The sequence below is a fragment of the Nyctereutes procyonoides genome, unplaced genomic scaffold, assembly GCF_905146905.1.
Source record: "Nyctereutes procyonoides isolate TBG_1078 unplaced genomic scaffold, NYPRO_anot_genome, whole genome shotgun sequence".
NCBI classification, from domain to species: Eukaryota; Metazoa; Chordata; class Mammalia; order Carnivora; family Canidae; genus Nyctereutes; species Nyctereutes procyonoides.
The window spans coordinates 147154-209341 of record NW_026575106.1 but is presented as its reverse complement, the minus strand read 5'-3'; the positions used below and the strand labels follow the sequence as shown (position 1 = coordinate 209341).

Sequence of the window (62188 nt, the reverse complement as noted above, 5' to 3'; positions counted from 1 at the left end):
TGGATTTTTTCATCCAATTTGTCAGTTTTTACCTCTAACTAGTAAATTTAGTCCACTCTAATTAATACATATGGATCATTTTTACCATCTTGATTTAGCATTCTTGTTTGTTCTACTCTTCCTATGCTTAATATGTTATTACCTTTCTGAAAAATTCTGTCTCCTTGCTAATAAGAACTTAGCATGACATCTGGACTTTAAATTCTTAGATATATTTTTCTTTTTTTTTGTCTCAGCCTTCACAATAAATATCAAGGAATTATGATCCCCCTTACTTCCTAGATCTCTTGTAACATTTTCTAGATTTGAATCTCTTAGTACTTCATCCAGAACTGGGTTCAATATGGGTCTCTGTATGGCAGGGCTTCCAAGACTTCATACACCTGAGAATATTTTTATCATCTTAAATGAATGCAGTTGGGTATAAAATTCTAAGTTTCCCTTCAAAATTCTGTAAACACTTGTTTTCTTGCATTTAATGATGCTGTTCAAAACTCTGGCGTCAATTTTTATTTCTTGTAGTAATCTGTTCTCTCTCTGAGAGAGGCTTGTTTTGCTTTGTTACTCTTAAATTTCAGTATAATGATCCTGGAAGCAAATTTTCCCTGATCTCTCATCTTTAGTCTTTCAAGGAACTCCCTGAGGACATTTATTTTTCTTATTCTTTTTTTTTCTTTAAGATTTATTATAGAGAGAAAATGCACAAAAGCACATGGGGAGGGGCCAACGGAGAGAGAGAATCTCAAGCTGACTCCCTGTCCAGCAGGGGCTCCATCTTACAACTTTGAGATCATAACCTGAAATCAAGGCTCAGATGTTTAACCAATCCAGCCACCCAGGGACCCCCCTCTTTTTTTTTTAGCTCTAAAAGAGAACTGTTTTTCACTTTATTTCTTCAAGCATGTTCTCCTTTACTGAAATAAAATATTTATTAAATATATATTTTTTAATATTTTTAAATTTTTTTTTAATTTTTTTTATTTGTTTATGATAGTCACAGAGAGAGAGAGAGAGAGAGAGAGAGAGAGAGAGAGAGGCAGAGACACAGGCAGAGGGAGAAGCAGGCTCCATGCACCGGGAGCCCGATGTGGGATTCGATCCCGGGTCTCCAGGATCGCGCCCTGGGCCAAAGGCAGGCGCCAAACCGCTGTGCCACCCAGGGATCCCTATTTTTTAATATTTTTAAAATCTAGGATCCACAACCAATGTGGGGCTTGAACTCATAATCAAGAGATCATGAGTCGCATGCTCCAACAACTGAGCCAGTCAGGTGACCCTCCTTTTTCATTTTTGAGATTCCTATTATTTAGAGGTGCTGGGCTGACTCAGTCAGTGGAGCACACGATCTGATCTTGGGAGTTGCAAGTCTGAGCCCCATGTTGGGTGTAGAGATTACTTAAAAATGAAATCTTTAAAAAATAGAGTTAAAAATTAAAAAATGAAATTTAACAAAAAGATTCCTATTATTTAGATGTGAGTACTTCCCATCTATTTTCCTTACCTTTCAGCTTTTCCTTTTTATCCTTTTCTTTTTTTTAATTCTAGATTTTCTCAATCTGGAGTTCTAATCCATTCTTCAATTGTATCCATACTGAGGCTTGGCCTCAGTGGAAATACTGTATTTCAATCATTGCATTTTTCAACCCTAAGATTTCAGCTCGGTTCTCTCAGTCACAGCTTATTCTTATTTCAAGTTGTTAAGATGTTCTGTTTCTTTTACGATAATTATCAGTCTAACTTTAAACTCTAGATCCATCTGTCCTATTAGTTCTCTTCCAATACTGTACACATTATTCTTCTTCTCTTAAAATACCTGTGCTCTTCAGCTTCTTTGCTATTTTTCCTAGAGGATAGCAGATACTTGACAGGCAAAGAATATGGGGCAAGACCAGATTCCAGCCCATATTAACTACAGTAAGGTGGAGTAAGGTAGAAAATAAGTACTAGGGGCACCTGGCTGGCTCAGCCAGAACAGTGTGTGACTCAATCTCAGGATTATAAATTGAAGCCCCACAGTAAGTATGGAAATTACTCAAAAATAAAATCTTAAAGAAAATAAATAAAGAAAGAAAGAACAAGTACAAAAGCAGAAAGCCCCAAGCACCAGAAAAGCACAATCACTCTCCACCCCACACAATCATTACCCAGATCAAAGATTCATCCTTTGTTCCCCAAGGAGAAGCAGCACCATGATAGGATTTAGGGAGACCTAAGGATTTAGAATGTAAGAGAGAAGTGACTAAAGTCAGTCATCACCTATTGTTTTTGTCAGCTTCTCACAAGTATACGCTTCTGTAATGCCATGATTCACTCTTGAGGAGAGATGGAGTAGGACTCTGGGTCACAAGGATTCAAAAAGGTTAATTCTAAGGTAATGAAGCAGGGGAGAAACTAGACCAGTATTCCAACAGTTCCCTCCCTGATGGTTTTAGTCTCCTACAGCCATGACTGACTGACTCCTGTCCCAGACCAAACACTGCCTCCCCATGCACACATGCCCAAGTTCAAAACAGCCCATGTCACCCATCTCTTTCTCACAGCATTCCCTTATTCTTACTCTTGCAGGGATGATTTTGAGAGGGAGTGCAGCATCTTACCAGGAACAGGAACTGACTGCTTGGCAGATCTGAAGAATTTAACGTCAACAGGTTTTCCTACTTTGCCCTAACACCTGGTAGAAAGTGTTGTGCCATTAAAAAGACACTGCTTTAAGGGCCATGAAAGTTAAGAGTAGGACACATTACTTTTGATTGCAAAGCAGAGGAGGAATGAGAGGGAATAGAGACAGGAGTGGAAGGATTTTAAAATGAAAGAAGAGTAGAAAGAATGGGAGAGAAAACAGGAGCAAAAGCACTGTTCAAGAACGTATGTGAGAAATGAGGTCAGTTGACAAACTCTGAATCCAAAGCAAGATCTTGTCACTTTCCCACTTGGGAGTCTCTTTTGATTACAGCAGGGTTAGGCCTGTTACTTGCTCCTTAAAAGAGGAACCTGAGCCTAAAAGAAGTCAAATAACTTGCCAGAGTCTAGAGCTTATTATTCTTTCTATGCTACCAATGAGCAGTCACATTCGGTAACTCATACCAGAAAGCTAAGGGGCACCTGTGTGGCTCAGTCCGTTAAGCAACTGACTCTTAATTTCAGCTCCAGTCATGATCCCAGGGTTGTAAGATGGAGACCCAAGTCAGGCTCCCTGCTGGGCAGGGAGTCAAGGATTCTTTCTCCATTGGGATTCTCACTCACTTGGGATTCTCTCTCGCTCTCTCTGCTCCTCCCCCACAGCCCCATTGCACTCTAAATAAATAAATAAATAAATAAATCAATCAATCCAGAAAGTTGAGTCTTATCTCTCCCTCTTACCATTATCACATCATTGAACCTTACCAATTTTAATCTCTAAATCTTTCAAAACCACCACTTTTCACCTCCATGACTATTTCCCCAAACCAGAAGGTGTTACTTCCAGCACGCATCACTGAAATAGACTTTTAACCGGTCTCTCTAAACTGCTTCAAACAAAATTCCACCCTAGAGTTAAAAGGATTAAAAAAATAAAATAAAAAAGCAAACAAATCGGCAGCCCCTGTGGCTCAGCGGTTTAGCGCCACCTTCAGTCCAGGGCGTGATCCTGGAGACCCAGGATTGAGTCCCATGTCCTTGGGCTCCTGCATGGAGCCTGTCCTCTCTTCTGCCTCTGCCTCTGCCTCTGCCTCTGTGCGTGTGTGTGTGTGTCTTTCATGAATAAATATATAAAATCTTTAAAAAAAAAAAAAAAGCAAACACCTAATCCTACAGTGCCAGGCCCTGCTCTAAAGCTTGCTACTGCTCTAAACACAGAATCTAGCCCTATTCTTGCCAGTCTTTCCTCTAGTCCCTCATGTTCTTCTCCATGTTCCCTGCACCTCACCAACTGATCTTTTAGTTTCTCAGAGCATTTACTTCCTGTTTCAGGGCCTTTGCACATACTGCTCCTTCATTTGTAGCACTGTGAATTCCATGCAAGACTGACTCATCTGAGACCTTCTAGTCTCAGATTAAATATCACCTCAACAACCATTAATAGATGATAAACCTTTTAAAAGACTGGGGGATGGGGGACCTTAAAACACAAAGACGACTGAGTATACCTGACCACTAACAAAACTCTCTAAAAGAGACAGTCATTCACACATCATGCACTTCCTGATATGAACCAACAGGAAGCACCCAGAACCTCCTATGAAGTATTCTTGACAATAAAACAACTAACCAAGCTTCTACATCTAATTACTTGTTTGTAGAAAAAATGGAGGGTAAAGGAATAAATAATACCAAAAGCAAACAATTAGCCAAACCCAGAATGTAGGAAATCTCAGAACGTAGGGATTTCAGATGGGGGGAGGGGTATGGCTAAGAAGGGAGATGTACTTAGGCTAAAAAACAAACTCAACAGAGCATTTGGACCTTGTTCATTCAAGTCCTGATTCAAAGAAACCATCTATAAATTCCATTTTTCTTTAAACAATCCAAAAATTTTAAATTATATACTAGATAGTAGATATAAAGAAAGCGTTACTTGTAGTCAAAAGGCACGGTGGTAACTTTTTTTTTAAATCCTGACCTAAGGGACAGCTGGGTGGCTCAGCGGTTTAGCCCCTGCCCTCAGCCCAGGGCGTGATCCTGGAGTCCCGGGATCGAGTCCCACGTTGGGCTCCCTGCATAGAGCCTGCTTCTCCCTCTGCCTATGTCTCTGCTTCTCTCTGGGGTCTCTCATGAATAAACAAATAAAATCTTTAAAAAAATATTTCCATTAAAAAGTCAGAAAAAATAGAAAAAATACTGAATTAAAACAATAGTCTTTACTTTATTGAATGGTATACACCAAATAGAAAGAAATCACAAAAATTCCATTTATCTACTGCATCTTGAAAAAACCGGTACTCTTAGAAAATACTTCAGTTACAAAAAAGAATCTACATTATTAATTGGAACTGCTTTGGCTCTCCGGAAAGGTTTCTTTCCAGCTAATAATAAACCTCAGAGATGAGCATAAAAAGCTGAAGAGAATTTGCCTACTTTTAAATAAATGAAGGTGGGGCAGCCCGGGTGGCTCAGCAGTTCAGTGCCGCCTTCAACCCAGGTTGTGATCCTGAAATCCCGGGATCGAGTCCCATGTCAGGCTCCCTGCATGGAGCCTGCTTCTCCCTCTGCCTGTGTCTCTGCCTCTCTCTCTCTCGGTGTCTCTCATGAATAAATAAAATCTTTAAAAATAAGTAAATGAGGGAAGAAAGTTCTCTTTAAAAAAAAAAAGATTTTATTTTTTCATTCATGAGAAACACAGTGGGGGGGAGAGACTCAGGCAGAGGGAGAAGCAGGCTCCATGCAGGGAGCCTGACGTGGGACTCGATCCCGGGTCTCCAGGATCATGCCCTGGGCCGAAGGCAGGTGCTAAACCACTGAACCACCCGGATATCCCCAAATTAGATTTTAAACCAGACTATAATAAGAGATGAAGAAAGACACTATATCATAATTAAAGGGTCTATCCAACAATAAGATCTAACAATTGCAAATATTTATGCCCCAAACATGGAAGTAGCCAATTATATAAGCCAGTTAATAACAAAAATAAAGAAACACAATGATAATAATAATAATAATAATAATAATAATAATAATAATAAAGATAGTAAGGGACTCTAACACTCCACTCACTACAATGAACAGATCATCTAAGCAGAAGACCAACAAAGAAAGAAAGATGGACTTCACAGATATATTTACAACATTCCATCCTAAAGTAACAGAATACACATCCTTCTCGAGTCCACATGGAACATTCTCCAGGATAGATCACATACTGGATCAAATCAGGTATCAATTGGTACCAAAAGACTGAGATCATTCCCTGCCTATTTCTGGACCACAATGCTTAGAAACTGAAACTCAATCACAGAGGAAATTTGGAAAGAGTTCAAATACATGGAGGCTAAAGAGCATCCTACTAAAGAATGAGCAGGTTAACCAGGAGATTAAGAAGAATTTTTAAAAATTCATGGAAAAACAGGGGATCCCTGGGTGGCGCAGTGGCGCCTGCCTTTGGCCCAGGGCGCGATCCTGGAGACCCGGGATCAAATCCCACATCGGGCTCCCGGTGCATGGAGCCTGCTTCTCCCTCTGCCTGTGTCTCTGCATCTCTCTCTCTCTCTCTCTGTGACTACTATAAATAAATAAATTAAAAAAAAAAAGAATGAAAAAATAAAACTGTTTAAAAATTCATGGAAACAAAATAAAACCACAACTGTTCAAAACCTTTGGGATGCAGCAAAGCCAATCCTTAGAGAGGGAAGTAGATAGCAATAGAAATCTTCCTCAAGAAACAAGAAAGGTCTCAAGTACACAACCAAACCTTATACCTAAAGCAGTTGGAGAAAGAACAGCAAATAAAGCCTAAACCTAGCAGGAGAAGAGACATAATAAAGATTAGAGCAGAAATCAATGAAATAGAAACCAAAAGAACAGTAGAACACATCAATGAAACTAAGAGCTGGTTCTTTGAAACAATTAATAAGATTCATTAAACCCCTGGCAAGACTAAAGAGAAAGGACCCAGATAAATAAAATCATGAATGAAAGAGAAGAGATCACAACCAACACCAAAGAAATACAAACCAGTTCTTAAGAACATATTATGAGCAACTATATGCCAACAGATTAGGCAATTTGGAAGAAATGGATGCATTCCTAGGGACATATAAACTACCAAAACTGAAACAGGAATTAACAGAAAACCTGAACAGGCCCATAACCAACAAAGAAATTGAAGCAGTAATCAGAAATCTCCCAACAAACAAGAGTCCAGGGCTGGATGGCTTCCCAGGTGAATTCTACCAAACATTTCAGGAAGAATTAACACTTCTTCTTCTGAAGCCGTTCCAAAAAATAGAAATGGAAGGGAACTTCCAAACTCGTTCTATGAGGCCAGCATTATCATTTTTTTTAATTTATGATAGTCACACACACAGAGAGAGAGAGAGGCAGAGACACAGGCAGAGGGAGAAGGAGGCTCCATGCACCGGGAGCCCGACGTGGGATTCGATCCCGGGTCTCCAGGATCGCGCCCCGGGCCAAAGGCAGGCGCCAAACCGCTGCGCCACCCAGGGATCCCCCTTGTTCATTAGCAAATGATCATCTCCTTCTAGTATCATTACTTATCAAAAAAAATCTAAACTCTGAAGGCATTCAAACAATGACATTGTTCTAAGAGGATTTCAAAATGGTCATTTACTGCCATGTTAAGCATTCGTACCATGGCAATAACTAAAGAAAGACTTGCTCTAGTACATGATGCCTGATAATAGCTTAATTCACTGAACTGCAGATGGTGGTGGCAGAATGCCCAACCTGAGATAAAAGCAAGGCAGTCCAGACCAAATGGGCCCTCACAAGGTTGTCAAGGCAGTCTCACTGCTACCACATATTTATGGATGTTCCTCACAAATTCATGTTTGGATAGGTAACAACCATTACACAACACTGAACTCTAGGTTGTCTAAGTAAATACATACCTATGTCCTTTCTGGAAGGATCAATGGGCTCTTTTGGAGTTATCTAAAAATCTAGAAATATTGCAAACTCGAAACATAATATTCACATATTCCAACTAAAAGATCTCGTGTTATACACCCAAATGACATTCAAGGTGGTTACAAACATAAGTTTGTTGCTACCACACATCCCATCATCCAATCTTTTTTTGTTGTGCTTCCCTCCTTTCCTACTTTCTCCCTCTCCTCTGCCTCTTCCAAATGCACCAGCCATGCCAATGGCAACCACAGGTGTTTTAATGTGCTGAGGTACATGTGCTTGAAAACATCTGCAATGCCCCTGTCCCTGTCAGAACAAAAGATGACCTTACCTACTTACAAATTATGGTGAACTCTCCCATTAAATTCAGGGGACAGTTCAGCTTTTTACTTACTCATTACTAAAATTATCAAAACCTAAATTCCTGAGATGATGCCATATTAAAGTTATCCTCGTCTAGTCAAGCTAACATCTTGTAAAAGGAACAGAAACATCTCTTCCATGTATACAAAGCCTGTCCTTTCTACCTACACACATTCCTCAAACTACTAAGCTCTTTACTCTCAAAATGTACAGCACAAACTACGTAATAGTCTCTTCAATTGGTGATTCTTATATTTCAAATAGCCTTCTGAGTAGCAAAAAGCAAGAACCTGCATTTAAGGAAAAATTTACACATTTAATACCATACAGACTGGAATAAGCTCCAAGGCAACTAGGTAGTTCAAAATTCAGTTGGATGATAAATGGATCCAATTTTAAACATATCAAACAATTTCAGCAGCATCACTTTCTGGGATGTTGTTAGAAGTCTAACCCGTCATTGCTCCAAGTGTGAGCCAGGTACCTAAACTACAAACTATCATGCCATCTAATACCTCTGAGTAATTTATGATTTTATAGACCTTTGTAGGAAAACGTTTAGGAGGTATCTTCTAAAGCAGAGCTTGGGAAAAACTAAACTACTGGTTAACTCACTTAACCTGACCATAGCATGTCGAGGGTGGATATTAAAGATCTGAGGACTACCATCCAAGGGCAGAGGAACTACTTGGCTTCTAAGGTCTCTAAGGTCTCATTCTTGGCTCAGACATACCAAGTATATATCATCTTTGCAAACTTCAAAACTCTACACAAATTAGCCTTTGCCTCAAGCAAACAAACCAAAATAAAAATCCTAACCAGACTGAATACATACAAGTATGTCAAGATTGAAAAGGCCAAGGCAGCTGATTTACCAGGTGGCAAACCGATAAATCTGCAGCAATCTTCTATTAGTATGTGAACCATCTTAGTCTTGCTCCATCTCAGTAAACACAAGTTGCTAAAAGTGCACTACCATCTCTTCAAAGTTAACAATGGTCACTAAGCTTAAGAAAAAGTATTCTGAAAAGAATGAGTAAGTATGACATATGCTCCCTCCAACTTCATATGCAAAGAAAGTGCATTATTATTTTTTGAGTGGTCTATCTATAGAATGGTCCCAATTATAGATAGTACTTAATGTGAATAAATCCCCTTTCTAGATGTCATCAACAAAAGAAGGGGGAAAAAAAGAAAGAAGAAGTCTGTATAACTTTAATCCAAAATTTACCTTCTCTAGAATTTCTGCATTTATGTTGTGAGGTAGGCAGTGTAGGAATATTGCCTTCTTCCATTCTTTTCCTGGAACTGGAGCTTTCTTCTGCACTTTGCTGAAAAAAAAGGGAAAGACGTCTATTAGTGCAGTAAAAATGACTGAGACCAGGGAATGTAGCAGTTCCATTCTGGCTCACCAGTCACTGGGCGGCACAATGGGTTACGCGAGAGAAAGAGATCTCTGGAGTTCACAACAGTCATCAGATAAAGGCAACACCTCTCCTCGACCCACTGTGAGCAGAGCTAAGAGAATCCCAAACCTGGGGGAAAAAGTCTCTGCACAAAAGGCCAAAATACTGTTAAAAACAGGCTATCAATCAATATAAAACCTCTAGACTATAAAATTAGGCATGATTAGGCATAATTAGGCATAAAATAAAATTAGGCATAATTCAGAAAACATGTGAAACCCTCAGCACATACCAAAACGATCATAAATTTTTCCCAGGTCTGGTTTGGGAAACCTTTCAGAATGGTCTGACATGAACTTAACTGCAACAAGCCTGTTAAAGTCTAATAAAGCAGTTTTCTTCAAACGCCTATACACATATACCATCACACACACAGGCACACACAAACCCCAAAGAAAGTGCAACTGGAGGAACTGAAGATCAGAAGTGCTACATCCCAAAGAAAGATTCAGAGACTGGAACTCTGCTATGGGCAGAACAGAGAAGTTTCACTCTGTCCCTGGTCTGTGAACTCCCAAGAACCTTTCTTAGTAAATTCTTACCACATTTAGAGAAAGGTCTTGGGAGTCCAAGACCCATAGGTACAGAGAAGGGGCCACTCTGTACAACAAAAGAAGTCACCGTGTGGTGATTTTACCTTCAGTTGGTCTTCACTTGGAATATCCATACTGTGATCCTGTGCGAGAGCCAGAGTCTGAGCAGCATCTGGATAGCAAGTAAAACAAAAGGAAAACCTTCCCTGGTAATAACCATTCTTTCCACATAAAAAGGACCTCAGCAAACAACCCTGGAGCCAGGTTTGCTCCCTAAAGCTGTACTTCTCCATGTTGGGTGGACAAAGCTCTCATCCAAAAGGGAAAGATCAAAACTGATAAAAATGGTAAAGACCAAGACAGGCTATACTCAAAATGTATTACCAAAATGTAATCTGGAAGAAAACGAAAAATAACTAAAAATGTTCAGAGCAAAATTTCAAATTTTAATATGAAAGTGATTCCAACCAAGAAATAATGGAATATTTTTTATCATTTCTTCCCACAGGCAATCCACCTAACTTGTAAACAACAGCAAAAAAAAGTTTGGCCCTTAATTTTTATTTTCAACTATTAAAAGTTATACAGGCTTATGAAATCTGAAAATCTAGAATTTTCCCCATTTGCTTCATAACACAATAGCACCTCGTGTAAACTTACATTCTACAGTGTCAATGAAGATTTCCTGATTTAAATTCCCATTACCTGGGGATCCCTGGGTGAGCGCAGCGGTTTGGCGCCTGCCTTTGGCCCAGGGCGCGATCCTGGAGATCCTGGGATCGAATCAAGTGTCGGGCTCCCGGTGCATGGAGCCTGCTTCTCCCTCTGCCTGTGTCTCTGCCTCTCTCCTCTCTCTCTCTCTCTCTGTGACTATCATAAATAAATAAAAAAAATAAATTCCCATTACCTGAATATAGAGTAATTTTGTAATTAACAAGTTTTATATTTCAGTTATTATAAACATTTCCTAAGAGGGCTTAAAAAAGCAAATAAAGTTTTCCCCAAAGTCAAAGAAAAGCAAAGAAAACAGTAACCTGAGTGAAATTCTTAGATTGTCTGATAGTATTTCGAGGACTTGGAAATTTTCCAAGCAAAATGGAAAATGAAAACAACTACAGGAAAACAGTAAGCTGTAGAAAATTTAATAATCTAGACCGCTCATTATATGAGGTTATATGTAATTGAAACTTGTTCCCAAATAAGTCTACCAAGGGCTGGATTCACTAGCTACTATTCAAGTCCAGAGATAAGACATTTAAGGAAAACCTCATCCTTGTGTAATAAAGACTGCCAGAGAAAAGAATACTGATCCTACAACTGCATGTCTGATAATTCAGTTGTTCTGCACAAAACAATTTCAAAACTGTAATGATAAAGGCATGATTTTATACGAGCATTTTTTTATTTATGACAGTCAAGAGAGAGAGAGAGAGAGAGAGAGAGAGAGAGAGAGAGGGCAGAGACACAAGCAGAGGGAGAAGCAGGCTCCATGCACCGGGAGCCCGACGTGGGATTCGATCCCGGAGTCTCCAGGATCGCGCCTCTGGGCCAAAGGCAAGCTTTAAACCACTGCGCCACCCAGGGATCCCTTATACGAGCATTTTTATAGGTAAACAGAGAATACTGAGGAGTTCAAGAGAAAGCATTTTCTGACCACAGTGGTCTTCAAAGATAAACAAGAAAACACAGATTAAGCATTTCTTTAATAAAGCAACTTGATTACTGTCATTTGTAGTTCTAACGCCTTATTACCTTCCTTAGATTAAAATATTAAGAAGCAAAAAGAAATTATCTGGGAAAACTATAATGTACAAAGGAACTTTAAAATAACAACAAAGTTTGTCATATATTTCATTTTGTTCATATACATATGGAGATCTGGACAAATGATTCATAAAGACCACTTTACTTTAAACAATGGCATTTTCTCAACAATCAAAATAAAGGTTTAACTCACTTGCAAAGGTGTACAATAGATGATATAGAAAACATTTTTCTTGGGGATCCCTGGGTGGCTCAGTGGTTTAGTGCCTGCCTTTGGCCCAGGGCATGATCCTAGAGTCCCAGGATCGAGTCCCACATCGGGCTCCCTGCAGAGAGCCTGATTCTCCCTCTGCCTATGTCTCTGCCTCTCTCTCTGTGTGTGTATCTCTCATGAATAAATAAATAAAATCTTAAAAAAAAAAAGAAAAAAACATTTTTTCTCATTTGTCCTTTTAAATAAAATACATGCAACCCAATTTATTAAGAACAGAGATGACCAACCACAAGCACCAATGCAAGTTCAAGTCAGAGCAGACAATTTTCAAAATTACTGTGTGGCAACTTTCTGGTTTTGAGCATTGTACTAGGGTCATATAAGATGTTACCATTTGGGGAATCTGGGTAAAGTACCATTTGGAACTCCTTATAATACGTCTACTACATTTTGTAACTGAAATTATTTCAAAGTGACAAATTTCAGAATAAAATGTTTTGAAGATTTAAAGTTCAGAGAGAAATTTGTGGTAAGAAAAATTAACTGGAGCAATTTCTGTTATAATATCAAGTGTGTGGCACAATGAAAAGAGCAAGAAATGGTCAGTCAGAAATATCTGTTCTACCAATTGTAAGTGGCAACCACTCTTGGACAAATCCCTCATTCTATTAAAAAAAGCAAAAACCAAAAACGCAAATAAAACAATACTTTAAAACCCTTCAGTTGCATCATCTCTAGACCTTCCTCATGGGGTGGTTGTGATAATTCAATTGAAATGTTATCAAGCGGTGCCTGGGAGGCTCAGTCTTATAGCTAAGCATGTGCCTTCAGCTCAAGTCATGATCCAGGAGTCCAAGGATCAAGCCCTGCACGGAGTCTGCTTCACACTTTGACTCTTCCCCTCCTCTTGCGTGCGCTCTCTCTCAAATAAATAGCTTAAAAAAATAATGTTATAGTAATGTTCACTTATGGCATGTTAGGGCAGCCCCAGGGGCGCAGTGGTTTGGCGCCACCTGCAGCCTGGGGTGTGATCCTAGAGACCCGGGATCGAGTCCCACATCGGGTTCCCCTGCATGGAGCCTGCTTCTCCCTCTGCCTATGTCTCTCTGCCTCTCTCTCTGTGTCAATAAATAAATAAAAAAATCTTTTAAAAATAATAAAATTTATATATAGAGAATATTAGCATATATATGTGTATGTATATATATATTATATATTCATATGTTAAAGAAATAGTGAAAAGAAGAAAGGGAAAGAATTAAATCCACTCCAGAATATTCAGAGAAAGGATCATGAAAAAACAAATTCTAATAAAGGGATCAAGGGGGAAATACAAAATCCAATGAGGTGCTACTTCACAGCAGGTATATAGGGCACTTGGAACGAGGGACACTGTTGGCTATAGTGGTTGAGCATCTACCTTTGGCTCAGGGAATGATCTCAGTTCAGGATGGCCCTTCTGAGCATCCCAGGGCTCCCTATTTGGGGAGTGACTGAATCTCCCTCTACTATTATTTCACAGGCCTTCCTCTGAATAGAAATCTCAGCTCTCTGAAAATAAAGTAAAGAAAATGGCTCAAAAAATCAACAACATAAAATAAAATAGAAGTTATTAGCACGGCCAATATGAAAGGATGACAGCATATTCTCAAGCATTAAATATTTTTAAGAAATAAGTGAAAGGGGGATCCCTGGGTGGCGCAGCGGTTTGGCGCCTGCCTTTGGCCCAGGTAAGATCCTGGAGACCCAGGATCGGATCCACGTCGGGCTCCCAGTGCATGGAGCCTGCTTCTCCCTGTGCTTGTGTCTCTGCCTCTCTCTCTCTCTGTGTGTGACTGTGACTAAATAAATAAAAAAAAAAAAAAGAGAAATTTAAAAGTCTAGTAAAAGGAACATAAGGGCAAGGATCTTATCGAGTGGAGAAAAATCAGAGACCAGCAAAGACTCCTAGTTTTCTGGGAAGCAAAGGGTTGCAGAAGGGGAGAGGGATGGAGGCAATGAGGTGACTAGGTGACCCTAACACTAAGGAGGGCACTTCAATGGGCATGGGGTGTTAATATATGTTGCCAAACTGATTTTAAATCAATAATTTCACTCCTCTGTGTATTTGGGCCTGCAGTGAGTATCCCAGGGAAGCCCTACTATTTCACAAGTGACTGAATTTCAATAAAGATACTATATTATTTGCAAGGCCTTCCATCTGAATAGAAATTTACAGCTGGGTGAAGTGGGTAAAGTGAGCAAATGGCTCAATGAAGTCAACAGGCTCCAAAATTCAATATAAGTTAAAAATCACGTTTCAAATGAAAACAGTTTTCTGTTCTCACGTGAAATAAACCTTTATTAAGAATGGATTCGGGGATCCTGGGTGGCGCAGCGGTTTGGCGCCTGCCTTTGGCCCAGGGCGTGATCCTGGAGACCCGGGATCGAATCCCACGTCGGGCTCCCGGGGCATGGAGCCTGCTTCTCCCTCTGCCTGTGTCTCTGCCTCTCTCTCTGTGACTATCATAAATAAATAAAATAAAATTAAAAAAAAGAATGGATTCTTTTCAATTATATGTTTCAGTAAACTGGAAAGATAACCAATCTAAAAGAATTACAAACTTGGGCTTTCTTCAAAGGATAAGGTTACCTAAAATCTAATTTGAAGCTCACAAAAGCACTTCACTTAGGAATGGAAGGGAAAAGTTTCATTCTTTGGAAATGATGAAGAGATAGTGTTACGTTTCAGTTATATCCAGTTGATCCACTGATCTCTAATACACCATACTTCAGACCCCAAAGCAGCCCGTTTCCTCACATACCTAATAAATTAAACTCAAAGGACAATATTTAAAAGATATGGAATTAGTCAAAGGGTTTTAGACAAATCGGCATTCATATAACAGAAAGCTAAAATCATTAGCTAGATGAAAGTTCTTCAGGGACCTTTCTAAAAGGGACAAGCAGACCTTATATGACTCAGATGAGATGCAACAGATGTACAAGGCACCACCTATGACACCTTCTCAGCAAAAAATCTATACTTGAAACATTTCAGCATTACACTAGTTTGCCAAAAATAAAAGAAACAGAGAAACATGTTAACATCACAAGGACAAAATCTGCAACCTCAACTAGAATGTGGGAAATTCTACAGGACAAATGATCCATTTCTTCAACAAATAAATGACATAAAATAAAAATAAAAGGAGGATTGTTTTATAAAGATACTTAGAGGCATACCAACCAAATGCAACGTGTGGACTTTGTCTGGCTCTTGATTTCAACAAGCCAAACAAAAAAGATACTTCTGAGATAATTGGGGGTAACTATACATACACTGGCTATTGGATAGCATTATGAAGTTGTTATCCATCTTATTATTATTAATTTTGTTGGATGTAAGAATGACGTTTATAGTTACGTTTAAAGGAAAAAGGTCCTTAACTGTTAGAGATTTTAAAGGTATGTCTAGATGAAAAAAAGAAGTAAAATTAAGGAAAAAGAAAGTATATCCAGATGAAGCAAATGTAGCAAAATGTTAACAACTACTAAGAGGTGTGTATTATACTAATCTATTTTCAGTCTATTTGAAATTTCTCACAATGAAGAATTAACATACTAATAACATTCTGTACTACAGTATCCCTCCCAGTCATGCCAACATAGCAATTCATTTCCATCTTGATCCTCCTTGTTTTCCCATCATTTGCCCCCTTTGAGCTCAAAGCTGTGATACACACTGAAGAAATAGGATGTGACATACCTGTAGTAGCAGTGGCTAAAGTGACAAGATTCCTTCTTAGCATATCATAGAGAGGGCTGTCAGAGACAAAAAAATTAATAACCCCATGGTTTTCCATTAAAATATTACATGTCTATCAGATACGTGATCTTCTAACTTTCTCTATAACACATGGAGAAGAGAATGTTTTCCCCACAATAGGTTAGTAATTATTTAAATGTCAAGATGATAATGTCCAAGCACTTGTGTTACTTTGCCCCTATTAAGAAACTGATTAGGGCAGCCCCGGTGGTGCAGCAGTTTAGCGCCGCCTGCAGCCCAGGGCGTGATCCTGGAGACCCTGCATCGAGTCCCACGTCAGGCTCTCTGTATGATGCCTGCTTCTCCCTCTGCCTGTGTCTCTGCCTCTCTCTCTCTGTCTCTATGAATAAATAAATAAATCTTTAAAAAAAAGAAACTGATTAATTTACATTTTATTTAATTAGCTAACAGTAACACAAGATTTCCTTTGGAGACCATTCCTTCCTTCCTTCCTACCTACAAAGAATTAAGTTTTACAATTTTAATTGGGGAAAGGGTGGAAGTTCATGATTCATAAGTTTTAGGGGCGCTTGGGTGGCTCAGTTGGTTAAGCATCTCCCTCCAGCTCAGGTCATAATCCTGGGGTCCTAGGATCAAGCCTGCTTGTCCCTTTGCACCTTGCTGGTGCTCTCTCTCGCTATCTCTGTCATCACAAAGCTGAGAAAGAAAACATTGCTTCATTACTAATTACCTTTTGACTCTAGAACTCTGTAACTCTATGCAGCTGGAGAAAGTCAAACAGGTCAGAGAAGCTCTACAGTAGAGCTTATGAAGCCCATCATCGACCAGCAATGCTACGTCTCTCTCATCAGCTCACTCTTCCTCTCTAGAACAGCTGCTGCACAAAATTCTAACCCAGCCACATCAAGCTCATCCTACTCAGGCCTTTGCACACAATGTTTACTCTGCCAGAAGCTCTCCTCCAACCCTCTCCTGCAGCACCTCTCACTCCTCACTTTTCCTGAAGCTCTCAGCTCAAATATCACTTCCTAAAGGAACCTTATCTCAACCCCTAAGATCCTAAATCCCACCCCCTACACAGCTTCATGTACCTCTTTTCTGTAACATCCACAGTATAATTTTACCATGTGCTGGTGTGATAATCTCATGAAGATGGAGAAAAGCATCTACAGTCTCACTGTTCTTTAAGCTCCATAGAATCTGAGAGGATTGCTCACTAACACGGTCTTAGGGAATCACAGGCTACCTGACATGTGTAGGCCCTTAAATATTGACTGACTAAAGGAATAAATAACCATTAATATCCTATAAAGATTGAGTGGTTATAAGCACCCAAAAAGATAAACAAACCCTCCCTCTTCTTACCTTGGATCTTTCACGGAGAAACTCTGACGTCCTAGCAGTTCTCCCAAAGGATCTCCACCACAATACACCATATGCTGTTCCTGCTGATCATAAAGCTGCTTCACCATTATATACTGGCCTAGATAGTGCATGACCTGCATGGCAATAAAGCAGCATGAGAGGTCTGTCCAGCTGCTCCAAAAATCACCAAATTATTATGAGAGATAGGTAAGTTAGTTTGCTAAAGAAAGACAAAACACATATGAGCGGGACTGTCAGTGCTTGTGTAAGGAGTCCTACAACAAGACAGTTGTCCCCAATCACTAGGTTCATCCACTTATTACCATGCTAGACATCAAGACATTCTTACTTTTTAGAATGGAAACGTAGTGGTCTGACAGTGAGAAAAGTATTGCATTTACCTACTATCCCATTAAAAAATCTCACCAGTTCAAATAAAGAGGTCTGTTCTAAAAGTAGAAGTAATAAACTTTAAATGTGCGTGGGTCATAAAAATATTTTCCAAATCCAGGGACACACAACTACAAGACACTTTTGATGCATATTCATTTCATTCTTTTTCACAAATGAGCTACAATGTTTAATAAGCCATCAGCACTATAACTGCATAAAACAGTGTTTATCAAATAAAAATTTAGTATATCTGGATTTTTTCCACAGAGTTCACAAAAATGGAAGAAACTCAGACAAGTTCATGATTCGTAAGTTTTAGGGATGCTTGGGTGGCTCAGTTGGTTAAGCATCTCCCTCCAGCTCAGATCATGATCCTGGGGTCCTAGGATCAAGCTTGCTTCTCCCTCTCCACCTTGCTGGTGCTCTCTCTTGCTATCTCTGTCACTATCTCTGTCTCTCTTCAAATAAATAAATAAAATCTTAAAAAAAAAGTTTGAATTCTTTATTTTTTCCTAATGTTTTCCCTATGCAGATTTTTTTAAACTGCTTAATATTTAAGTTCACTTAATGACAGTAAAAACTCTGTTGCCACAGAATACAGGCAAATCAAAGCAGCTGTCTTTAACTTTAGGCCCCAACTTGTCAGGAATTATTATTTATCTGCACAGACGAATACTGATTTTTCCGAATACTGTTCCCATTATATTGGTACTGGAAGGAAAAGAAGAAAGATTTAAAGCTGTCAGACTAGAAATCCACTCTAAGTATTCAAAGTAATAGGTCTTCTAAGCACTGTTATCTATAAATGGGTACCTGTGTAGTTTTGCCCAGATAATCAAGGCTCCTATCTGGGAGGGAGAAATAAGGTCTCTATACCATGGGAAGACCACTCATAAACTGCCTTTACTGGAAGGAAAAGAAGAAAGATTTAAAACATAGGGACAGCCTTGTCTGTCAGACTTTCAGAAGAAATAAATCCACTCTAAGTATTCAAAGTAATAAGGTCTTCTACTCCAATGACTGTTAATAAATGGACATTATTAAGCCATGTCACACCATGAACTCCTGAGTGGGAGAGGGAGGCACAAAGGTCTCTTACCCTTTCAAAGCAGCATAAACTGCTGCTGAAAGCAATTGACTCAAGAAACTTAAAGAAATCTATGTCCTCTTTCTAGAGTGGTTACAGCTATTGGTGCTTGGCATGAAATTGGCAAGTGAGGAACTCTACTTCCTTTCTGGTGGGCGTTAAAGAAATCTATGCTTCTAGAGTGCAGCTAAGACAACAAGTGAGGTGTGCTATCCATACCAAACACCAAACATGCGACGATTACACCAAAAGACATACAGCTAGCATGTCACACACAGAGAATGTGCCTAAGAATCAACTCTGATGGAAAACATTTCATTCTTAAAAAAATTTTTTTTTCTTCGCAGTTCTGAACTTTAGATTTTTTTTCCCATGGGGTCAAAAGGTACCTAAGTATACAACTACAAGTGGAAAATAGGGAACAGAAATCAGGTATTGGCATTTTTTCCATTTTTACATGTGTGAATTTTTTTTAAGATTTTATTTATTTATTCATGATAGACAGAGAGAGAGGCAGAGACACGGGCAGAGGGAGAAGCAGGCTCCATGCAGGGAGCCTGATACAGGACTTGATCCCAGGTCTCCAGGATCACACCCTGGGCTGAAGGCAGGCGCTAAACTGCTGAGCCACCCTGGCTGCCCTCAATGGTCTTTAAAATAAAGCAAAAGTTGCCTCTTAGTACCTCAGGAGTAGAATTTTCTTTCTTAGGCCTGATTTCAGAACCATACATTCATTAGCTTCTTCTTTTTTTTTCTCTCTCTCATCAGCTTCTACTTCTCAGCTGTTCTTAAAATGGAGAATTCTCTTTAATGGCTTACCTCTTTAACAGTGAATATTTCACCTTGTGCCCCTGCTGCCTGCAAAATCTTCAAAAGTGGAAGTTTTGGTCGTACCTGATATAAACATAAAATAAACCCATTATTTACATTTCAACTAAATTGGTTTCTGAAACCCTAAGGAACAAGAAAACCTCCTTAAATTTTTTTTAACAAACCCTGTTGGATACTTATAATCTAATAACATACAATCTTCCAATACACAGTATACTGGCAGATAATCAGACTACTATCTGTTACCTTCCTGAAAAATCACATTTCCAAAAGACAGCACATTCACACCTACTAGGATGGCCATAATAAAAAGAAAAAAAAGGGGGGGAAAATAAGTATTGGCAAGGATATGGAGAAACTGGAACCCTTGTGCACTGCTGGTGGGAAGATAAAATGGTTCAGCTGCTATGGAAAATAGTTTGGCAGTTCCCCAAAAAGTTAAAGACAGAATTACCAAATGACCCAGCAGTTCGACTCCTTGCTATATACTCGAAAGAACTGAAAGCAGGACTCAAATAAGTGTTTGTGCACCAGTGTTCACAGAAGCATTATTCACACTAGCCAAACAATGGAAACAACCCAAGTAGTACCGACAGATGAGCAGATAAGCCAAATGTGGCATAAACACACCAGGGATAGTAACTTTGACGTTATCTTGACTCTTACTGTGTCTGTCGTTAGCCACACAATCTTTAAAATTCTTATGGTCAAACTTGTCTCTCTTCCTCTTACAGCCTCTTTGGTTTTGTCTTATTTAAGGCCCCTCTTTTCATAAGCATCCCCTAAGTTTTCTTCTAATATTATTTCGCTTTTTACATTTAAATTTTCACCTATCTGGAATTTGTTTTTATACAAAGTTTGAGGACTTCATTTGTTTCCTTCCAGAGATGGACAATTACATCAAAACTATCTATTATATAAGCCACATTTTCCCCCAACAAATCTAAATTCCACCTTTATCATATACTAAGGTATATAATATTAAATATTGTGCAATGTTTATGAAAACACAAAACAAAATTATGTATCTTTATATGTTAGAGGAAAAGATCTGGAATAAGACACAGTGTTGTCTTAGGAGGAAGGGACTTTGGGGGAAGAAGGGAAGACATAGATGGTCAAGGAGTCTCTATGATAAATACATGATAAACACATTATAAAATTGAATTTTTAATGAGAATACATTTGCTATATTCAAAATTAATTTTTAAAGAAAACATGCTTGTTAAAATGAAATGAGAGAGAAAACAAACATATAATTTGGCCCCAAATTCTCCACTAGCCACTTATACCCTAAAATGCAATAGTTTTCAAAATGTCCCATATTTTGAGCAATCTGTAAACTCTACATCTTTAATCAATAATCAATTCAAATTTTGAGCACTGACACCTTTTCCTGGTTTCCCTAATATGCCATTTTAAAAAATAATCCTTTTTGCTCTACATAAATCCTACAGTCAGAATACAGAATACTAGGAACGCCTAAAAATGATTTACCTGCTTGGTTTGTTCTGGGGAGATCCTGCAAGCACTGTCAGAAGTTGAACACTGGGCAGAGGTGGCAAATGATGTCATATTGGCAGGGAAGAAATTGCAGTCTGTGGATAAATCTGAAAGGAAAAAAGCATTATGAAATCTCTTCTAAAGCAGAAAATTCTCTCAAGATGTACAAAATAGCAGCAGAAGAAAAAATAACACGTATCAGAGCGCCCTACACAAATGTAATATATTCATATGAAGTTCTTGATACTCTTCTGATCCCTTTCTAAGTTCAGATCCTACAAAAAACTCAAAGGCTTAATTAAGGGTTAGAACCATCCATGCTTCCCTCAGGTGAAGCCTGAAGCAGAAACAGGTTCAGGCAGGCTCCAACCTCCACAGTGATGATAATGAGTTAATTGTTTTAGGGGGGAGTCTAATTTACAACCATTATCTACCAAATGAAAATCCGAGTTTCAGGAACTCCTCCTCTCTTGGGTAGCGCTCAAGAGCACCCCCTGGAAGACAACAGGTGTAAGAGCTGGGGGAATCACCAAGTAATAAAGTTAAGATTCTGTGAGCACATCAAGAAAAACCTTTGCAACATGTTGAAACAGGTCTTGGCAAGGAACCACAAGAAAATGATAGTCAAAATGCTCAGTATCAACTAAAGCGGCTTTTAATACCTGCCCACCCCAAAGAGTACAGCAACTAAATATTTACAAAATGGGTTAAAACAAAGTGGAGGGATGCCTGGGTGGCTCAGAGGTTGAGAATCTGCCTTCAGTTCAGGTCGTGATACCAGGGTCACAAGATGAAGTCCTGCATCGGACTCTTTGCATGAAGCCTGCTTCTTCCTCTGCCTGTGTGTGTCTCTGCCTCTCTCTGTCTCTCTCTCTATCATGAATAAATAAAATCTTTAAAAAATAAAAAATAAATAAAACAAAGTGGACATATAGCATCAAGGAAGGATGTAGCATGAATTGAATCACATTCTACCATCTATCCTTAAAAAAAAAAAGGTGTAAGAGGAAAAACAAATTTTAAAATAAGCTTAAGTTTATCTTCAGGCCTTTTTCTAACAAAAAAGGTAATAAATGATCAGTGAGATTTATGAAATAAACACATCGGGGAAACGGTGAAAGGGGCCTGGAAAAACTGACAAATACTCTGGCTAAAACTAAAAAATTCCTCAATCTTCTGAGAGTACTTACTAACTCCAACAAAATAGAAATTCCTCTCCCCCCCCTGCTTCCCTTGCTACATAATGGGAAGTCAAATAAGATATAAGCATAATTGACAATTTTAAAGCAGCTAGCTTTTAATTAGCATTTCAAACCTTATACATAAAACACCAATCCTGATCTCCCCAAACCTGCCAGTCCTGCAGTCTTCCCCATCTCAGCAAATGACAACTCCATCCTTCCAGTAGACAGGTCAGTGACCTTGAAGCCACCCTTGATTTCATTTTCTTTCACACTCCACGTCCAGTTAATAAATTCTAAAGCTGTATCTTAAAATATATCCAAACTCTAACCATTTCTCACCACTTCCATTATTACTGCATGAATCCAAACCACCTACCTCCCAACTGCACTACTTAAGGTCTTCTTGCTCCCCCCCTTGCCTTTCTAGCTCCTAACCTCCCCCTTTTGTCTGTTCAAAAGTCAAGTTTACCAAAGGGGCCATCCATGACCACTCGTTTTTAAAACTGCAACTCCCAACCCCCAGTATTCCCTATCTCCTTCTCTGCCTTAGTTTTCTTTACTATCCTCGTTACCAACCAACACACTATACATTTTATTTATCATGTAAAACATAAGCAGTAAGTATTTGTATTTATTTGTTAATAAATACCTGCTGCCTAAATTGACAATTATTACACACTGTAGAGAAACACGATAGCTATAAATATCACTAACAGTGTGGATTGGGGGGGAGGGGTACCTGGCTGGCTCAGTCTTTGGAGCAGGGATGTCAGTTCAAGCCCCACATTAGATCTACACTTACTTAAAAATAAAATCTTAAAAATAAAAAGAAGCAGTGTGGATGGTTTCCAAAAATGGTCCCCATTGAACCACATCTTCCAAGTGGCTCTGCAACATTCATTAGTAGAATACAGTGGAAGTGATAATGTGCCAATTCCAAGCCTGGCAGTTCCATTTTTTGTGCTTTTTGAGGCCCCTAAAATCTGACTACTCTACTGGAGATCCCATAAAAGGGCCATGTGGAGAAAAGGTTCAGTTGAGCCCAGCCTTCTTCCAGCCATTCCCTCCAAAGCACCACATATTACAGGACATTCCAAAAGCAGCTGACACCTGACGACAGCTGCATGCCAGACAAGAACCATCCAACTCAGCCCACAGAATCATACGAAATAAGTAAAATGGCCACTGTTTTAAGTCACTAAGTTGTTGAGGTGGTTTACTACATAGCATTAGATAACCAAAACAGATGGCACAGACTCTCATAGAGCTTACTCTGTACAGGCACAGAGATTAACCCATTTAACACTTAAATAAACCGATGACATTGGTAATGTCATCAGCTTTCTTTTACATCTAAGGCAAGAGAAGGAGAGATGTTATCTGCCCAAGATAATAGAATTCTGTGAACTGCTAGAGTCAAGATTTCAAACTCAAGAGTTCTGAAATCTCCACTTAGTAATATTTTTTGCCCATTAGACCTCAATGTACAGAATTACTCATAATCCTTTCCTTCAACATACTTTGTTTACCCACACATGGCCCATGTTTCCTCGATTCTTCCTAATGCAATAAGTATCCACAAAGCAGTACGCTTGACAACAACCTATATTTAACTGTAATACCCCTATGTCTCCCCAACAATCATCCTGAATCCTGTTTTGATTTTCTTCCCTTCCTCTTTATGCAGTTTACTGCATCAAAATGGAATGCTAAGGAGTAAATATTTTTAGTTCAGTCGCTTTTAACTTAAGAAAAAAAAAAGCAGGTAGAGTAATTTTAGATTTTTATTTCACTAAAATTCCTACTTGTGTCACGTTAGTTAAAATTTATTGTAAACTAAATATAACGTAAAATCTACCATTTCTAAATGTACAATTCAGTGACATTAAGCACTGAGTACTGTACACCATCAACACTATCCATCTCCACAACTTTTTAGTCAACTAAATTGAAATTCTGCACCCATTAAACAGCAAACTCTCATGATGACCTCCTCTCCCCAGGCCGCGATAACCACAATCCTTTCTACCTTTAAGAATATGCCAATTCTAGACACCTCATCTAAGTGAAATCACACTATTTGCCTTTTTGTGTCTGGCCTATTTCACTTAGCATGTTTTTAAGATTCATACTTTATTTTTCATTTATTTTGACTGCTATAGAATATTCCAGTGTGATGAACATTTGGGTTGTTTCTAGTTTTCACTATTATGAACAATGCTACTAATAATATTCTTGTACATGTGCAAAAAAAAGTGTTTCGAGTATATCTACAAGAGAAATTGCTAGATCATGGCATGTATGAATACTCAACTTTAGGAACTGACACCAAACTATTTTCAAAGTGTTTGTACCAATCCACAGTCCCATCAGGAATGTATAAAATATTCTATGAATTTATTTACTCTAATACTTTTTAATTTTTGCCAATAGGAATGGACTTTTTCTCTGTTCACTAATGACAATGATGCTAAATCTCTTCATATGCTTATCAGCCTTGTGTTTCCTCTTCTATGAAATACCAGCTCATGTCTTCTGGACATTTTTCTAATGGATTTTGTTATATTCATTAATTCATAATAGTTTTTTATATTTTTTTAATATTACCTCTATGTAAATTGGGTGTCCTGCAAATATTGTCTTCTAACTTGTAACATTTTTTCCATTTCCTAGAAGATACTTTTATGAAAACTTAATTTTAATAAAATCAAATTTATATTTATCATCTCTTTTTCAGCCAATGACCTCTCTTAATTAAGCAATCTTTCATTCCTCAAGGTCTCATATTCACCTCACATACTAAAATTTGTGAGTGTGCATGGTAAAAGGATGACATTTTTAAAATGACATTTAAATTCTTTTTTTTTAAGATTTTATTTATTTATTCATGAGAGACACAGAGAGAGGCAGAAACACAGGCAGGAAAAAAAAAGAAAGAAAGAAAGAAACACAGGCAGAGGGAGAAGCAGGCTCCATGCAGGGAGCCCCACATGGGACTTGATCACGGGACTCCAGGATCACACCCTGGGCTGCTGGCAGCGCTAAACCGCTGCGCAAACGGGGCTGCCCGACATTTAAATTCTTAATCCCTCTGTAGTAGACTTTTTTCTTTTTAGAAATCTATTTTACTCTTCTTCCCTATAGGGAGCCATTTTTTTCCAGCTCAATTTATTGAACATGCCTCTTTCCTGATTGCCAGCCATCTCTGTTGTATATCAAATTTTCCTTAAATACATGAGTATTTATGAGTTCCCTGTTCTATTCCACTGATCTCGCCCCCTTCACATTCCCATTGATCTTTCTATGTTTATTCAATTTAAAAGTCTTCATTCCGGGGATCCCTGGGTGGCGCAGCGGTTTGGCGCCTGCCTTTGGCCGAGGGCGTGATCCTGAAGACCCGGGATCGATTCCCACATCAGGCTCCTGGTGCATGGAGCCTGCTTCTCCCTCTGACTGTGTCTCTGCTTCTCTCTCTCTCTCTGTATCATAAATAAATAAAAAAAATTATAAAAAATTAAAAGTCTTCATTCCTATCTTATGAGTCTTACTAACCAGCAAAGCAAGTTTTCTCTTCCCTGTTCTTTTTAAGAAGTGACCAGCTATTCTTGGCCCCCTAACTTTTTTAAGTTTCAATTTTAATTCCAATATAGTTAACACAGTGTTCTTTTAGTTTCAGGTATACAATATAATGATTCAACAATTCTTTACATTAATCAGTAATGTATTAATGCTCATCATGTAAGTGTACTCTTTAATGCCAATCACATATTTCACCCATCCCCCACCCACTTTTCCTCTGGTAACCATCAATCTGTTCTCTTTAACACTCTGTTTTCTTAGTTTGTCGTTTTATCCTTTGCTTTTTATATTGTTTCTTTAATACCACATGAGTAGGGATCTTTGGGTGGCGCAGCGGTTTGGCCCCTGCCTTTGGCCCAGGGTGCGATCCTGGAGACCCGGGATCGAATCCCACATCGGGCTCCCGGTGCATGGAGCCTGCTTCTCCCTCTGCCTGTGTCTCTGCCTCTCTCTCTCTCTCTCTCTCTCTCTCTCTCTCTCTCTCTCTCTCTCTGTGACTATCCTAAGTAAATAAAAATTAAAAAAAAATTAATACCACATGAGTAAAATCATATGGCATTTGTCTTTCCTCTTATTTTGCTTACCATTAAGCTCTGGATCCATCCACGCTGTTGCAAATGGCAAGATTTCCCTTCTCTTTTATAGCTGAATAACATTCCAACATACTGTGCTTATATGCCAATCTTTTTTATCCATATATCTATCAATAGACACTTGGGCTGCTTCCGTAATTTGGCTATTGTAAATAATGCTGCAATGAACATAGGGGGCATTCTCTTATTCTTACTCTTGCAGGGATGATTTTGAGAGGGAGTGCAGCATCTTACCAGGAACAGGAACTGACTGCTTGGCAGATCTGAAGAATTTAACGTCAACAGGTTTTCCTACTTTGCCTAACACCTGGTAGAAAGTGTTGTGCCATTAAAAAGACACTGCTTTAAGGGCCATGAAAGTTAAGAGTAGGACACATTACTTTTGATTGCAAAGCAGAGGAGGAATGAGAGGGAATAGAGACAGGAGTGGAAGGATTTTAAAATGAAAGAAGAGTAGAAAGAATGGGAGAGAAAACAGGAGCAAAAGCACTGTTCAAGAACGTATGTGAGAAATGAGGTCAGTTGACAAACTCTGAATCCAAAGCAAGATCTTGTCACTTTCCCACTTGGGAGTCTCTTTTGATTACAGCAGGGATAGGCCTATTACTTGCTCCTTAAAAGAGGAACCTGAGCCTAAAAGAAGTCAAATAACTTGCCAGAGTCTAGAGCTTATTATTCTTTCTATGCTACCAATGAGCAGTCACATTCGGTAACTCATACCAGAAAGCTAAGGGGCACCTGTGTGGCTCAGTCCGTTAAGCAACTGACTCTTAATTTCAGCTCCAGTCATGATCCCAGGGTTGTAAGATGGAGACCCAAGTCAGGCTCCCTGCTGGGCAGGGAGTCCAAGGATTCTTTCTCCATTGGGATTCTCACTCACTTGGGATTCTCTCTCGCTCTCTCTGCTCCTCCCCCCACAGCCCCATTGCACTCTAAATCAATCAATCAATCAATCAATCAATCAATCCAGAAAGTTGAGTCTTATCTCTCCCTCTTACCATTATCACATCATTGAACCTTACCAATTTTAATCTCTAAATCTTTCAAAACCACCACTTTTCACCTCCATGACTATTTCCCCAAACCAGAAGGTGTTACTTCCAGCACGCATCACTGAAATAGACTTTTAACCGGTCTCTCTAAACTGCTTCAAACAAAATTCCACCCTAGAGTTAAAAGGATTAAAAAAATAAAATAAAAAAGCAAACAAATCGGCAGCCCCTGTGGCTCAGCGGTTTAGCGCCACCTTCAGTCCAGGGCGTGATCCTGGAGACCCAGGATTGAGTCCCATGTCCTTGGGCTCCCTGCATGGAGCCTGTCCTTCTTCGGCCTCTGCCTCTGCCTCTGCCTCTGCGTGTGCGTGTGTGTGTGTCTTTCATGAATAAATATATAAAATCTTTTAAAAAAAAAAGCAAACACCTAATCCTACAGTGCCAGGCCCTGCTCTAAAGCTTGCTACTGCTCTAAACACAGAATCTAGCCCTATTCTTGCCAGTCTTTCCTCTAGTCCCTCATGTTCTTCTCCATGTTCCCTGCACCTCACCAACTGATCTTTTAGTTTCTCAGAGCATTTACTTCCTGTTTCAGGGCCTTTGCACATACTGCTCCTTCATTTGTAGCACTGTGAATTCCATGCAAGACTGACTCATCTGAGACCTTCTAGTCTCAGATTAAATATCACCTCAACAACCATTAATAGATGATAAACCTTTTAAAAGACTGGGGATGGGGGACCTTAAAACACAAAGACGACTGAGTATACCTGACCACTAACAAAACTCTCTAAAAGAGACAGTCATTCACACATCATGCACTTCCTGATATGAACCGACAGGAAGCACCCAGAACCTCCTATGAAGTATTCTTGACAATAAAACAACTAACCAAGCTTCTACATCTAATTACTTGTTTGTAGAAAAAATGGAGGGTAAAGGAATAAATAATACCAAAAGCAAACAATTAGCCAAACCCAGAATGTAGGAAATCTCAGAACGTAGGGATTTCAGATGGGGGGAGGGGTATGGCTAAGAAGGGAGATGTACTTAGGCTAAAAAACAAACTCAACAGAGCATTTGGACCTTGTTCATTCAAGTCCTGATTCAAAGAAACCATCTATAAATTCCATTTTTTTTTAAACAATCCAAAAATTTTAAATTATATACTAGATAGTAGATATAAAGAAAGCGTTACTTGTAGTAAAAAGGCACGGTGGTAACTTTTTTTTAAATCCTGACCTAAGGGACAGCTGGGTGGCTCAGCGGTTTAGCCCCTGCCCTCAGCCCAGGGCGTGATCCTGGAGTCCCGGGATCGAGTCCCACGTTGGGCTCCCTGCATAGAGCCTGCTTCTCCCTCTGCCTATGTCTCTGCTTCTCTCTGGGGGTCTCTCATGAATAAACAAATAAAATCTTTAAAAAAATATTTCCATTAAAAAGTCAGAAAAAATAGAAAAATACTGAATTAAAACAATAGTCTTTACTTTATTGAATGGTATACACCAAATTGAAAGAAATCACAAAAATTCCATTTATCTACCGCATCTTGAAAAAACCGGTACTCTTAGAAAATACTTCAGTTACAAAAAAGAATCTACATTATTAATTGGAACTGCTTTGGCTCTCCGGAAAGGTTTCTTTCCAGCTAATAATAAACCTCAGAGATGAGCATAAAAAGCTGAAGAGAATTTGCCTACTTTTAAATAAATGAAGGTGGGGCAGCCCGGTGGCTCAGCAGTTCAGTGCCGCCTTCAACCCAGGTTGTGATCCTGAAATCCCGGGATCGAGTCCCATGTCAGGCTCCCTGCATGGAGCCTGCTTCTCCCTCTGCCTGTGTCTCTGCCTCTCTCTCTCTCGGTGTCTCTCATGAATAAATAAAATCTTTAAAAATAAGTAAATGAGGGAAGAAAGTTCTTTTTAAAAAAAAAAGATTTTATTTTTTCATTCATGAGAAACACAGTGGGGGGGGAGAGACTCAGGCAGAGGGAGAAGCAGGCTCCATGCAGGGAGCCTGACGTGGGACTCGATCCCGGGTCTCCAGGATCATGCCCTGGGCCGAAGGCAGGTGCTAAACCACTGAACCACCCGGATATCCCCAAATTAGATTTTAAACCAGACTATAATAAGAGATGAAGAAAGACACTATATCATAATTAAAGGGTCTATCCAACAATAAGATCTAACAATTGCAAATATTTATGCCCCAAACATGGAAGTAGCCAATTATATAAGCCAGTTAATAACAAAAATAAAGAAACACAATGATAATAATAATAATAATAATAATAATAATAATAATAGATAGTAAGGGACTCTAACACTCCACTCACTACAATGAACAGATCATCTAAGCAGAAGACCAACAAAGAAAGAAAGATGGACTTCACAGATATATTTACAACATTCCATCCTAAAGTAACAGAATACACATCCTTCTCGAGTCCACATGGAACATTCTCCAGGATAGATCACATACTGGATCAAATCAGGTATCAATTGGTACCAAAAGACTGAGATCATTCCCTGCAGCTGCTGTTGGAACTCGGGCCTGCGGGCTGCGCTGGGCCAGGCAGAGCGGGCCCCGCGGGCAGCCTCCCAGACGCCACGGGCTTTTGGGTTTTTCAAAGACTAGGGCGGCAAAAGCGCACCCGGGGCACAGCGACCTCCTCTACAAGAGCGGGCCTCCCCCGCACCCCCGAAGGCCGGGGCATCCGAGCCGCAGGAGCAAGGCACCGACGTGCAGCGGGAACGACGCCAGGGCGGAGCAGCGTGCAGACACGGAGCTGGCCGCGCCGAGTCGCGGGCTTTCAGGCTCCCCAGCTGGGGGAGCGGCCACGGCGTCCGTCCGCTCGGCTCCCAGCGCGGGTGCGGCTCACGCCCTGGGCACGGAGCCCGGCCCGTCCCGGCGGGGCCTCGGGTGCGGGAGCGCCGCCCCACCTCGCTGCGCGCTCAGCCCGGCGGGTGCCCCCCGCGCCCGGAGGAAGGCGCCTCCCAGCGCCCGCCCGCCGCCCGCCGCCCAGTTCGCCCCCGGCCGCCCGCAGGACTCACCTTGGCCGAGCAGCGGCAGCAGCAGGAGCAGCAGCAGCAGCCGCAGCGCCGCGGCGCAGGTCATTGGCGTCCCCGTGGGCATGGCCCGTGCGCGCTGGCTCCGTGGCGGGAGGGCTCGGTGGCTGGGATTAAGGCGCGGCGGGCAGGGGCGGGGCGGGGCGGGGGTGCGGACGTGCGGGGCGGGGCGCGGGCGGAGCGAGGTGCGGGGGGGGGGCGGGGAGGGCGGGGCGGGGCGGGGGCGCGGGCGCGGGCGGAGCGACGTGCGGAGGCGGGGAGCGGCCTGCCCCCCCCCCCGAACCCGGCAGCGTCCTCAGCCTGCGCGCGGGCTCGCGGTTGCTGCGCGCGGTCCTTGCCGGCCGCCGGGTGAGGGCAGGGAACGGCGCGTAGGGGCGCGCCCCGGCGGACCGCGAGCCCGGGCGCCCCGCCCTCAGGCCCCCGCGGAGCGCATCCTCCGCCATCTCTCGGGGGGAGCGGGGTCGCGGGGGGAGCGCGGCCTCTCCGGGGGCCGCGGCGGAGGAGGGGGAGAGCCCGGGCCGGGGAAGGGGAGCCTGAGCGCTCTCTGCGCACTCGTGGAGCGAGCCGGGCGCGTGGCTTACAGGGTCCGCGGCCGCGCTAGGGACCGGGTATGGCCCGGGGGCTACGTTGGGATCCCCCTCTCTGTAGGACTCCTCGGACCGATGGGAGCCGAAAACTGGCTCAGGCCTTCAGACAGGCCTGGCACTGGCCGCCTATTGGGGCGCCTGGAGGGTGACAGTCCTCGTTTCGCAAACTGAAGAACTCTTAGAGTGTGGACTAGACTGGGTAGGAGAGCAACTAGCTGGAACCTAAAATAACTTCGTTTCTGCCCAAGTAAATGGTGCCCATAAACACACCCAGTCCTATATAAAGGGGGAGACTGAGACTCTGGTCCCTAACATGCGGGGTCCTGGGGTAAAGTTGGAGTTGGAGTCTAAGTTTCTAGAAAAGTCCATCGTTCTCCCACTCCTACCTGTCTTCTGAGGTCTGGCCTCCACCTAGGTGAAGAGGAAGAGAAGCCCATGGGGCCTTGGGGTGGGAGGGGCGAAGGTGGGAGGCCCGGAGTGCCCCTTCTTCAGCGTCTCTTCTTCCTGCTGTGAGGAGAGCCCCGCCCTCTTCAGGGCTGAGTAAGAGATGAGCGCATCGCTCTGCAGGTAGGAAGTCAGGGTGAAGTCACCCTGGCAGGCAGGAGGAGCTGCCCGAGGCTTCTGCCAGCAGAGATGTCCAGAGCAGGCCTGCCGGCTGGAGGCCAGGGCGCTGTGCTGCCAGCTCAGGAGAGCCACCCTGCGGCCACCAGACCTTGGGTTGCTTGCCAGATACCGCCAGAGCCCCAGGGCCTTGGACTTTAGGGTCTGGAGTTTGCCATGGGAGGGCTCTTGGGCGCAGGCAAGCCTTACTTCTGGTGCTAATAAGGACTACCGAGGCTGCGTTACTCAGGCCTGCCCAGGGAAGGGACTTGAGTAGGAAGGAAGGGGCCGAGGGGAGGGACTTCATTACAAATCTCTCATGGCAAGAGAATGCAGAGTACGGGGGCTTGGCTGGCAACACTGCTGCCCAGCTGTTTCCCTGGCCTTTCTTCCCATGAAGTCCACTTATGGAGCTGCCTGCCTGCCCTCTGCGGCCCCACCCACACGGACACCCAGCAGGCATCTCAAGTCTGATGCATCCAGAAGAAACTTGAATTCTACCTTTCCCACTCTCCAAATCTTGTTTCTCCCTCAGCCTCTCCCCCCAGTTTCTCAGGACAAAAACCAGAGTCACACAAGATCTTTCATTCCCCAAATCTGATCCAAAAGCATATTCTGCTGGTTCTCTCTTCAGAATGTAGTCAGAGTCCCACCCACCTTGGTCATGACCTCCTTGATCCAAGCTGCTGTCCTCTCCAGGCCATTATGTTGGCCTCCTCTGGAGCTCCTGCTCTTGTGCTTGCCCCCTCCTGATCTGTCCTCCCCACAGCCCCAGAGTGATGCTGGAAAACAGCAAGGCCCTGCACGTGGAGGAGGCCCCCACCCCTCTGGAGCTGATATCCCAGCAACATGCATCAGTGTGCCTGACCCAAGGCTGCAGCCTGACGGGTGAGTGGTCAGGAGTCTGCTCTGATGGGTGGTTGCCCCCTCACCTCAGCTCACCCCACTTCCCTTGGCTTCGCCCTCCTCCTCCTTGCTCCAGTTGGGCTCCTCTGGCCTCCTGTGATCTTCCCTGAATGGAGCAAAGCCATCTGTGCTTGGGGCCTTTGCATTGGCTGTTTCCTCTATCCAAGAGGCACTGGTCCCACCTGCCCCAGACCTTCCCTCACCTGCCGAGGTGTCCGCTCAGATGTTGCTCCTCAGCAGGCCTCTCCTGGCCATATAGAGGGCAGTGCTCCCACACTCTCCCTGGCCTGCTTTGCTTTCCTTAGAACACTGCTGTATTTCATTATTACGTGTGTTTGCATGCTTACTTGCACATGTGTGGTTTTATATTATAACGTAAGCTTCTGAGGGCAGGGAGTTTGCTATTCTATGTCCCTAGTGCCTAGAACAACACTTGCAACATAGCAGGTGCTCAACTGCTCAACACATATTGGTTGGTTAAGTGAATGAATGCGATGGTGATGTGCCCACATCAGGACTTCTGGGTTACCGCGGTCTTCCTGACAGCCATGTGCTAGTCCACTGTGTGGATGTGCCTCAGTTTACTCAACTCCTCCCCTACTTGAGGACATGTAGTGGTTTTCTAAAAGATTTTACTCATTCATTCATTCATTCATTCATTCATGAGAGATGCAGAGAGAGATGCAGAGACATAGGCAGGGGAAGAAGCAGGCTCCCTGCAGGGAGGCTGATGTGGGGCTCAATCCCAGGACCTCAGGATCATGACCTAAGCTGAAGGCAGATGCTCAACCCCTGAACCACTCAGGTGCCCCACATGTAGTGTTTTTATTCTTTCTCTACTATAAACAAAGTTTCATTGCACCTCTTTGTATGTCTGTCTTTGCATTCATGTGTGAATATAGTGAAAAATCAACATTCTAGCTCTCTGGACTTGCTGGTTCAATGAGTGTGTGCATTTAGAGCTTTGGAAGGTAGCACCAAACTGCCCCCTAAGTGTGTTTCTAATGAATTATGATTTGAAAAAAATATTTGAAAATGCATATTTTAAAAGAATGACATTAACACTACACTACTCTATTTCAGAGCCCTTGACATTATGAGGTCAGAGTCCGGGACTGAGTCTCATTTCACAGAGGCAAGGCCCGGGCTCAGAGGGGGTGTGGGACTGTGATCTTTCGGCTGCTGCAGCTGAAGTAATCAGAATGGCCCCAACCTTTCCTACTTTCACAGAATCAATCTTTAGTGCTTGTCACCACATCACTCTGTAACCCATGGAGAGCACCGTCACTGGGGGGTGGATGTCTATTACTGGTGCTGCATTGGAAAGTTTCCTGAAATTCACCAGCACCTACCCAACAAGCATCTACTCAACACATGCTCCGTGCCATGATGATGCTGTTGGAGGTGGTGGGGATACAAGCCTGCAACGACACAAAAAAGCCCTGGAACGCCCGGGTGGCTCAGCGGTTGAGCATCTGCCTTGGGCTCCGGTCGTGATCCCAGGATTCGGCTGGAGCCCCACATCGGGCTCCCTGCGAGGAGGCTACTTCTCCCACGGCCTGTGTCTCTGCCTCTCTGTATCCGAGAGAAAGAAAGAAGGAAAGAAAGAAAGAGAAAGAAGGAAGAGAAGGAAAGAAAGAAAGAAAAGAAAGAAGGAAGGAAAGAAGGAAGGAAGAAAGAAAGAAAGAAAAGAAAGAAAAGAAAGAAAGAAAGAAAAGAAAGAAAGAAAGAAAGAAAGAAAGAAAGAAAGAAAGAAAAAAAAAAACCTTAAAAAAAAAAAAAAAACGGCGAACTTGCGGTAACGGCCGGGCGGCCCGGCGGTCGAGCTCCGCCTTCAGCCCAGGGCGGGGTCCTGGAGACGCGGGCTCAGAGTCCCACGTCGGGCGCCCTGGATGGAGCCTGCTTCTCCGTCTCTCCGTCTCTCCGTCGGCTGGTCGCACCGGGAGGGCGAGAGGGAGGCGGGAGGCGCGGCCTCGGGGAGTCCCCGAGGGGAGGGGAGGCGAGGCGAGGCGAGGCGGCGCCAACCGGGTGCTGCTGGTCGAGCCGGGCGGGCGGGCGGCCGCCGTGGGACCGCGGGACCGCTGGGCGACCGCATCCACCAGCAGGGAGGGAAGGAGGCGCGAGTGCGCGCGCCCTCCCGCCTCGCGGGCCCTCTGGGAGGGGGGTGCACGCGCCTGTCGGCCGAGGAGGCCCCCGGCTCTCCCCCTTCCCGCCCCAGCCCGGGGCTCCCCCCCCCCACCGGGTCGGTGCAGAAACGGCGAGAGTAGTGGTGTTTCCCCGGCGGCCCGCCCCGCCCCTCGCGGGGACGGAGGAGCGCCGGGGCCTCCCACTTACTCTGCAGCTCTCAGGGCTCTTGACCGCGCCAGACTAGAGTCAAGCTGCACAGGGTCTGCTTTCCCGCTGCTCCCGCCGTGCCCGTTCCCTTGGCTGTGGTTTCGCTGGACAGTAGGTAGGGACAGTGGGAATCTCGTTCATCCATTCGTGCGCGTCCCCGATTAGATGCCGAGGCGTTGGGCTGCCTTAGGAGCGTCCTAGTCACCCCCGCCGTGCCCCCGCGCTTCGGTGAATTCCTTCACTTTGACCTTCAGGGCACTGGGCAGAAATCACATCGCGTCCACACCCGCCGCGGGCCTTCGCGATGCTTGGTTCTAATTAAACAGTCGGATTCCCCTGGTCCGCACCGGTTCTAAGTCGGCTGCTAGGCGCCGGCCGAGGCGAGGCACCGCGCGGAACCGCGGCCCGGGGGCGGACCTGGCGGGGGGACCCGCGCGCCGAACGACGCGGGCGGGGGGGGCGGCGCCGGGCGTGAGCGGCGGACCCCAGCGACGGGGGACGGGACCGCCGCCACCGCCCGCCGCCGCCGCCCGTCACCCGCCACCCGCCTGGCTCCCCGGGGGCGGCCGCGACACCCGCCGCAGCTGGGGCGATCCACGGGAAGGGCCCGGCTGCGTCCAGAGTCGCGCCGCCGCCGGCCCCCCGGGAGCCCGTGCCCCCGTGGGCCCGCGGGGGACCTCCCGCACCGCCGGGGCCCCGCCGCTCCCCCCGCCCCGCCTCCACGCCCCCGCCCCCGCCGCCCCCGGGAAGGGGAGGGGCAGAAGAGGAGAGCGGGGGGGGAGGGACGCGCGGGGGTGGGGCGGAGGAGGGTCCCGGGGGCGGGCCCGGGCGGGGGTGCCCCGGGCGTGGGGGGGCGGCGGCGCCTCGTGCAGCCGCGGCGCGCGCCCAGCCCCGCTTCGCGCCCCAGCCCGACCGACGCAGCCCTTAGAGCCAACCCTTACCCCGAAGTTAGGGATCCGGCTCGCCGACGTCCGGTACCTACATCGTTCCAACATGCCGGAGGCTGTTCACCTTGGAGACCGGCTGCGGATATGGGTACGGCCCGGCGCGAGGTTTGCACCCTCCCCCGGATTTTCAAGGGCCCGCGGGAGCTCCCCGGACGCCGCCGGGACCGCGACGCTTTCCGAGGCAGGGCCCCTCTCTCGGGCGAGCCCATTCCAGGGCGCCCCAACCTTCACAAAGAGAAGCGCGCTCTCCCCGGGCTCCCGCCGGCCTCCCGCCGGCCTCCCGGGATCGGTTCGTTACCGCACCGGACGCCTCCGGCGCCCATCTCCGCCTCTCCGGACTCGGGGATCTGAACCCGACTCCCTTTCGACCGGCTGAGGGCAACGGAGGCCGTCGCGCGTCCCTTCGGAGCGGCCCCCCGAGCCACCTTCCCCGCCGGCCTTCCCCGCCGTCCCGGAGCCGGTCGCGGCGCACCGCGGCGGTGGAAACGCGCCCGGCGGCGGCCGGTCGGCGGCCGGGGGGCGGTCCCCCGCCGACCCACCCCCGGCCCCGCCCGCCCGCCCACGCACCCGCCGGAGCCCCCCTCCGGGGAGGGGGGGCGGCGGGGGAGGGGGGCGGGAGGAGGATCGGCGGGCGGAGATCCGCGGGCCGGCAGGCCGGACCGCCGCCGGGTGAATCCCCGGGCGGACGGCGCGGACCCCACCCGTTTACCTCGTAACGGCCTCACGCCCTCTGGAACTCTCTCTCCAAAGTCCTTTTCGGCTTTCCCTCGCGGTACTTGTCGACTCTCGGTCTGGGCCGCTGTTTGGCCTTAGACGGAGTTGACCACCCGCTGGGGGCTGCATTCCCAAGGCACCCGACTCCGCGGAGACCCGGGCCCGCGCGCCGGGGGCCGCTACCGGCCTCACGCCGTCCACGGGCCGGGCCTCGATCGGGGGCACTTGGGCCCCCACGAGCGGCGCCGGGGAGCGGGTCTTCCGGACGCCACGTGTCCGCGCCCCACCGCGGGGCGGGGATTCGGCGCTGGGCTCTTCCCGGTCCACTCGCCGTTCCCGAGGGAATCCTGCTTGGTTTCCTCCCCTCCGCTGACGAAGATGCTGAGACCCAGCGGGTCGCCGCCACGTCTGCTCGGAGGCCGCGTCTCGGAGGGAGGGCGCGCGCGCGCGGGCGCGGGGGAGTCGCCGCGAGGCCCGGAGAGAGCGAGCCGCGGACGAGAGGCCACGGGGGACCCCGGGCGAGGGAGCACGAGCCGGCGGCGGCGGCGGCGCGGGGCCGGCCCTGCCAGGCCACGGAGGGCGGGGCGGGGGCGCCACGCGGGCGGAGGGGGAGCCGGGGCGCGGGCGCTGCGCGGCGAGGGGGGACGGGGGCGCGGGCGCCGCGGGCGACGATCGGGGCGGCGGGCGGGCCCCCGGGACGTCCCGACCGCCGGCCCCGACGCCCTCGCCCGCCGCCCCGCCCGCGCGACGACCCGGCCCCACGCCTCCCTCTCCTCGCGCGCGCGACGTCCCTTCCACAGACGCGACCCTCCGCCCCCGACGACCCGACGCGACCCCCCGCGGGCTCCGAGGTGACCCGGGGGGGCGGAAGCGCGCAGGGGCGGGCGGCGCAGCGGTGTCCCGCGGGCCGCCGCCAGGGCACGCAGCCCCGTTGCGCGGCCCCACGCGCGCGCGCGCGCCTCGGCCTCGGCACGAGCCGCCCCGACAGGGCGAAGGCCGTGGATCGCCAGCGGGGAGTGGGGAGGGGAGGGGAGGGGAGGGGCGCCCCCACCTAGAGGGCCGGAGGAGGCTGCTTTCCACTTCGTACTGGAGTTTCCAGAACTGCTTTAAACGTCCCCATCCTCCAGTCGGCTTCCTACTCTCCTCATTACAGCTCCGTGTACCTGTCACAGCCTCGACAACGGACAATCGCACCCTATCCTCCCCTGTGTTACTTTAGATTTTCTCTCTTCCTATAATGTAGTCGGACAATTTGCCAGACATATTCCAACAGAAAATACGCTGCCAGGTGTCCCCCTGGCCCTCCCCAAACCCCTATATCCCTGATAAAGGAAAATGAAAACGTAAACTTTGGAAAGCCAGTACTCAGGTTTGCTTCTACAAGGATGCAAATGAAGCCCCCCCCCCCCCCCCCGCCAGCCAAGCCCTTCCTGCTGGAGCCTCTCTGGCCTAGGCTCTCAGGGCAGGTGCCTCGTGGCCCAGGGCGCAGCTTTCCTGGCGATTCCGGAGCACTGGCTGCCTGAGGGCTAAAGGAACAGAGCGGAGACCGGGCCTCCAGTACTCCTGAGGCACTAACCCCGACATCAGAGACACTGGCTGCTGGGGCGTCCAAGCAGGCAGGGCTCACATTGGTTTTGGTTGCGTTTTTTTTTTTTTTTAATATATGTTTTTTCCTAAGATGTTAATAATCAAAAGTAGAAAATAAAAATCTACATACATTTCATTAGAATAAGATGTTATCAAGGATGCCATCTCCCATGATACTCTTTCCCTACCCCTCCCCAAAGCAGGGCCCTGCCCTGTTATTTAAAATAAACAACAACAAAAAAAACTTTGTAGGTGCCAAAGGTTTTATTTATTTATTTTTTATTTATTTATGATAGTCACAGAGAGAGAGAGAGAGAGAGAGGCAGAGACACAGGCAGACGGAGAAGCAGGCTCCATGCACTGGGGGCCCGACGTGGGACTCGATCCCGGGTCTCCAGGATCGCGCCCTGGGCCAAAGGCAGGCGCCAAACCGCTGCGCCACCCAGGGATCCCTATTTTTTATAAAACTTATATACAAAATGGACCCCAACCGGTGAGGCCTCCTCATCTCAACCCTTATCAACCAAGATTAAAGCTCCGTGCATGTGTGTGCTTCATCCAGCGTCTGCTGGCTGCATTCCTGCCTCCGGGCTCTGTTACGGACAGTGGTCCTAGACGTAGACAGGGCACAAGGAAATGGTCAGGCGGCTGGCAGGCCCTTCCCCTAAGCAGGCAGAGGGCGGGCCATGCTATCCGGGGAGGGCCTGGATTCTAGCAACCGGCCAGAAGGGGAAGGGTCAGGGACACGTGGACCCAAGTCCAGCCTCCCACCGACTGGCAGCCTGTGTGGAGGTACCCCCTGGCCGCCTTTCAGAAGGACAGATCATGCTCCCCAGTCCTCTCCCTTCCTGTAGACCCAGGCATGGGACTAGTCTCAGGGGCTCACAGGCCTGTCCCCGGGGGTTGCTTACCGGAGAGTCTTCCAGCTATCTTTTTCGCTGCGGCTTTCAGGACCTTCACTTTCAAAGGAGGCGATGGAGAGCGCTGCGAGATGAGAAGCCCCTCAGAACCCATGTCCACGTGCAGTCAGTCTGCACACCACGCCAGTTAACCCTTCCTAGGGGAGCAGCCGGGCAAGGACAATGACCTCTGGGGTCTGGACTTTTCCACAAGTCCCTGTTTCATGAGGTGATAGGCCCCATGAGATCTAGAGCTCCCAGCTTCCTCCTTAGGGACTTAGGGACTGCAAAATTTCTGGTCCTGCAGCACTAGCCCAACCACGCTCTGGCTCTCTCAGGTGGCTTCCAGAGCCCTCTCTCTCCTTGTCCTCATCCTGTCATCTACCCACTGCCCAACCTCATGTACTCACCCCTGTGGGCTGAGCTGCTCCTGTAGAACATGAGGACAACGATCGGGCCCGCCTCCCAGGGCAACCCCATGAGGGCCGAGGCCCTGGATGTGGGGGAGTCAGGGTGACATGTACGGCGGTGTGGGGACATGGGTGTGCTGCCACGGGGAGCTGGGCCTCACCTTCCTCGCTGTAGATGGGTGCCGTGAGCAGGTACTTCTGAATCTTCTCGTCCTTCTGGAAGGGACACTCTACCTGAGTCCATGTCATGAACTCCTGGATCCGTCTGGAGATCTCCCAAAATTTCTGAAAATACAGAAGACCAACTGGATGTTCATTTGTCATTTTCAGCTTGAAATCCTTGGTTAGGGTTAGGTTCTGGCTTCATTCTGCATCCCAGCAAGATGGGACAGTGACCCTAGTCACCTGACTTTGTGGCCACGGCAGCACTTGATGCAGCATGAGAGCCAGTAAGTGTCCCCAAGACCACTCTGCTTGCTCTTTGCCTAGACCATCAGGCTGTGGCAGGGTCTGTGCCCCGCCTGTGTAAGACCCAAGAGGTCCCCATCTGAGACTCCAAGCTGAGGCACGTATGCAGGCCACACCTGGCACAACACCACCAACCAGAACATGCCCTGATCTCACTCTTTAGGGCCTGTGTAAGGATCCCTTACCTGTGTGAGGTAAACACTGGACAACCTCACTTCCCCTACACCTCCCCGATGACCTTTGTCCTACCTTCCCACCCTTGGCCGGCGACCCTTAGCTTCCATCTGGAATTCTGTTGCTGCTTCCTTCCTGCTCAAGTCCCTTCTTGCCTAAAAGCCTTCCTCCCTCCCAAACCCCCCAGAAGGTATAGCCCCCTTCTCTGTCTACCTGTTGGGACCAGGGTCCTGGGTAAATACAAGCTCCCGGTGGCTCCAAGCCCTATAACCAGAGCATCCACCCAGAAGGGTTGGGGTCACCCTGATACTTCGTAAACAGCACACACAGCCCCCCTGGAGCTTTCAGTCCTAAAGGCCTTTCTGTACCAGGGTCACCGCCTTGCAGCCTAATGGCACAGACTGTCTGCCCTGCCTTGTGTTGGGACAGTTTGGCCCCCCTCCCCTTGGACCACAAGGGGGCTGAGCTCACCTTGAAGTTAACATGCCCATTGGGCAGGTGGTTCGTATGGATTTTGTGTAAGAAGTAAAGGTCCTTAACAAAAAGGTTGAACACAGGGATGACAATCTTCTCTGGGCTGCTCTTAGCCATCTGGGACCTTTGTATGGCCCCCTGCAGGGTGGTGCGATAGTTGCGGAAATTGCTGGATGGGTCCATGTGGCGCTGTGGGCAGATGGGAGGATGTGGTGGGCCGGGCTCTCCCTGCACCTGACTTGTTCAGAGTCCCCCTTGAAGGTCAGGAAACTGATGGGGAAGGTACTGCCCCGCTGGGCAGCCTGGACCGTCACCACAGGAGGCCTCCTTACCAGGAGTGAGCATCTGGCTCAGCACTGCGTCTGGGCCCAAGCACCTTCAGGAAAGTTAGAGAAGTCTCACAGCTCACACACACCTCTTCCCTGCCCTGCTGAGCCTGGGTCTCCCTTTCCTTTCAAAACCTTCCACTGCCCCTCTCCTGGGGCCAACACCTCCCAAACCTGACAAGCTCTGCAAGATGTTTATAGAAAGTGGATTCTGGGGACGCCTGGGTGGCTTAGTGGTTGAGCGTCTGCCTTTGGGCTCAGTGCATGATGATCCCAGGGTCCTGGGATCGAGTCCCACATCACGCTCCCTGCGGGGATCCTGCTTCTCCCTCTGCCTAGGTCTCTGCCTTTCTCTGGGTCTTTCATGAATGAATAAATACAATTGAAAAAAAGGGGGATTCTGTGATCAAATATATTGGGGAAGGCCTGTCCACTCCTGGGCCACCCAGATAATCCAGGACCACAGGAATTCAAGCCAGGAAAAGGCCGGTCTGCTTAGTCAGCATCACCCAGCACAGGGCTCATGGGCCCATGTTTCTCAACCTGATTCCTAACCACTCTCCAGAACTTGCTTTAGGCAATGCCAGTTCTGACTAAAGTCCCAAGGGCTGAGGAGAGCTTCAGCTACCCACCTCCTAGAGCAGCCAGGCCAGCTCAACATGCCCTACACCAGATGGCACTGTGGGCAGTGGGTTCTCAGCAAGGGGGCAGAGCATGATGGGACGCCCACCCTTCCTCAGGCCAATGCAGGATGAGGCTGAGGTTCCTACCTCCAAGACCTCAAATTTGGCCATCTTGACTTTGGACCATGTTTTCTTCAGCCTCGCCACAGGACTGAGGTTCATGCCACCTGCAGGGAACAGCGGGTAGGGTCAGGATGGCGGTAGGCAGGCCACACAAGAGCTGGCTAGGGAGGCCCGGGGCCTGGACACTCACCGATGATGGCCATCATGGAGTTGAAATTCCCGATGTTGAAGCACCCCTGGGCCACATCAATAAAGAACTCGAGCATGCGGGTCTGGTGCTTCTTCTTCACCATCTTGAGAGCAGCCAGACAGCCTCAGGGTGAGCCCACCGTACGAGCATCCCTCCACCACCCGTCCCTGAAGGGCAGGCTGGACAGGAGCCACCCTGGGCCCTCAGTGCTGTCAGACCCAGGGTTGGGGAGATTCCCATGGGCTGCAGAGGCAGGAAATGCAGCGGTGGCATCTTCGATGCTGGGCAAAGGGGCAGGAGAGCAGTCCGAGATCACTAAGGGAGCGAGCCCCAGATAAACTCACAGACTGCGCTGGTACACTCCACGGATGGGTGTGTCTCAATCACTGGGAGACTGGCCAGGGCACCGGGGGGGGTAGTGGTGGTAGGGGTAGCAGGGATGTTGGTGGCCCTGGAATGGAGGCTTCTGTCTCCACTTTCAGAGTTTTATCATCTGAGGGGTACAGAAGTCAGAGCCCCAGGCAGCCTCGTGGGTTTGGAGAAGGGACAGTGCCACCCTACACACATGGGCTGTGCAGTGCTTACCCGGCACACCTCGGTGGCCACTAGCATGCTAAGGCAGTTGGACCAGTTGTCATAGGCCTCCAGGCTATAGGTCTTGGTCAGGTCCCCTCGGCACTGGTAGAGCACACACAGCAGATCACAGGGAGCATGAGGACCCTGCCAGCAGGTGCCGCCCCAGTCCTACCCCCGGAAATGAGCTGGCACCATGGCCAAAAGAGACTGAAAAGGACAGTGGGCTATGGGCAGCTGGACAGGCCCAGGGCTCCCAGGACGCCCCTCCCCAAGCTCCTGGGAACACTGGCCCCTTCCAGTCTGTATCACCCTGCATTGCTGTCTGCAGACCCCGTGGAACAGGCACTAGGCCAGACCCATTCAGTTGTGAGGCCCCCACCCTGCATGGGGTATAGACAGGGACCCCCTTAAGGCCACCCACGAGCACACAGCAGCCCCTCACCCTGTGCTTGTCCCGGGAGTCCATGTGGCTGACCATCTGCATCAGGTCCTCAGGGTGAATGCTGCTGGCCCTCTCCTAGGATGGGCAAGGACGGGAAGGTGACAAGCCTGCCATTCTTGGGCCCCATACCCAAGGTGTGGGCCACGTTCAGAGTGGCAGTCCAGACCTTCCTGCACGTGTGTGCCACAGCCTCTCCTTGATCAGAGCATCCAGCCAGTGGGGCAGGTTCTGCCCACCCCCACCCCCAAAGGTACCCTCGGGGTCTGGAAGACCTTCCCCTGGGAGGGGAGGAAACAGGGCTTCATGGGAGTGAGGCCTTGGGGCAGTGGCAGCTAGCTACAGGGTACCTTCCAGCCCACGGCATAGGCAAGACGAGGAGACGGGGTGGGGGGAACTGGCTCTCCCCCTCCAAGCCCTTCACCTCCTGGGCCAGTCCTCTATCCTGTGGCCACTGCAGTCCCATCACCCCAGCCCCTCCCATGCACAAAGGGCTGCTGTGATCCTGGGGACCCAGAAGCACAGGTTTGAGCTGGCACGTGAGCTTCACCTGACTCCCCAGTCTGACCGACCAGCGAGGAGGCACCGATGAGTGAGCATCGGTGATACATCCTACCCCAAGCAGTGCATGCTGTGGCACTGACCAGCTCTAGATGAGTCAGCTGCTGGGCCAGCACCAGTGGGTCGCAGCACATGCCCAGGATGTCCTTCTGAGTGGCTGGGGACTTAGCCTTGAGGACAGACCCTTTGTCCATGGCTGGTGAGCGGAGCTTCTCCCGAAGCTCCTGTAGCTGGCTTCAGGCAGCCAGAGACAGCAGCAGGCTCTGTGTCATTTGGGCAATGGCCTTCTTCACTGTGCCATTCTCCTGTGAAGGCAGGGGACAGTGAAGGTGCTGGTGTGAGCTGGCAAGACCATCGCCTCTCCAGAGGAACCCATCTCCTCCCTAAGGATCTGCCTAACTTTGAGCCCACATCCCTACTCAAATCTGCCATGAATATTCGGGCCTTTGAGGACAGAAGAACACAGTGGGAGCTCCTCTAAGTCCTGCTGAGGGTGGCTCAGCTGCCTACGCTGTGGGGATGGGAGCTGAGGGCCAGGCCCAAGCCAGGGGTAGAAAACCATGGCTTTCCCAGGAGCACGCAGCTGAACCACTTTTGGTCTTCCCACAGTAAGGCAGCCTACAGTAGGGAAGAGAGCATCCTCTAGGACCCGGAACCTTCACTCCCTGCAGGGGGGAACAGCCCCGGCCCTGCCCAGAGCTCTCCCTGGGCTTTGGGAGCCCTCAAACCAGACAAGACGCAGAGCACACAGAGTACTCCCCAGGTTTCCTGTCTCCGCAAAAGGCCGGGAGTGAGCTGGGAGGCCAGAACTGCAAACCGGCTTTTACTAGGCTCCCACTCCACTCACCCCAAACCCAGGAAAGGGTAGGGCCTGGGCTCATTCCAGCCCACTACTTAGGCCACAGGGTCTCTCACATGCCAAGTGTGCCAAGGCCCATTGCTGGACAGCTGAGCAGTCTGGGGATGGGTACAAATGGAGCCACCCAGTCATCTTAAAAGGGGACAGCATAGAAGACTGCATAGAGAGCTGTCCCTGAAGACCCGCCCTCCTGTGAGAGTAGACCCTCTCCCCCAGACATACACACACGGAGCTCTGCAGGGCTCCAGGGAAGACCTCACCTCATCAGACAGTGTGACCCGCTGAGTGATGGCCTTCAGTTCGGCCATCGCCTTCTCATCCTGGAAGTCACAGGGGAAGGCCTCTGTCCACTCCTTAAATAGCTGTACGATCTTGGCTGAGAAAGACTTGAGCTTGGCCTGAGGTGGCAGGACGTAGAGCAAAGTCACCCTCCACAGTGGGCAAGGAGATAACAAGTGGTACGAGCCTCCCCCTCTCCTCCGGGTCTGGGGTGAGGGTGCTTGGGAGGACCATCCCCTCCTTGTCCCCTGTGGATTCTGTTGTGCCTGCTTTGTTTCCTATTCCCCTTAGTACAGCAATTTCACTTAAACGCCTTTTCAAAAAAATGTATCCTCTACCATGACATAGGAAACTAATTTCCTTTGTTGTTCTTAGAAGTCACCCATTTAAAATAACTGAAAACCAAGCAAAATTATTGAATGAGAGACTCTCGCCTGCCCCCTCAGTTAAAAGCAGGTGGGCAAGTGCTGGGAAGGGGTGCAGATGCTCAGAGGCATCCCCTCTCCCTGCTTCACGTCACTAAAGGTGGGCGGGCACCCCTGCCGTTGCCGGGGCCACACACATAAGGCCCGAGGACGGTGTGCCCAATCTGGTCCTCAGTGCCCAGCCCCACACTGTCCCGCTAAAATGACCACAGGTGCCAGCACCCCTTCTGCGCCCACCAGGCTCCTCCTCAGCACTGACCAGCTCCTGCCTGCCTGGGCCTGCCCTCCGGGCTGCTCTTGCTGCCCTGTGGGCCTCTAGCCACTCCTCATCCCCACCTTTTTGGCCCACATCTGCCCCACCCCTGCTGAGCTGCCTCCAGCCTGCCTGATCCTGGCCACAGGCCCAGCTGGTTCTCCCCCCGGGGCTGGCCTGCATCCTGAGCATGTGCAGGTGCACGGTGAGGCCTGGTCTGGTGGAGGGAACATAGAGGACAAAGTCATTAGCAAATGGGGGGCAGGACATGCTCTGCCGCAGCCCAGACTAAGCCCTGCCAGTTCTCGGATGGCATACCTACCACCCCGTCCTCTGCACCAGACCAGACTTCCTGAAGCCACTGCTCCCAAAGCACATGCCCACAGCCATCCTGGCCACCAAAGCCTGGCTCAAGCAGGAGACAACAGGGAAAAGAGCCCTCCTGAAAACCACTCCAGGCAGGAGAGTCAGCCTGGGAGTGCTGCCACCTGACCTCTACCCAGAGTGGTTTTCCTACCAGCTGGGGTCCCGGCACTCACCAGGATTGCTGGCAGGGCTGTCTTTCCTGGAAAGAGGTGTGAGTACCCACCAAGAACAGTTATTTGTAGCACCCCATGGAGAGTGCTGAGCTGGGTGTGCACCCCGTGCCCCACAGGGAGCCATGCCCCAGGGGTACCCAGGGGGCCAGAGACAAGCCAACCTTGCCCAATCAGGGAGGGCCCTGGGCTGGGCTCAGCCAGACCTGTCCTGCCAGCTTCTCTCCCAGCTGTGAGCAAGCCAGGAGCTGGGGGCACACACAGGTAGCACCCATCAGCACCTTTACCTTCTCAGCCCCGGAGTCTCCAGCTGCTGCCTCTGCTCCAGGCAGATCTGCCCCACACGGACCAGCAGGTCATGAGGGGGCATGAAGACCCGGGAGCTCAAGAGGAAGGTAAAGACGTATGTCCTCTGAAGAGACAAGGAGAGAGGAGAGGAGCAGGTCAGGCCTGGTGCGGCCCCAACCGCTGAGGTCAGGGCCAGCGAGCCCCATGGCGGCCCGACAGCGCCACCCAGCGGCCGTGCCTTCCCCCGCATGCTTTGCTGCGCCTTGACTGCCCTTCCCTTTCTCTCAGTTACCCAAATCCTGCCCCCCCCCCTGGCAAAGCACAAAGTAAATCCCCCCTCTGAGCAGCCCCTGGAGGCTTCCCCCAACAAGCTCACCTCCCAGCACCTTGCTCTGCTGGGATTCTCCTCCACCCCGTCTTACCCCACGATGGAAGAGAACACCCAACCTTGAATGTTGGTGGGACTCTCCCAACCTCACACAGTGCTCCTGGGGCCAGGCTCCAAGCGTGCTGCTTCTCCAGATGGTTACTGGCCTTGCCAGGGGAAGCAGCTTGAGGGCATGGTGGGGCAGTCTCAGGCCCTGCACCCAGCACCCAGCCCCAGCAGATGGCTGCAAGCCCCAGTGCAGTCACTAACCAACTGTGGGCCTTATCTCCACCTGGCACACCAAGGCCCCTCTCTGTCCCACAGCCATGTGCTTGTCACTACTCACTGGGTTGTGTGGTGCAGGTTCTGATAGGTCCTCATGACCTGGACTAAAAGGGAACAGGGCCCAGGGTTCTCAGGAGCATTTCGTGTCACCTGGGTCAGCACCTGTGAGAGCTCCACATTGGCCCCTGCCTACAGACAGGGTGGACTTGGGAGTGGGGGAAGCTGCTTGGGGCTCTCCTGGGGAGTCTACCCCTGCATGACTGCTGCAGGCTGGAGGGCCTGGGACCCTTTGCCTGCACTCTGGGCCCACAAGGCCTTGTGGAACAGGACTCGGGATTCAGAGCCTCAGGCCCTCACTGCCCCCATGCAGCCTCCAGACGCCATTAGAGGAGACTCTCCTGGGAACCGCAGGGGTTCCTCCAACCACATCCCCTAATACTCACACTTCCCATGACCTGTCCCCAAGCTGTGCAACATGGGTGCTCAGAGATCCCTGCTGGTCGGTGACCCCTTCCTAAGCAGATGCCTCAGACGTGTGATGAAAGTCACCCGGGCATCACACCTTGGAGTTCTTAGCCAAAGTGAGAAAAGCTCGCAGGGCGGAGCCGTGCATTTCCCAAGGAGCACAGAGATGTACTGGTGTGCATGCATCCCCAGTTGCCAGCGTACATGGGGCAGGGGCAGCAGGGGAGGCTGGGGAACCCAGGAAGCTGGCAGAGGAGCTGATGCCTAGCTGGACTCTGGCAGCCCTACCTTTCTGCTCTACCGCCCCCTTACTCGCTCCGGGAACACAGGCATAGTGTTTGGGGGATAATCCTGAGTAGCAGCCAAGAAGGCCCTTCCTTCTGGGACAGACCTAAATGAGGAGTAGCCCCCGCCACGAGGCCACAGAGCAGAGCTGGAGTTGGAGGTGCCAGCCCCTGGGAGGCTGATACCCTGCCCTAGGCTGTTTCAGGGCCTCAAGGCCCCTCTTCCCAGCTGCACCACCAATCCCAGCCCCAGCCCAGGTCTGGAAGGGTTTTCAGGAGGGATGGAGCCCTATGGCGGGGGTAGGTGGGAGGCGTGCCATGTTGGGCCGGAGGGCACAGGCACACCGAGAAGCTGAGTAGGCTCCAGCAGCATTAGATACAAGCCGGAGAGGGGACGGGCAGCCCCTGCAGGCGGGGAGCACAGCTCTGCCCTCAGGACCGAGGGGGGTCGTGGCTGGGATGCGCTGCTGCAGCCTGACCGTCCTGGGGAGCAGCAGGCCTAACACCACTGTACCTACGAGACGGCCCCTAGCAGAGGCACGAGGGAAGCCACACGACAAGGGACTCCTTCTAAGAATGTACCAATGGCATCTTGAAATGAAGAGGGAGGATTTGAACGCAGGCACACGCCTGGGGGTCTGTATGCTGGCCAAGCGTGGCGGGCCTGTCTCCTCTTTTTCTGGACGATGGCAGTTCATGCACAAAACCACCTTCCCCAGCTCAGGGACAGGACACACACACGCAGGGTGGGTGGACCCTCACCAGGACTCCAAGGCACCAGCCTTACCCCTTATAGACTGCTCTTCCTCCCTGACATCCCTGCCAGAGCTCAGGTCCCTGTTTCACCCCCTTGTGTAATCCTTCCTCATGCCATCAAGGCCATCTTCCAGCTGCCTGGGGTAAGCAGGGAAGTCACTGAAGGTGCCTCTCCCCTAGGCTGGGGGCAGGGGGCAGGGGGCAGAGCAGGAAGCAGGGCTGAGGCTCCCCGATGACCTTCCCCTACCACACTGCTCTCTTCAGTTCTCGGTCCGGGCCTCCTTCCCCATCCCAGAAGCAACCTCCCCTGAAACCCAGGTGGCCCCCACTCCTCCCACCCATCCCAGGTCATGGCACTCACATCCGGGTAAGAGTCCACTGTGGGGACCAGGTGCTCCATCAAGGCCTCCAGGGACCAAGAGATGAGGTGACCGTCTCGGAAGACAAGGTCCCCAGAGCTACTGGCCCCGCTTCCTCGCTCCCCCATGCCGGGCTGCGCTTGTCCACGATGGCTGGGCCCGAGTATGCTGGAGAAGACGACAGAGTCTGGGGCGTAGTTTCCTGGGAAGAAGAAAAAGGCATCACAGGCCCCATCGCCAGGCCCTCCTCCTCCTAGGCTGGCCTGCATCCTGAGTGTGTGCAGGTGCACGGTGAGAGCCCCACCAGGAGGCTCTCACCAGGGCCAGGAGGGGCACCCCAACCATGGGTGGGCATCAGAGGTGGGCAGGCAGGCCCCCTGGCAGCCCTGCAGCTACTGGGTATCTGATAAATGTTTCTTCAGCACCTGCTCTGTGCATAGCAGGCCCCATTCCCACAGCCCGGACACACAGAACCCTGCCTCCTGGGGTTACATCCCAGTGAAGAAGAGAAAACTATGGAGGAGAAGACCAAGCACGTAGGGGTGGTCAAAGCAGCCTCAGGTGGTACCGCTGGATAGACTGACACTGTTAGTCATGCAGCATCCTGGGATAAGAAAGGAACATTCTAGGCATAAGGGACAGCAGGTGCCAAGGTCCTGACACCAGGGTGTGTAGAGGGAAGGAGCAGGGAGAACGGTCTGAGGAGTAACAAGCCAGACTATGCACACCTAGGCTGGGGGCAGGGGGCCATGTGCACCTCCTCTGAGTGAGACAGCAGGCACAGGGACTCCGAGGGACTCAGGGTGAAGGTCACTATTTCTGCGGTGTGGAGACCCAGCAAGGGAGGGATCTGAAAACCAACTGGTGGGTTTTGCTATAACTCAGGAAGAGATGGCTCAGATCAGGTGGTAGAGGAGGGAAGCAGGGTCAACTCCGGATGCTGTAAAGGATGGTCTCGGGCCTGAGGATTAACCAGCACGGGGAAGAACATGAGGGTGGGGTTTGAGGAAAGATGTGGAACCTGCTTTTGGAGCTGAATTTGAACTGCCTATTAGACATACACATCAGACAGCAGTCTTGGGTGCTCAGGGCTCCCACAGCTGCAGCTGCCCACAGCGGCCTGGCAGGACCAGGAGGAGGGTGCCCACCTCACCCTGCAGCAGGGCCTCTACTGGAAGTCTTCATGAGGTCTAGAGACTCTGCAGCCCTCCTGGGCCTCCACTTCCCAGTGCCCGGGGCAGCTGTCAGTGCCTGGGAGGTGCTGCACGGGGCTCAGAGGGAGGCACATTTGCCAGCCCAAGGCCTCGAAAGTTACAGCCCGTGTGCGTGCTCCCCCTCCTGCCAGCCAGAGTGGCCTGTGCTACTGGCTGGACTAGTCTCACCCTCTCCCCACTTAGAGGGCAGGCAGGTCTAGGTTGGAGCAGAGGAACGGGGCACCTTCTTGAGCTCTCTCCGTATCTAGTGAGCACTGAGTACTGGTGAGCAGGCCCCAGTGCCCCAGCCCTGGCCTCCCCAGTCAGCCATGCTGCTCTGCTTCCCTAGGGGTGGAGGCCACCTCCTCCTGTTTAGGGGAGTGGAAACTGCATACGCCCTCCTTGGGCTCCCATAGTGCTCACCTCTGCTGCTGCTGCTCCTCCCAGCTCTCGCCTGCTTTCTGATCCAAACTGGGGCAGGCTTCTGAGCCAGTGTGGCCTCAGTTTACCCAATGAGCAAACAGTAGTCATGATTATTTTATTGCTAGGAGAGGACCCTGGCTCTCCAAGGTCTACACAAGGAGATCCGACTTCCACCCCACAGCACATCAGCTGAGCCTCACATGAGGGAAAAAAGGACACTCAGCCTAAATAACACAGGCTTACCTGCAAACACCTGAAGACTGCCTTAGAATTCCCCAAAACTTCGTTGTAAGGAGAGTGAACACTCAAGAAAAGCCCCAGAGATTGAAAGGTCCTTGATCCCCAGGCTCAGCTGCCTCACTTGGGGATGGGGTTTCAGACTCCCAGAACACACCCCTCAACACCTGCTGGCATGCACACTCTCAGGCCCTGGCCCAGACCTGCCAGGTCAGAAACTCAGGCACTGTCTTCCATCTGTGCGTTACCGAGCTGTCTGGGGGGCTTCCGAGGGGGCTCAAGTCCACATGCCTCTGGCAGCCACCTGACCACACCTCGCACCTGCCCGTGGCCGGCCCTGCAGTCATCACCCCGCTCCTCCCCCCCGGGGCTCTGGTCCTCCAGTGCACCCCACCACACCCTGTTCATCACAGCCCAGAAGACCACAGGATGGAGCTGCCAGGAGGGGCCCATCCCTTCGGCGTGGGGCAGCAGCCCCTCCTGCAGCATCTGGGCTGAGAACCCCATGACTATCCCCCCAACTGTACAAGATCCCATAGTGCCCATTTTTCAAGGACATCAATATAGGCTTACATAAGTGCACAGAAATGTGTGGCCGTCACCACCACACTAATCACAGACTTCACTGCAACGGAACTGGGGAAGGATGAGACTCACTTTCCATTCTACACATTTGAAAGCTATTTGGTAGCTTTTCTAAATGGTACGTCCGTTTGTCATTTTTCAAAAAAATAACTTTGAAAAGATAAAATAACTGTTTTTTAGCGCAAAGCAGCTGACTTTTGAAGTCAGTACTTTTTATAAAAGCACATTAAAGAGGCTGATGCCCAGGGCTGGGCCTGTGGATAGAAGCACAGCCACCACCTCAGGTCCACGGAGAAGGCAGGCTTCAAGGCGGGGGCCTGGAACCCACACAGAGAACAGGGAGGGCCCACAGGGGCTGTATGGGACCACCCCAGCATCCATCCTGCCCGGGGACCCACCCAGGGATGCTGCCCACATGTCCTCCTCTCTCCCCTCCTCTGTGTACTGAGTCCATGGCTCCTGTCAGAGCCCCTTCTTTGCTCCCTTCTCTGTCCCTAACAGAGCCCCCCACCCAGCCATAAGCGTTGAGGGGTCTCCAGGCTCAATGCCAAGTGGGCAAAGACTTCGAGCACCCTCCGTTTTGAATCTCACTACACAACAGCCAGCTCCTTGCCCCTGGACAAATCTAATCTGCCTCAATTTCTGTAGCCATTAAGTGGAGATGAGGACAACCCTTGCTGAGCCCCCTGCCTGCCTGGCATTTCTGCTGGCCACCCCCCTGGCCTTGTGGTCCCTTCTGTTCTTGCAACTGGGGTCCTCCTCTCCCATCCCAGCAAGAGCAGAACTGCGTCACTGGCCACACTCCTTCGTGTCTATTGTCCCGACTGGCCCACTTCTCAAGGAAGGGCCACTCAGAGTGGAACGCCCAGGATATCTGGGCTCCTGTCCTGATGAGTAGCACACAGCAATCGCAATCATAATAGAAACAGAGCCAGGTTGAGGACCTCACACAAGCCATCAGTGACACCAATGCTAGCACTGAGCCCTCTCCTTAATCCTCATAATAGGGCGCTTGGATGGCTCAGTTGGTTAAGCGTCTGCCCCCCCACTCAGGTCAGGGTCCCAGTGTCCTGGGATCAAGTCCCACTTCGGCTCCCTGCTCAGTGTGGGAGGGGGGCTGCTTCTCCCTTTTTACCCTATTGTGCTCATGCTCTCAAAATCTTTTAAAAAAAATTCTCACAAGGGATCCCCTTGTGGCACAGTGGTTTGGCGCCTCCCTTTGGCCCAGGGCGCAATCCTGGAGACGCCGGATCGAATCCCACATCGGGCTCCTGGTGCACGAAGCCTGCTTCTCCCTCTGCCTGTGTCTCTGCCTCTTTGTGACTATCATAAATAACAAAAAAAAAAAAAAAACTTAAGCTGTTAGAGAGAACACACCCTTTGGAGGGAGAGCTGGGGTGTATAAGGAGAACCGTCGGTGCTCCTAGTGTTGGCTTCTGCTTCTGGAGAGCGAGGAAAGGTAGGAGGGGGGTCCTTCTTCTGTCCAGGTGAGGTCCTGAGGTGGGAATCAGGGCACCTGTGGGGGGGGGGAAGAAAAGAGACCTGGCTGTGGGTCCTGTCCTTCCAAGGAAGGGGTGGGGGGTCAGATCCCAGCAGCGCTTTGGACCGGGGTATGCCCCCAGGTCCTGTTGCCCATTGGCACTGAGTGTCTCTAGTCCTGGCTGGCAGAGGGGGTCAGAGTACGGACCATCAAACACTACAGATCAGGCAGAGATGGAGTGACCTGACCCAGGACATTCCCTGGTGCCCACCAGTGGTTAAGCTGCCCAGGAACCACCATGTCCCTTTGGGTCCAACAGAGTCACGAACAGGGAAGGCGCCCCCAGGCGGAGCTCGCAAGACCCCTGCGCACACGCCGCGCCCCCTCGGCTCGGGAGCCGGCAGGGGCCCAGACAGGCCGCCAAGCCAGGCGCTCGCGCGGCACAGACGGGGTGGGGGCGGGGGGGGCGGGGGGGGGGGCGGGGGGGGCGGGACGCCCCCCCCCCCCCCCCGGCCGCGCGCACACTCACACACACGCGGGCAGCACACCCCGCCCCGGACGCCGGCCCGGCCCGACGGGACCCTCCCCCGGCTCGGAGGGGGGAGGCGCCGCCCGCGGTGGGCCAAGCGCGGCGCCCCGGCCGAACACGCCGCGACGGGAGTCAACCCCGCGTCGGGGGCCACCCTGCAAGGCGCAGAGGGGAGAGCTCCCCGCCTCCCGCGACGCGGGCGGGACAGAGGGAGGAGACGGGACGCGACACAAGCAGCGAAAGAGGCGAAAGAGAGGCCGCCCCCCGGGCTGGCCAAGCGCCGGGTCGATGGCCCGGCCCGCCGCGGGCGCTCACGCGTCCCACCGAGTGCCCGAGTCACACCCACAGCACCCCCGCGGGCGGCGAGGGGCAGGGGAGGGGAAGACGAGGCGCCCGCCCCCGCCAGGGGCCCGGGTGCGCCTCCCTTGCCGACTTCCACCACCCGCTCCTCGGACACCCGCCGACGGCTGCGGCCCGCGGGGACTCGCCGGGGAAGGAAACGCCGCCGCCGCTCGGCCTCAGGCCCCTGAGGCGCCCTGCAGCGCTCCGGGGGCACCTCGGCGGGCCCTCCCCTCGGCCCGGACCCAGGCCTTCGGGACAGGCCGGCGAGAGCGAGCGTCCGCCGCGTCAGAGGGGCCCCGGTCCCGCCAGCGCCGCGAGGCGAGAAGGCGGGAGGGCGGGTCGGGCCGGAGTCCGCACCCCCCCCCCACCCCGGCAGCGCGCCCCCCGCGCACCCGCCACGACGCCGGGCGCGGGCGCGGAGGAGCCGGGCACGGAGGGGCCCGCGGGCAGAACCAGAAGAGCGGTCGCGTCCGCCGTGGATGCCCGTCCCTCGTCCACGCGGCTTCGGCCCGGCCCAGGAGAGCACGAGATCACCGCATCGATCACCGCCTCGATGGGCAGCAAGCCGCGGCCCCGAGGGGGCTTCCCGAGGAGCAAAACCCAGCGAGGACGGCGACCGGGGGGCGGGGGGGGACCTGCTTCCGCCTCACAGGGGGCAGGAGCGACCCGACAGCCCCAGAGACAAGACAGCGGGGGACGCCTGACACGCGGCACGGGGCCTTGCGGGGCAGGGGCTGTCGCGGCCAACGGCCGGGTGCCCACGGCATGGGGCGCACGGGGGTAAAAGTAAAACACCCACCGCCACCTGCGCACACCGCCCTCGCTCGGTGCCGGAGACCGGAGGGGACACCACGACCCGGGCCGCCTGGAGGCCAGCGCGAGAGCCGGCGCGCAGGCCCGGGCGGACGGCTCCGGCTCCAGTGCGCGAGGACAGGGACCGGCTCGGCCGCGCGGTCAAGCCCGGACCCCCACACGCGCCCGCGGCCGGGTCTGTCGCGCCACCCACGGCTTCCCCCCCAGGCTCAGACCGTCCCCGTCGCCAGGGCGTGACAGCGGGAGACAACCGCGTGACACGAAGGCCCGAGATCGCCCGGAGCCACGGGACGGACGGCGGGACGCACCCTGTCCCCTTCCCCCGAGGCGGCCCGGGTCGGTCCGCGCGGGCGGAGGAGGAGCCACCGGCGGGTGCTGCTCGACCCCCCCAGGCGGCCCGCGCACCCTCCTCCGGGAGCGAGGCGGAGGCGACAGCGGCGACAGCGGCGACAGCGACACGCCCTCGCAGCTCTGGAGGTCCAGTCTCCGGGGACCGCATCGCGCGCCGATGGCCCGGGGACAGCCGGACGCTCGCGCGGGGCCGCCCTCCTCCTGGAACTCGGCCCGGGAAACCGCCAGCAAAGCCTGTTCCTTGCCTCGCCGCCGAGCCTCCGGAGGGGACACGCTCCGTAACAGCGGCCGCCAGCGGGCACCCGACAACCGGCGCGAACGACAGCGGGACTGATCCGGGCGGCGAGGCCGTCAGGGCGCCTCGGATCTCGCCTCTCGGCCCGGGGGCGGCGGAGGGCCCCGGGAGCACACGGCCGCGCACCGCGCGAACCCCCGGCTCCCGGGGGAGCCTTGGGAAACCCGTCCGGGCCCGCGGCCGCCCGGAAAGGGGGTCGCGCTCGCCGCGCGGGGCTCCCGGGACGACTCGGGCAGGTTTCGGGGGTCAGGGAGGGAACGTAGAGCCGAAACCAGGCGAGGACTCCTAGGACAGCAACGGATGCACCGTTTCTTCTCGTGGCCTTCCTTTTTTTTAGGATTTTATTTATACATTTACAAGAGGAAGGAGGGAGGGAGGGAGGGAGGCCGCGAAGGAGGTCTGAACCGAAGGCTCCGGAGAGGACGGTGTGTGTCCCCCCACTCCCCCGCACCACCTCACCTCCACCCTCTAGCGTCTGGGACCTGACCCCCCCCAAATACTTGTCTATTGGGTTGAATGAGAAGTCGTGGAAGAGGAACTCAGTTGGGGGGGAGGCTCAAAGAACATAAGGATTTTCCCTTTCTTCCCTTTCTTTCTTTCTTTCTTTCTTTCTTTCTTTCTTTCTTTTTCTTTCTTTCTTTCTTTCCTTCTTTTCTAGAACACAATCTGTTTCCCCAGAATTCTCCTGCTCATGCTCAACTTCCTGTCCTTGAAGAGAAGAAAGTCATTCACTCCGCTCCTGGCGCTCCCCTCCAAGGCACCTTCCAGGGGCAGGAGAGGGTGTGTGCTTCTCTACTCAGCGGAAAAGGAGGGGAGTCAGCAGGACCTTCTTTCACCTGGGGGGGTGGGGGGAGCGGCGGTGTGCGTGTGTTTCTTTGCTGCTGCTGCTGCTGCTGCTACTCTAGCAAAGTGTCTCCAGGTAGGGAGGCCGGGGTGGCTCAGCGGTTGAGCGCCTACCTTTGGCCCAGGGCGTGATCTCGGGGTCCTGACATCGAGTCCCACAGCCGGCTCCCTGCATGGATGGAGTCTCCTTCTCCCTCTGCCCGTGTCTCTGCCTCTGTGCTGCTTCTCCAATACTGATTTGCTGTCTGGGGTCATTTGTGGGGGCGGAGGGATGTTATGGGTTTATTTTCCTATGTATAGGATCTGCAGGAAGGGGAGGAGGGTGGGGGGTGGGGGTGAATGGGTGACGGGCACTGAGGGGGGCACTTGATGGGATGAGCACTGTGTGTTATTCTGTATGTTGGCAAATTGAACACCAATAAATATAAATTTATTATAAGAAAGAAAGAAAGAAAGAAAGAAAGAAAGAAAGAAAGAAAGAAAGAAAGAAAGGCACCTGGGTGGCTCAGTCAGTAAGCTTCTGCCTTAGGCTCAGATCATGATCCAGGTCCCAAGGCAGGCTCCCTGTTCAGCAGGGAACCTGCTTCTCACTCTCCCTTTACATCGCTCGCTCATGCTTTTTCTCTCCTCTCTCTCTCAAATAAATACATAACATCTTTGAGAAAGAAACAAACAAACAAGCCCAGAAGGAAGAGAAATCTCCCATGTAGAGGAATTCCAAACAATTTGTGCAGACATTCCACCCTCAAGGTGATGAGCATAGCTTCCCACTCTTATGTGTGGAATACACATAGTAACTTCCTTCTACAAAATATATTATGAAAAAGTTAAAATAATAATAATAATAATAATAATAATAATAATAATAATAATAATGAATCACTTTACTATGGAGAAAGGTGACTAATGCTACCTCAGCAAGATGATCAGATCAATACCAAGACTGATAGATCATGTTGCTAGTATCTATCCTTTATATGATATAATAAAAATGCCAGTATATCTCCGTATATAATCCACAAAAACAGTTCAGTCATGAGATGAACAACAGACATATCGCAACTGAGGAAAATTTTACAAAATACTCTACTTCTCAATGTGTTCCAGTTCAACAAAAACTAGGAAAGGCTGAGAGACGGTCAAAATCCAGAGGAGACTAAGAAAACATGAGGAGAAATGGCATGTGATATGAGCAATGGTAACTTAGCAAAAACTAAGGAAATCTGAATAAAGTATGGTCTTTGGTTAATGCGAATATTTTAATATTGGTTAATTAGCTAATATTTGTACCGTACTAATATAAGATATCGATAATTGGAGAAATTGAGTGCAAGTGCATGCGACTTCTCTTTACTATCTTCTCAATTTCTGTATAAATCTGTTTTTCTTTTCTAATAATAAGGTTATTTTTGAAAATCGACTTAAATGAATCAGGCTCCAAATGTGAAGACATTTTAAGAATAGTTGAATTAACTTTTGCCTTATTCTTAAAGAGTTCCTTCGATGGGAACAAAGTAAGAATTTTATATCAGAAGGAAATAAAGACACTTATGAACACGTATAATGCCTCCTCAACCTGAAAAGCAGGAAAGGATAATAAATAGCAAAAATCAGATAAAAATACTTCTATTATAATAGACATTATATTGCAAGTGCATTTAAAATTAGCAATGTGTAACATTTATTTCCTTGACTTTTGTCTTCCAAAGAGTTCACATTGTTTCAGTGTCAGTTGAAACAGGGGAAGAATCTCAGGGAAGAATCCTTCACATAATAATAGGACCATTGGAAATAATGTCTCTCAGTTCTTTCCAAATCCATAAAGATTCATTTCCTGATGAGTGACTGAGCTCTGAATTAGTTGTGTCAGAATATTTTAACCATAGTACCAGGGATAGTAAATTATCCTTATTAACAGGAAATATGTCTCAGATTGGAATCTGAGCAATCAGATGGGCAGAGAAAAAACGCTTTGACTCGCTCTTCATCTTTCAAAGACAGAGGAGAGCTTTTCTAGGTACAAAGTCAGTTTTCAAGATAGCCTTAGGGAATAAGAGTCTGCAGCATCGAATCCCGCTGCACAGCCGGGATGCCCACGCTCCAGGTCTTGCTGATCCCAAATCCCTGGGCCTGTCTCCCAACACAGGCTGCAACGCTGAGGTCATTTGCAAATGCTCTCTTAGGAGCTCCAGGGAAGGGGGAAGGAGCTAGATAGGATGGGACAGGATGCGTGGAAGCCGAGAAAAATAAGGCCATTCCACTTTCACTTCAGCGTTAGCACATGTCCAGCCATCCCAGGCCCCTGCGAAGAAGAGCTGAAATTCACATTACTTCAGTTACAGGAAAAAAGCAAAAGTCTACAGCTTAATGTCCTAGAAAGCCCCACATTAGCATAAGAACAGCCCAGGCCAAGGGCAGGAAGCCCCTATTAGAATGAGAACAGAGCTCAATGCCCTTGAAGGCCCCATATCAAAATGTAAACAGAACTTGAGGAATTGCTCCAGCCCCTCTGATGGTCCCCGACACCAGCCCTTAAAATTAAGCTAAAACCCACCTCGGGGTCCAAGTCCCTCCTCCACTCTGTGGCGTATACTTGGACCCAGGCTCGAGTTTGTAAATCAACCCTCGTGTGTTTGCATTGGTGTCAGCTCCTTAGTGGTTTCTTGGATTCGCAATCTTGAGCGCAACACCCCCATGTCCCCTCCCACCTGGGCTGACACCCTGTCCCCTCCCACCCAGGCTGACCCTCAGTCACCTCCCCCGCCCCCACAACAGCTGGGCACAGGCCCTCACACAGGTCCCATGGGCAAGGTGGGCACTCCCGCCGTCCCCAGCCTCCCAGGGGAAGGAAGGAGGTTTCGGCAGGACACACTCCCATGGTGGCCCCAGGGCTCCCTGCCCAGGACGGCAGCTGGTGACAGGTCGGGGTCTGTGTCCCGGATGCCAGCTCCTCCTGCCAGGTTTACCCACAGGAAATGAGGGAGGAGGCCCTGGTCTCCTCCAGGGATATCATGTAGGTGGACCTGGACGACAACAGGACGATCAGCAGCCACACCATGTTTTGGGACTACTTCGGGGTCCGTGAGCCTGAGGGCCAGGGGGGATCGGTACCCGCAGGAGGCCCGGGGGCTTCTGGGTAGGGAACACGGGGCTTCTGAGGCTGGGGGAAGCAACAGCAGCCAACAACACACCGCTGCACGGTAGGTTGCTGGGGATGACCACCGTGCCCCCACCCCCGGGGTCTCAGGGATGAGGAGGCCACTAGGATGGGGCCTCCAGGGGTTGCCATGTGAGCTGAACCCCAAAGGGGTGAGGGACGGCCCCTTAAAAAGCAGGGAGCTGCGGTGGGCGCCGTGGTGGGGAGTAAGGCGACCTGGGTGCCAGGATGCATGGCCGTGACTGGAGCAGGACACACATCGATCCGATGAGGGTCCGACGGGTCAGGGTGACACCACCCTCCGTGCTTTATACATTTCTAAATTCTATGCATTTAATTTGAGAAAATGTGCAATTTGTAAACATACGTAGTATGATGACCCCCAGATAATGCCCCCGGTCCAGCCAGGGCCCAGTACTGACCACATGGGGCCCCAGGGGCAGGTGTCACAGCAATGCCCAGACTGGGGTCGCCTTTATCTGTAGACGTCTCCGTGTGCATCTTAGAGAAAGGGGATACCCTGCGTCCACAGGCCCCCCACCAATCCCCCTCATTCCCCACCCCCACACCATCTCCCTACATCATCATCCCCCGAGGCATCCCCTTACACCATCCCCCTCACACCCACACGGCCCCACACAATCCCCACCCACACTATACCCCAACACCATCCCACCTACACCGTCCCCCACACTCCACCGCAGTCATACCACTGCCCCCACATCACGACCCCCACACCATCGGCCCCCAGCAAGGACCCAGTGCAGCTGCCCCCTGTGGGTCATGCTCAGCCTCCCTGCGGTTCTCTGGACAGCCTGCTCCCATCAGAAGCCCGGGTGTCCCATAGAGTACCCAGAGGTCGCAGGGAGGAGGGGAGGCAGGGAGCCCCCGACAGGGTGGGTGCAGGTGAGTGGTGCAGAGGACCCAATGTGTCCTGCGTCTGCGCACTGTCCCTCCTGGAGGATGGCACACCCTGCACAGGACACCAGCCCCCAACCCAGAGGGACCTGGGCTGGCCTGTCCCTGGGCTCTGTGGGGGCTGGGGTGATTTGAGCCCCTCCCTGGTCGAACAAAGACGAATGGATTCTGACCCCGGGCTGAGCGAGCCCTCTCACAGCTGGATGTGGCCTCCTGGGCCCTGGGTGTGCCCCACAGATCCAGGTCCCAGACCAAGTGCCCCGGGAAACCGCCACCAAAGCCTGTTCCTTGCCTCGCCGCCGAGACTTTTATAGAAAAGCGGCCGCCAGCGGGCACCCGACAACCGGCGCGACCGACAGCGGGACTGATCCGGGCGGCGAGGCCGTCAGGGCGCCTCGCATCTCGCCTCTCGGCCCGGGGGCGGCGGAGGGCCCCGGGAGCACACGGCCGCGCACCGCGCGAACCCCCGGCTCCCGGGGGAGCCTTGGGAAACCCGTCCGGGCCCGCGGCCGCCCGGAAAGGGGGTCGCGCTCGCCACGCGGGGCTCCCGGGACGACTCGGGCAGGTTTCGGGGGTCACGGAGGGAACGTAGAGCCGAAACCAGGCGAGGACTCCTAGGACAGCAACGGATGCACCGTTTCTTCTCGTGCCCTTCCTTTTTTTTAGGATTTTATTTATACATTTACAAGAGAAAGGAAGGAGGGAGGAAGGGAGGGAGGGAGGCCGCGAAGGAGGTCTGAACCGAAGGCGCTGGAGAGGACGAGTGTGTCCCCCCACTCCCCCGCACCACCTCACCTCCACCCTCTCAGCGTCTGGGACCTGACCCCCCCCCCCAAATACTTGTCTATTGGGTTGAATGAGAAGAGGTCGTGGAAGAGGAACTCAGTTGGGGGGGGGAGGCTCAAAGAACATAAGGATTTTCCTTTCTTCCTTTCTTCTTTCTTTCTTTCTTTCTTTCTTTCTTTCTTTCTTTCTTTCTTCTTTCTTTCTTTCTTCTTTCTTTTCTAGAACACAATCTGTTTCCCCAGAATTCTCCTGCTCATGCTCAACTTCCTGTCCTTGAGGAGAAGAAAGTCATTCACTCCGCTCCTGGCGCTCCCCTCCAAGGCACCTTCCAGGGGCAGGAGAGGGTGTGTGCTTCTCTACTCAGCGGAAAAGGAGGGGAGTCAGCAGGACCTTCTTTCACCTGGGGGGGTGGGGGGAGCGGCGGTGTGCGTGTGTATTTCTTTGCTGCTGCTGCTGCTGCTGCTGCTACTCTAGCAAAGTGTCTCCAGGTGGGGAGGCCGGGGTGGCTCAGCGGTTGAGCGCCTGCCTTTGGCCCAGGGCATGATCCCGGGGTCCTGGCATCGAGTCCCTCAGCGGGCTCCCTGCATGGATGGAGTCTCCTTCTCCCTCTGCCCGTGTCTCTGCCTCTGTGTGCGTCCGTCCGTGTGTGCGGTCGCGTGCGGCTCATGACAACCTAAATAAAATCTTCAATCAGTCAATGTGTCTATGGTTCAAAACAGTAATCTGGTTTCCTTCGTATCCAAGTCATATCTCAGATTTGACTTTTGACAGGAGAAGGGAGGGAGGGCCACATTTTCTTCTGCCGTGGCGGAGAAAGAGAAGATGGGCGGGCACAGACCTGGGCATATTCTTCTCTGTCTGTCGTGGGGGTGAGCAGAGGAATCGGATTGGGCCCTCATGGGATGGGGTCTAATTTCTCCGTGGACAGTTGGGCAGAATGTCAGGCGAACAGAGGACGAGTAATGGTCAGAAGACCATGGACAAGATCGGCTATAGATGCTGGAGTTTCCAGAGCAATGATTTCATCAGAGGCATGTGAATGCCAAAGGCTTCCAGGGAGCACGTTTGTAGACGCCTCGGCCTGTAGGTCCTTTCAAATGGACAGTGCTCCCATCCGGTCGGTCACGTTAGCGTATCTTCTCCAGCTCCCGTGAGCAGTGTGGTCATGCAATTCTACTTTGGGCCTACGGGGGATGGGACCGTGCCACAGAAAGGGAGACAGCATCAAGTCCTTGAGCCTAAGGCATGTCTAAGACAGTGACTCTCTAAAGTACATGGAGGCAGAAGGAGGCCAGCTGGAGTTTTGTCGTGTGGGTTGCGTATCTGTGGCAATGGGGTGGGTGTGGGTGGCTGTTGTTTGTTTTCTGGACGAGGTGAAAGAACCCTTTGAGTGCAAGTATTTGCAGAAGGGGTCCGGCAGGATGGGAAGGTGTGGGTCAGTCCATTCACCGAGAAAACCGGAGACTCGGCCTTTTTAAGAACTAGGCAACGGGAGGAGTATAGCTTGGCTCATCGCAGCAACTGGCAACTCAGCAGAAACAACAGAACATTCCCAGAATGAATGGAGTTTGCAGGAGCCAACGTGAGCCGGCCCCACCACCCTCCGCGGGTGCGTCCGTGTAAACACACACACACACACACACACACACACACACACATACACACCTTCCACTCCCAAATCCACCAGAGGACTCAAGGTTCCTAGGGGGTGGGGATGGAGGGTGGCAGGTGGCAGAAGGGAGGTTCAGGGCGGCAGAAGGGAGGTTCAGGGCCATCCATTCCAATGGCCCCCATTCAATCATTTCATTCAAATGCACACGGTCGTCTGTTAAAGTCCGAGCCTGGAACTTCTCTCCATTGGATGGCTTTCTGCACCT

The 62188-nt window shown here is 50.0% G+C and overlaps 1 protein-coding gene and 1 pseudogene across 3 annotated transcripts; one reads left to right on the top strand and one right to left on the bottom strand.

Moving 5' to 3' along the window:
• Nucleotides 1-2158: 2158 nt before the first annotated feature.
• On the bottom strand, nucleotides 2159-30386 carry LOC129514792 (protein Mdm4-like). Of its 3 annotated transcripts, XM_055333499.1 has the most exons (7): nucleotides 30251-30386; nucleotides 20849-20961; nucleotides 19340-19414; nucleotides 17041-17174; nucleotides 15655-15710; nucleotides 9161-9260; nucleotides 2159-2209 (listed from the first exon to the last, which is right to left on the bottom strand). In XM_055333499.1, exons 1-6 carry the CDS (start codon nucleotides 30330-30332, stop codon nucleotides 9181-9183), a joined length of 540 nt encoding a protein of 179 aa, XP_055189474.1. In that variant the 5' UTR covers nucleotides 30333-30386; the 3' UTR covers nucleotides 2159-2209; nucleotides 9161-9180. The 3 variants fall into 3 exon arrangements, 2 of the variants coding, with proteins under 2 accessions (XP_055189474.1, XP_055189473.1); XR_008665505.1 differs by lacking the exons at nucleotides 2159-2209; nucleotides 9161-9260 and adding an exon at nucleotides 14350-14408 and having other exon boundaries at nucleotides 14539-15710; XM_055333498.1 differs by lacking the exons at nucleotides 2159-2209; nucleotides 9161-9260 and having other exon boundaries at nucleotides 14420-15710.
• Nucleotides 30387-32231: 1845 nt separating this feature from the next.
• On the top strand, nucleotides 32232-36312 carry LOC129514786 (translation initiation factor IF-2-like; annotated as a pseudogene).
• The last annotated feature ends 25876 nt before the right edge of the window (nucleotides 36313-62188 follow it).

Coding starts and splice junctions, on each gene's coding strand:
- LOC129514792 (XM_055333498.1), bottom strand. CDS start 30,332: ATGCCCACGGGGACGCCAATGACCTGCGCCGCGGCGCTGCGGCTGCTG. Junction 20,962..30,250: donor GCTGCCGCTGCTCGGCCAAG/GTGAGTCCTGCG, acceptor TTTTCCTTTCAG/ATTTATCCACAGACTGCAAT. Junction 15,711..17,040: donor TTCTCCGTGAAAGATCCAAG/GTAAGAAGAGGG, acceptor TGTCTCTGACAG/CCCTCTCTATGATATGCTAA.